Source organism: Dipteris shenzhenensis, chromosome 8 (assembly GCF_047967505.1).
Source record: "Dipteris shenzhenensis isolate YYH24624 ecotype China chromosome 8, Dip_SZ_1.0, whole genome shotgun sequence".
Taxonomy (NCBI): domain Eukaryota; kingdom Viridiplantae; phylum Streptophyta; class Polypodiopsida; order Gleicheniales; family Dipteridaceae; genus Dipteris; species Dipteris shenzhenensis.
The window spans coordinates 47124419-47196507 of NC_141603.1; the positions used below are offsets into that span (position 1 = coordinate 47124419).

Below are 72089 nucleotides of genomic sequence, written 5' to 3' on the forward strand. Positions count from 1 at the left end.
CGTGAGCTTCCCCACCAATGGCACACCAGCAGCCCACGGTCTCTTGTTCAATGCAAGTCGAAGCGCTTGTCCCTATTTCAAACTCCCGCCATGCCTTCGCTGTGACGCTCAACGGCTTCCGGACTTTAAAGCAAGTCGAAGCGCTTGTCCCTATTTCAAACTCTAGGTCTGTCCATCGATCATAGCCACGTTGTCATTATGAAGTTTACTCAGCTATTTGTTCGTGTGCTTGTCCTCTTGACTTTCCTCTTCTGTCTCACAATGTCTGCCGATAATCAGAATAAAGGCGGTGCGGCCCAGTGTGCTTGTAATTGCAGCGCTACCACAGGTCAAAGCAACAAGGTTGCGTTGGCTTGCCACAACCTTGTAGGTTGGGATGTGAACCCCCTTTTACAACTCAGAATTTCCAATCAATAGTGCATATAGGTCGATAGACAAAAGTACTAAAACGCTGATGAGAAATTTTGACATTCTCTAGCTCGCTAGGAGCTCGCAGCATTGACAAATAATTACTAAAGGAACTGAGCCTCCGAGAGATAGATATCAGCACACGGACGATGTCTGACGTTGGATTGTGTATAGCTTTTGTGCTTGAATTTATCATCTTTAGGAAATTGCACATATGCTAACCAACATATCCAAACATGCAAAACACGAGGAATGCATATTGACTAATCATATTTGTTTTTCAGATTCCAACATTCCAGCAAAGAAATAGGCGACTTCTCGTCGAGTTGTGGACGTCACAAAGGACACTCCACGTAAGTAGAATGTACGGTCATTTCAATTCTGAAATGTTTCTGCACCGTCTGTTGCTCTGGTCCGCATTAATGCGCTACACCTCCAACACTGGAGATGACTATTCGAAACGGGGGGATGGCACATTCCCCTATGATATATAATTTTTAGAGAGACATGTGCCAGCTCTCCACCATACATTACGTATGGTTTTTTTTTTTTTTACTCCTCATCTTGAGCACGCACACTTCTTCGCACATTCTGTTTCCGCAAGGGAACATTACATTTGCTTGGTTCGACCAACATACTAATCATGTCTGCAACACTTCTGTTTTCGAGATGTTTGCAGCCTCCAAACGAGTGTCTTCTCCTAAAGGTACGCACAACAAAATGTATTTGCTTGATTCAAGTTATTTTATCAATTATTTTACCTTCTAAAGATAGAGGTTCAATCCATTTTGGTTTTCCTGTTGCGTTTAGACAAAACCACGTGAGTGAAATTATAGCAAAGTTTCGGATGTTTTTTATTATTAATCCCTGTAGGTGTTTAAACCCGAACATAAGACATCGATTCATGTCACGATGTAGAAATGACCACCGGAAACTCCTTCGAACATGACCATTCGTCAACGCTCAGAGCAGCCAGAGGTCGAGCTATTCAACTTGATATAACATCAAGAAAGATGTCCTTGAGGCCAGCTACGTCATCGTGGTTGACCATCGCAGATAGATACAAGCAATGGGTTAGTAATTACGCGGCTATTTTCTCTAGCCTTCAAATCTGCGGTGTCTGTGGCATAACCACGCTACTGTCTGCAAACCAAAGGATCGTTTCTTCGCAAGGCATAGGCATCTCGAGCCACAACGCCGCACTCGGAAACATGATACTTTTGGATGCCTGCGAGAATATGGGCATGCAAGTGACTTACTGGAAATGCCAAAGCTGCATACGAGATGCCCAGCGGAGCAGATACATTGTGCGGTTGATGCCACAGTACTCTCGGCAGTTGCTTAAAACAAACCACCTCCACACGCAACTGCTAAGCATCATAGATGTATCCATTTCAGTTACCACGACTGCAAATGCGATTGCTCGTGGCACACTCGATAGAAGGTCACTTCTAGACAATCCTCTGATATCTTGGCGAAACGTCCCACTAAGCTCGGCTCAAGAAATCGTGACGAACGAGCTGTCAGGTGTGCTCGCATACAACATCGAGAACAATCCAATATTGCGCAAGTACAATTCTTTAGCAGAGCGTGCGGACATCAAGATGGGTATGTGCATCTTGAGTCCTCAAACCATTGCAGGTATCTTGGAACTACACGATGAGACAGCTCCCTTCGAGTTAATGTCAATAGCGGAATCTTAGCCTGAGCTCCTGCTTTTGCAAAACATGGTGGACCCCGCGAACCGTCGCGCCTTTGATGCAAGGGACAAGCATGAGTTTGCCTCCATACAGCTACGGGGTACAGAAATGCTTTCAGAGAGGGTCGCTTCATTCCACGTCGACAGAGTAGCAGCAGCTGGCAGTGCGTGCGTTGACATAACCATGGAGTCAGCAGTGTTCCCGTTCCTGTTCCCTTTCGGACGGGGCTACTATGATGGCTGCATACAGTTCAGCAACTATGTGAAAATGAGAATATGCACCTTATTCTCTATCTACACGCTCTACAAGCCGTTCCTGTTGATCATGTTCCAGTTAAAACAGGCAGTGATGATTGCCAATTCAAGCAACTCTACATGCTTGCAACGAGACATCGACCAATATAGGAAAGCCAACCCTGCCACGACCGATGAAGACGCAATGAGAAAGACGCAATGAGACACGTGCTTCGCTACAGCATGCCATCAACAATGCCGGGGTCCCCATCGTGGCATCGACGGCAACTGAAGGACCTCATAACGATGGTCGATGCTAGATTTCTTTCTGACATTCACTGCAGACGAGGTCACCGATACACGGTGGCAAGAAATTAATGTGATCGAGAGCATCGCAACACATTATAATGCGCAATTCACTTGGAAGGACTGTCCTGTTGAATGCGTGGCACTTTTCCACGCACGCTTCCACATGTTCATGCGCAAGCATTTGCTTTCATCCGACGGTCTGCTTGGCCGAATACAACACCATGTCGTTCGTTATGAGATACAAAACAGGGGCTCCCTACACGCCCATGTCATATTGTGGGTCCACCATGATGACCGTCAGCGAATTGCAAATGAGATTGCGGCTTACGTCCCCAGGGACGAGGCCCTGGATCCTCGAAACACAAGGCTGCGAGAACTAGTTCTCAGGAAGCAATTGCACGTATGCAGGAAAGCGTGCTACGTCGGACCGTCACACCACAGTTGCAAGCACGGCTTCCCTTTCGCAACACAGCCAGAATATGAACCCATCCTCGACCCTCTGACGCAACGTTGGTTGTATTACCGGTCGGGACATGAGCACCGAAACGTCGTCCCTTACCACCCTTCCGTGTTACTGTTGTGGGGTGCGCATATGAACATACAGCGGGTGACAAACTCTTCAATCTCTCACTACCTCCTCAAGTACGCGATGAAATCTGAACCAATGGGCAAACTGAACATCCGTTCAGAAGACGCCTCACGTTTGGGGTTGCAACATCTCGACGAAGTAAAGCTGAAACTCATCGCCGCGAGCCTCCTATCAAAACCAACCTCTCCAACAGAGGCCGCGCTAAACTCTGCATGCAGATACCAACAATCACAAGGAGCGAGACCGTTCACTATGTCGACTCCTCGCCACCATCTCTAAGACAACGCATCGTCTCGCGAAACAACAACGTCACCCTGCACCCGATCGACATATACTGCGGGAGACTGAGCGTCATCGAGGAGAGCACGTTCTACGATTACCATAGGCAATATGTGATACGAAAGCCCAAGGAAACGCAACGTGGAACGGTCGGTCTTGACCTCTTCGGCAACAGGATCACAAAATGTGAGCGAGTAGTCAGATTCACTGACTACCACCCTGGACATCAACCAGAGGGGTACTTCTACAACGTGCTCTTGCGAAAACTCAGCTTCAGGAATGAAACGGAGCTCATATCACCTGCCAACACAGCTAGATCCTACTTTGTCGAATGCCAAATGCGCGGCGTAATATTGAGCAACGAGGACCTCGAGATGTATGTGACCGAATACACGCAAAGGAACTTGCTAGCGACTGACCACACGGACCAGTTGATCAATATGATATTGCAAAAGGTTGCGATCATCCGAGACTACCCGATGGAAGCGCCTAACATCGACCAGCAAACCGTCGAAGGGCCAACACGCGCGAGGATGTTGCAAAAAATGGCCAAGTTTCGCACCGTCGCCAATGCCGCATTGACAGTAGAACAACAAAGAGTCTTCGAAAGCCTGGCTTCAACAAGCTCGGGGCTGCACGTTGTCTGTGGAACACCAGGTAGCGGCAAAAGCTTCTTGATACGGTACTATGTTTTGCATCCGGTAGCGCAAAACAAAACGGCAATACTCTGTGCATCAACAGGGGCGGCTGCGACACGGCTAAGCGGGATTGCAACCACTGTACACTACCAATTCAAGATCCCTGTGCGCAGCAGTCAATACCCACTGAACATCCATGAGACGGATGAGCGACACCTCGCAATCAAGGAAGCCAATGCGATCATCATTGACGAGATGTCCATGCTAACAAGGATGACTTTCGATCTCGTGGTAAGACAAATCGTCAATGTCACTAATGGCACATTGCATGAGCCATTCAGACACAAAATGCTGATAATTTTTGGTGACCTGGCACAATTACCGCCAGTCTGCAAACACCGCGAGGATCTCTGCGAGCCGTGCCACATCACGTCCTCCGCGCACTGGCCTGCAGCGAAAATGTACCACATGCAATTATCGGTGCGACATGCACGAGACATGCTGTTCCTGGCATTCTTGCATACCATAAGACTCAGGACGCCCACAACTGACGAGATTTCCGACTGTTTGGGGCAGTGCATTGTCGACAAGGAAGGTGCATGCCACTTCATCGATGCCGAAACAACCATCATTTGCACACACAGAGTCGATGTCGCTACCTTCAACGATGAGCTTGTTGAGAAATTCAACACTCCCGAGATGATTGTGCATGTTCAAATACACAGTAACGCCGCGAGCGAACCAGCTCTCAAAGAATGGTTGGAGGACAAAAGCTTCAACGAGATAGGAAAAATTTGCGTGGGGGCGAAGGCAATGATAACGGAAAACATCGACCTCGCAATAGGTGCCGCAAATGGAGCAATGTGCAAAATCAAGAGCATCAATGCAACTAGCAGGGAGGAAATCAACGGTATCACTGTCATCGTGGACACAACAGCGGCCGTGCTCACATTACGACGCTCGAAGCATCAGCGAAAGGCAATAAATGGAAAATGGTTCCACAAGTCCACATTTCCACTGACCCTAGCATACGCTATCACGGGACACAAATCCCAAGGCGCAACCATATCCAACAAAGCGTTGCTCATATTCCGAGGAGTGTTTGCCCCTGGCCTGGCATACGTGATGTTGTCCAGAGTGACTGAGAGAACGAGGCTGCGCATACTACATTGCCCACATCCAGACATATTCAAACCAATTCCACGAGAGTTCTCACAGCCGACAACACAACCACGCGCATAAAGGTATTCACTACCAGAGATTGAAAAAGACAGAGGCAAGTCATGAATATGTTGCGTCAAACATGCGTGCAAGGAAAATGGCTTTAATATCTTGTCTGTTGTCGAGAACAGGTGCAGAGAAATCATAAAGCTCGGGACATTGCAGCATAAGACATGGACGCAGACAAGGTAAATTCCACCAGCATGAAAGAATCTTTTTTTCTTGAAGATTTAAAAAGACGGCTCATTTGAAAAGACGGTGTAATAAGTCGTGCCTGCAAGCAGCTATTTGCGCTATACAAAAGCAACGCGAAGGCAACAAAACCTCCACCAGCAAAGAGGAGGTTCTTCCTAACCACAAAGCAATTCCGGCTAGCAAACAATGCAGGAGAACGTCCGGGAGCTTACATCAACGGCTTCAACACGTATGCGGAACTACGCGACTTCATTGACAACTGCAATAGGCGTTTGCCAGCTAAAAGAGAGCCGGGAGGCTTGAGATTCGCAAATGGTGCGTAATGCTTCCGAAAATTAAAAAAAACCACAACAGTTGAGAAAAAGAATTAACGAGTTGCAAGAACAACAAACTCATCATGGATTGCACTTCTCCTCCAGGACTCCTCAAAGAGATCCTTGTCGAGCTTGACATTGAGTTCGATGAGACCGATAGGATGATGGAAAGTTTGGAGAGGCAGAAGCTACTAGACACGAAGACGAAAGGGATCACAGCGTATGCGTGCGAGCTGCTGCATTACGGGTACAACGTATCCTTGGAGTTGCTGAGGGACACGACGCGCGATCAAGCAATGGCTATACTCGAACAATTCATGGAACAATTTGGAGGGACGCACGACGCGACACACCCGGTGACGACAATGGAGAAGCTTACGTATATTTTCGACAGGGACTTATACGAGGAGCGCTTCGGTATTGGAAACGATCCTTTCACGGCAACAGAGAAAAACCAGGGCAAGTAAATAAATGCATTCTATTATGGACGTCAAACGGAAAAAAAAGGACCGAAAACCTCGATGACTAACGTAATTGTCAATGTTTACGCAGGTACAACATTGAAAGACGCGAGCCTCGAGATGAAGGAGGAGCCTCCACTGAAGCGCCCACGCAAGGGAATCGCGCGAGCCTCGTCGTCTACTGCATCATGTGCAAGCCCAACAACAGAAAGTACATAGGGAGCACGACGGACCTGCTGCGGAGGATCAAACAGCACAATAAAAAACCACCGGCGAAAATGAAAGAGGACTTGCAATGTTACAAGCCCTTCGAAGAAAATTTCGAAATCAAAGTTTTGGAAACAACAGACACCGTAGACAAAGCACGAACTTTAGAGCAGTACTACATAAGGAGCCACAACACAGTAGGTCCATTAGGTTACAACACGCTCGAGGGCCATCCGGCCAGAGCGCGGAAGTACTATTTCCTAAAGCGTAGGAACATAATTTGACCCAAAAAATAAACATTTGTGCCTTCGAAAAAAGGGATCCAATGAAGTTGCAAATGGTGCTGGAACTTTTGTCGTACATGCAATGCAGCTTTGGGTTTGGATTTTTCCTGTCACAGTTGCATGCTTCTGGCTCAATTTGGTTTTGATTTATTATTTATACATTTCTGAAATACATCTCCTCGTCGTTCGCTCGAAGTGGAATGACAATAGATTGGCTTACAATGCAAAGAATAGGAATTTGTCTTCCTCCGAAAAAAAGAAAAACTACGTTTTACTGTCGACATGAACAACATCTCTAAAAAAGGTTGCATGCAATTGAACATCAATCTTCTGCATCTTTTGTGACAACGTGACTCATGTGAACCTCAACAAGATAGCAAAAGAGAGAAGTATTCATCAAGAGCCCAGCTGGCCAAGCACTCTAGTTTTAAAGCGAAAAACACACACACACACGGTCCATGAGCCTCAAAGATTTGAAGTTTGAAGTAGTGACTTAATGATTGGAAGCCCATTAAGAAGAGGTGGCGAAAGTTATCCATATGCGAAGTCAAATTTGGTAAAGTGAAAAAAGCGATTTTTCTTCAAACAGTGGAGAACTCATGAATCCATCCAACATCAAAGCAGATTAGATGAACGTAAAAACAAATCTGAAGCTTGTAACAATCGGATTGGCAGCAAATTGAGCGAGCATCTGAAGCTTGCAACAATCGGATTAGCAGGCGACAATCGAGAAAGAGTTGATAGATGTAAGCAAATTAGTGTGAATTTGCAGCGCAAAAGTCAGGATCAGCAGAAATTCGGCGTCGGTCCAGAAGCAAATTTGCTCGATTTGGATGAATCTGCCTTTCTCTGAAGATTGCGTTCATATCAATCATTCTGGTGCCCCCGTTTCTCTCAAGGCAACCAATGGGTAGATTTAGCTCTCCCCATCGATCGTGGTGTGATAACTTGGAACTCTTGTTTTGAAATTTGACAATTTGGGAGTTTTGCTTGATCCCAGGAACATCAATCTGGATCGCCCATACGCATACTTTGTGGAACACTTCTCCAAAGCTGTTGATTTCACCTGCTTCATCGTTCTCTCAGAAAATACGGCCTGTGCGGATTTCTCAGCTTGTTACTCGTTTTTGAGCTCATAATCGGTAGCTCTAGCAAAATGCGGATCGCTTCTCCAAATCCTGCCGGCTTACGGTCTGGCGGATGGCCTCGAATCCGGCCACTTCTGTTCCTCGCTGTATTGGTGCTCGGAATCGCGCCACCCTCTGCTTACGCTCGAGAACGAGCCCAACTTCGGGAAGAGGTTCGGCGAATGTAAGCGTCTTATTGCATGTGTCGATTCTTCGAGGGCTCAGAATTTAAGAACCCTTCAAGGCTCGTGCTATCGTTGGCGGCAGCAGTTATCAGCTGTGTATTCCAAAATGTTGTATGACTTCGCAGCAAGGAGCAGGTTATACAAAAAGGCGCTGTTTGCTTTGTTTCAAAAGAGAAATTAGAAGCGCATCACTCCAGCGCGAACCATTAGCATATTAATTCAACGACTCGCACTTATTTAAGACTTTACAATTCGATTAGCACTGCTTTTGCTACCTATACAGATTCGATGGGCGTCTCTATTACGGCATCTTTTTCCCAAAAGTTATGCTTCCTAATGAATTCTCTAACTAGATTGATGTGACTAATGTGGCAGGTTTTACCATGCTTATGATAATTATATGGAGTATGCATTCCCGGTAAGTGAACCAACTTAAGCAATTAACGTACTTAGAAAGGTTTGATTTGATCAGAGAACAAAGGTTGCATAATCATGGTTCCAAATTTTGTTCTGTGTATATTTCCAGCACGATGAGTTGAAGCCTTTGTCTAAATCATACACAGATTCCCTTGGAGAATTGGGAAACTTGAAGGCAAGCTATCCTTGCAATTTTCTTTTTCTTTGTACTTGCAGTTCAGATCCAACACAATGTGAAATCCACTTGCTGAACTTCGTTTTGAACATTATTCTATATGATCCAGCATGAATACCTACCAAAGCATTACAATGGCACAGCTCTCACACTTGTTGAATCATTGTCCAGGTATGTTTTGGCAGCTCTTTAGTTGCAAGGTATGCATGGAATTGAAAGAGAGGGAGTCTCAAATAAATTTAAAGAGAACTTTGTTGAAACTTGCTTGGTTTTATTGAGCTGGTGCCATAGACACACAAGCTAAGGAAGGTGGCAACACCGTTGCACATCATTACCGAATCTGGGAGACAAAATAGCATTTGATAGGCTACTTCAAGTCAGAGTGGAGGTGCTTATGATTTTGTATGACACATGCGTAGGTCGTTTGTTGTTGCTCAGTTTCATTTGCCTTCTGATTTCACCAAATACTATAGCTTGCACTTGTCACCTTATTCCTTCTTTACATTCTGGTAGGTCTTCTTCATTTATCCCTCGGTCTTCTGGCCAACTGAAGTCCCTATTTGTACCATCCTTTGTCTGCAGTAAATTCTGCAGCTCTGTTGGCATCAGATCAATCAAATGTATGTATTGGCAAGGCTGATAGGCCACAGCAGCAATCCCGCATCTGGCAGGATGAGTGTGAAAATGGCCCAAGCCTATATTGTCTTGCAAACAAGGACCATTTATCAAGAATAGATTCATGCATTCACACTTACTCCATGTAGTTGGTGCGATATCCGTATCGTACCACCTCTTTGTTTGGTTTCTCACTTCCGGACTATTCTTGATAAACCTTGCTGTGTAGTAATTAATTCCAAGAAAATTAACGCTGCCCCTTAATTTTACGGATTCCTCATCGGTGAATTCAAGGAGTCTAACCTGGGGGATAATAATAAGGATCAAGGACACTTGTTTTTAACTTTGCAGTGCCTGAATACGGCAAAACTTTCAGATCCGTGGAACGCCCTCGAATTATCAATATACGCCCCACCCAGAAAAGAAATTCAAATATCGCTGGGCAACAATCTTTTCATAATAGGTGTTGAATTGTCTAATTGGGTTCAAAGGCATGTAAGTGACACATGGCACATGGATACAACTCTCTCCTGGTGGAAAAGGGGTCTCTCTACCACGTGGAAGAGTAAGCTACCGTAAAGCAAAAGTGTTCCCTTGGAATTTTCCCTATTGGTAGCCTTTTGATGCACAAGTGCATACCTTCACCTCAATGAAGTGGCAAGAAGAACTCTATAAGCTTGCAACCTTGTCGCTTGCTAGAAATAATCCAATCTTGCAATCTATGCTCAATGCAAATGTAGGAATTGGCTCAAAGGAAAATCAGCAAGAAGCATGCCTTTTCTAGCAAGAATATGGATGTGAATATTGAGAGCATTGAGCCCTCCCTGCATTTTGGGCACTTCAGGACAAGGTTGTAGTGGGGAGAAAAGTTGGCCTCTCGCCCACGAGGAGACAGGTGCGAGACTGGATTCAGACAAGATTGGATTCAGAAAGGTGCGAGATTGGATTCAAGCGAGCTTGGCACTAGAAGGGGACCACATTCAAGATGTCACTATGGGAGAGGTGTCTTTCTCCTCTAGCTAAGCTCCCCCAACACCACCTTGGCACTGTCTAATGGGCAATTTGAAGAGGCCAATGGCACCGCTCTTGATCTCTTAAAGTGCTATGTTTCAGTTCACAAGGCAAAATGGGAGCAATACTTGCCACTCATTGGGTTTGCCTGTAACAACATGGTTCATACTTCTACAGGAAAGACTCCTTTCAAGATTGTGAAAGGATACAGGAAAATTCTGCCCATTATGCACACCAAAGATAAAATCTTTGAAGCTAATAAATTTGTGGAAAACTTGGATGAGGCTTACAGGAAAATCAAGATCGCTCTCCAGAGATCTTAGGATAAGCAAAAGAGAGCCGTGGATCTCATCGTCGTGGGCTGCAATTCAAAGTAGATGATTGGGTTCTCTTACGCTTTTAGAAAGCACAGCTGAAAAAGAAGGGGAAGGACAGGCTGTATGTAAAGCTTGGTATGCAGTACTACAGTCTCTTTCAGATTCTGCAAAAGATCAATGACGTAGCTTACAGGCTGAAGCTACCGGATCATGGGAAGATTCACAATGCGTTCCATGTGAGTCTTTTGAAACCATTTCAGGGAGATGTGCCAGAGGATATGCCTCCTGAAGATCAGCCTGAAGCTGAAGAATTGGATTCCGGAATAGATTCTGGCACACAAGGAATGCAAGGTAAAAGGTATAGTTATCCTTCGCTATCTGGTTAAGTTCAGAAAGTATCCAGCTATTGATACGAAGTGGATGGAGGAGGGTGAACTGGCAGATCCATCTCAGTTGTTGCAGCTCTACCTAGAGGCATTTCACCTTGAGCCGACTTTGGTGGGTCTTATTCAGGCTCAACAGAGCGTGTGTCTGGAGCATTTCCTGATGCTCAAGAGGGGGGTAGCACCTCCACTCCCTTGGTTCAAACTGCTCCAGATATCTAGACAGTTGCTTGGTGACACTGTCGGTCTCACCGGAGGTACCGTTTGCTGACAATATATCCGCCGCGAGACTTCTGGATCAGTGTACTAGTCACTATCAGTTTCTGATTGTATATTTGGAATGGCTGGTTATCTCGAGCTCTACCAAGCCATCCCTTGTATATATTTTCTGATTTTTCTATAATGTTTATGCATTTCTCATGTTTCAAGCACATATCCGAACAGGTACCTGTAATTTTGGCAGAGTCTGTCACTCAGGATTTTAAGTTTTCTGATTTTTGTGCTTGCTGTTTTGAACCAGCAATTGAGGACATTTGATGTGTTTCAAGAGGGGGGTCTGTCATGGGGATGTGAATTTCTAATTTTTAGGAATATACGGTGACTGACCTGGCCTCAAACTTATTAAATCTGTAAAGGACACTTAGTGCAATTAATTCACCTTGAGATTTCGGACCTATATCCTATGCCTCTAGAGTAGACAATCTTGATACTGCAACCTCGAAAGGGGGGCTCGATCAGTGTGGTTGGCTCCTGCACGCATTCTTTTTGGGTTCATCAGTTTGCCTCTACAGATGTGGAGAAGTGGACACCGACGATGTTCGATGCCATGATAGACGATCAGTTGTATCGGGATGATGGATGAGTGGATGGGCCCGCAGAGGTTGGATTTGTGGCTCGCATATGGTGCTTCTGCTCATTTCTAGTTTGGCTTTACCCCAAAGAGACCAGGCTCAAGTTTGGAAATAGGAGTGATTCGCCTGCCACATTAGGTAGTGCTCATGCACCCACACTACTGGATGTTGCTGAGCTGTTTGGGGTAGATATCTCCTTCCTATTGCAGTGGGCACGAAAGGTTGGTATTAAGTCAATCGCTCGTGATCTTGGTACGCAGTCACAGAGACATAGATTACTCTTCCTCCAAACCCCTTTCGAAGTCACATCGGTTTGATTCTTAGGAGTAAGCTCCCATCCATAGGCAAGCCTTGTTCTCTACCACCCCCTCCCTATGAGTTGGACCATGGTGAGTTGGTACGTGCATGGGCTCCACGATCGTGCATGTAGTTAGCCACAATATCTGATACTTCGATAGGAGTTGTAGAGAGTAGTGGCAGGACATGAGATTTTTTTTTGACTTTGGAGCACATGTTCTTAATAGCAGACATTGGATCTTACCATCACTCCTCTTGGGAGGCAATAGGCCGAAGTGGAGGGGTTTGCATCTCAGTCTTCGAGGCAGTAGCCTCCAGAGGTCATTGATTAGGGCCAGCTCATCATAGCCCTTGCAGTTTGGATGGGCCTCCGGGCTGGTAAGTCTAGGATCGGGATGTTGAATGTGTGTGCACCCGCTTGCATGCAACACCGCCCTGCTTTTTGGAGACGATTGATAATGTCTTCCGGATGTTGACTCCTAGATTGTTGGAGGTGACTTCAACAATCTAGAGTTCACGAAGGACAATCAAAGAGGAGCCTCTTTTGCTGAGATGTCGGCAATGGAGAGGAGCACCTGGGAGCAGTACATTTTCGTGGTCAGTGGCAGAGATCCCTGGAGGGAGGCAGAGTTTACTAGGCTCCCCGTCAGCCTTCAATTTTCTTTTGGGTAGAGGGGCATAATAGCTTGCTGGATCACCGCGACAGATTTTATGTTGGGGTTTGGGCATGGCACAAGGGAGGCTGCATGGGCATTTTAGCAAGTACTACAATGTCAGACCATCTAGAGCATCCCCGCTGTGGACTACCCCAAAAGGGGGTTCGCATCCCAGACGATCTGTTGTAGGAGGCGGAGGTACAACAAGCAGTAGCCGAGGTTTGGAGGTAGCCATCGAGGTGCCCAAGGAGGGTTGGGCGTCTTGGGTAACAAATGCAATCCACTGGAGCAGCCAGGAGCTACAATCCAAGGCCCTTCGTCGAAGGCATGCTCTTCAATAGCGAGATAGAGCATTGCGGCGAGACGAGAGTAGGACCCAAGTTCCCAGTGCCTCAGCTACAGGTATGAGAGCACGCGGCTTGACTTGTAGGCCATGGAGGTTTGTCGGGCTGAGTTCTCGTCCCACTCCTCCAAGGCCAAATGGATACAACAGGGAGATAGGGTGACCAAGAAGTTCTTTCAAACCACTAGGCCGTGGTCAGCTGGGACTCAGCTTCACAGACTACGGGACGAACATGGACATATGCACATGGACCCTCGAGATCCTTGAGCTGACCATGGATTTCTTTCGGTAGATGGCAACTTATGCTTGGGTACTGATGAGAACATAAGCGTAGCTTTGCTTATTGAGTTTTTCTTCTTCTTCTTTTCATTTTTTCCTTCTCCCTTTGTACTATTCTTGAGAGCATTCGACGCAAGCTTCTGTATTGGAGCTTGGACAAACTCTCCCTAATAGGTAGAGCAGTGGTAGTCAACCAGGCCCTTCTTGCCACGGCCTGGTACATAGCCTTCTACTAGTGCTTCCACCAGAGGTGCATGAGGTAGATGAGACGTTTGGTGCCCAACTTCCTTGGGAAAGGTTCGGACTGCATGCAGAATATGAGAGCTTGAGTTGCATGGCAAGTAGTGATCATGCCATAGGCGCGTGGAGGTTTGGGTATCATTGATCCGGAGATGCAGAACAGAGCTCTCTTGGGCAAGCTGGTGGTACGTGGTCTCACCCTAGGTGCGGAGCCCTGGAAGCTCCTCCTCCAGCAGGAGCTCCTTGGGAACACTCCTTGCACAGGTGGGCATTGGCAGCAGTCCCACAGGTGGATCTTTTCATCAGCTTTCCTCACAGGGAAGGGCTCCCCCCTAAGCCTTTTTAGGGTCTGGCAGGGGGGCTCATTTGGGCCAGCTCTTCTTGCAGGGAGGAGTTCAAGAGACAGACGATCATATGGCACCCAGAGGTCCGTAACTTCAGAGGGGCATAGCAGATGCACATTGGATGGGTGGAATGGAACAATAACCCAGCCAGATCTTTTGGGGTTTGGAGACAGCTGCCTAGGGATGCAAGATTAGAGTGCATGATTTTTTGCATTTGAGGGGACCAAGCACACGAATAGCAGAGTTTGACACAGCGATCCCCGCTTCTTGGTGGGAAGGCTTCCTTGGACCCCTCATAGCTGGTCTGCGCAGTTTTCAATGACGGGTGCAACCAGGGTTCTACTGCCAACCGACCAGATCTGCGAGGCCCTATAAATGGACCTGGATGTACTGCAGTCCCTGATGCGGCCTTCTCCACATTGCACATACACTTGCAACCTTCTGTCATCTGCAGCCCCTGCAACATCCTCTATTGCACATTCTTCTAGGTTGCCCAAACTGCTAGAATTCCATGCTATGGTCCATACGGCAGTCTGTACAGCAAGAACCCTTTCCCAGGTGGATGAAGGTGGTCAGGGCCCGTACTTCCATTATATCTACAGCCTTACGTAAAAAATCTGCAGCTTGCCTTTTCACAGACTAAGATTTGTGATATCTTCAAAAGGTCTTCATTCGTGTTAGCACATGGTACCACTTGGGGTCTTCGATCGCTATATCTTCAACCTGGTCCTCCCCTTTTGTTGGAAAGTGGTCTGTCTCGGTAGGAAGTGGCTGCTGTGGAAGAGGTTGGCTGAGAAGAAGGCTGGCCAGAGTATATTTTGGACTTGCTCAGGGGTGAACTCAGCGGGTTAATCATTAGTTGGTCCTGCAAGGGTCTCTGCCGATCCTAAGTGAGTGCTTGTGGATGGCTGTGAGGCGGAAGGCTGCATGGATGTGGAAGAAGTTTGTGGAGTGGGGTGAGTGGATGGAGTGGGAAAATTAATGTCACAATGTTATTTGTCTTTCGATACTTCAGCCAAGTTGAAGAGCCATTGCAGAGAGCACAGTCGCTGATTTTTGTAGAGTTGCAGAGGTGAAGAGAGCACGTCGCTTATTTTTGTTTTTGGATACTTCACGACTCCTGCCCGATCAGAGTTGCAGAGAGCATGGTCGATTATTTTTGTATGTAGATGCACAGACTCCTGCAGGAGCAGAGTTGCAGAGAGCATGGTCGCTTATTTTGTCTCTAGATACTTCAGCCAAGTTGAAGAACCATTGATAATAGGGCTTCCTCTTGGTCTTTTGGTAGACAAAGCAGGATGAAGGGCAACCTGACGAGCAGCAGCAGCAGGAAGTATCTGGGCACGCTGGAAAAAAGCAGAGCTAACATTTGTGGGTGGTGTCTTTTGTAAATTTGGATCTCAATAGTCATCTCCATTATTGATGCAGAATGAGTTATGTCAACCTCTGTTAGTTGAGGACTTTCTCTAGGGGTGTGTGTAGAAGTAAAGCTGCTACTGGGGTCAGCATTTAGAGGCTTTTGAAATTCTCGTGTAACTCTTAGACATGTACAGTTCCATTCTTTCCTGCTAGAGAAGTTTGAAAGCACATCACAGCCGGCTTTCAGGCTTTCAGCACTTTGGAATCTATTTTGCTAATACCCAATAGCCATCAAGGACAGAAGGTTTTAATACAGCTAGTGGATGGTCTCTGGGTTATCTGATATGTGTGTGTGTGGGTGTGTGCGCAGGCATGTGTGTGTGTGGAGAGGTTAGAATACTGGAAGATTTCTACTTGGCCTCTTCATGTCAGGCTCAGAATAGTACAGTCTATTGTAATGTCCTATGTCCAGTTCTATTTGCATTTGCTGCATTGGTCCTCCAGGGATATTTCAGCCTTTATGTCTCAAGCTATGGAGATGTTATGGAGGACAAAAACTGCTGTGAAAGCATTGAGACTGATGAAGATGGAAATGGTGTGCTCCCCTAGGATGCATGGTGGACTTAATGTCCTCAATATAAGATATCATGTGCTTGCAAGGAAGGTGACTATGCTGCATACTTTTTTCCGCCAACAACAGCCATGGACTTGTATGCTAGCATCCATGTGTGTCAACATGAGGACTTGTGCTTATGGTCATTGGACTACTGATCATATGAAGGTTGTCATTGGCAGATTTGTAGGGAAGATACCTAGCTGTCCTTTCTCTACTGCCATGATACTTGACTGGAAACAAGTACTTTCTTAGGTCAAATGGGCTCCTGATAATTGCTCGGGGACAAACTCAATGAGGAAAGAAAGTATTCATTGGAGTGCCATCTTTGACATTCGACTCGCTTTATAGGAACCTGTTCGGGCATACAATCTCATGAAATTGGGAATTAGATACATACATGATGTGGTAGATATATCTTATCTTTTCCTCAGGCCACTGCTTCCTATGCATTGGGAATGCATCATAGGTCTATATGGAAGAAAATTGCTGATTTATTACATCGTTTTCTACCTGTTCCTCCTGTGGCTGACACAGACAGGCTTACGGATTGGCAATTGCAACCCTCTGTTACATGCACTCATCCTGTTCCTCTTCCTGCCTTAACCTCCATCAAAGCCTATAGGCTTCTTCAGCCTGCTCCATGGATTCAGCAATATGCTAATTCTCTGTGGCATATAAGGAAGCCCCTCTCATGGTGAAGGAAGAATCTCGGGATGTTATGGAAGTGTAAAATACCATTGAAGCAAAGACTTTTTCTTTGGAGATGTATGACAGGTACATTGTCAGTGGGGGTCACACTTGCTAAACGTCGCATTGCACCATCCACATGCTTAAGATGTCAGGCTCCTTCAGAGACTGTTCTTCATTTGCTTTGGCATTGCCCGTGTACTAGGATCCTCCTCAAGAGAATTTCAGATTATCTTCGGATCCGTTTCCCGAGTCACAGATTTGGGAAACATTTTTGGCTCTTTGGCAGATTTATGAAGTCTTTGTCTCAATACTCACTATTTCTCTCTTGGGTGCGATATTGGGCTCTTTGGACAATCTGGAGTGAGCATAATTTGGCATACTTGGGTCGGCAGATCCACAAGTCATATGAATCTTTCCGAGCCTCATTGCAGCAATCCTTATATGATGCCTGCCATGAGGGTGATATGGATGCTTCTTGCATAGAGCTTTTCTTTTTATGTTTCTGATCTTTGGGATACTCTCCATTTCGGAGACCTCCCATCATGTAAATTTATGAGCATATAAATATACTGCACTGGATATTACCAAAAAAAAGAGAGTGTGTGTGGAGAGGTGGAGAGAGAGAGAGAGAGAGAGAGAGAGAGCTACATTTTAATATAGTGTGCTCTTTGCTTAAACCCCAGTCTTGCAAGCGAATTCTGACCATGACCTTGACTCTATGTACTCCAGCTTAGCTGTAATGGGAAACAAGACGGAATTTGAGAAGGCTGTGCTCTGGCTAGGAGATAATCTCTCCTTTGATGTTGATGTCCGTGTCAATCTTTTTGAGGTGCTTATCTAACCTGTTGTGTGGCAGAGGGCCAGCTATTTGTTTATAACATAAATTGCTTCCGCTCTTCATATTCAGTCACCTGGTATGTTCTGCTACATGTTAAATATGAAGTAACGATCAGGGCATAACAACCCATTGTTGTAACCAACCATGCTTTCATGCCAAGTTTTGATAGGGACCTTGCATGCTGTTTCAATTTTGTTTATTTCTCAAGTTTCCATCCACGAGATAGAAATTTCATTTCTTTTGCAGTGCAATATCAGGTTGCTTGGAGGCCTTATATCTGCACATTTGCTTGCTGTTGAATCATCCAATGAACTGATGCGAGATGGATACAAAAATCAATTACTTCTACTAGCTGAAGACCTTGGAAAGCGATTATTGCCAGCCTTTAGTACCCCTACAGGCATACCATATGCTTGGATTAATTTGAAGGTCTGCCACTCTTTTATAATACACATTGTTTATTGCATTAGCTTAAGTTTGGCAGGCATGTTCTTTGCAGCATGAGAGTCATGTGACCATTTTGGCCTTTTTTTTTTGTCTTCTTGTAGAATGGAATTATGGTGAATGAGACATTTGAAACCAGTACTTCAGGATGTGGTGAGCACTGAACTCGTTTGCAATGTGAATTTGCAATAATGACATATTTGCTAAGATATTAACGAGAAAATGAGTTCTTTTCCTTTGAGAAGTTCCTTGGCTGCTTGCTTTTGGGGATGCCTGGTGAAGGTGTTTTGTTTTTGTCATAGACAGTACTGGAAAACAGTCATGCCAGGGGAGGTCTTTATTGCCATTATGAGAGTGAAAATTTTCAATCTGCTCTGATAGGTTAATCGAATGCGGCAGAATTGGTGGTAATTCTTTTTCTGCAATTTGATTCCTGCCCTTATATCACTGATGAATGAAGACCATGCATATAAGATGATGAGAGTCTCTGAAATAATATTTGCAAGCACTTTGTATATAGGAGGTGTGGAGTTTTGGGAGCACAAAGGAGACCTGGATGTCAAAGAATCTTTGAAAAGAAATAACCTGAGAATAAGATGCAATGCACAACCTCACCATTTAATACCTAAATGGTGGGGGCACTCGTTGGGACTCTTGTGTTAAGTTAGCCTGGCAAAATATGATGTCCCCTCCACAATTTTCTGTAGTCGTGAATCTGGTTGGCCAAACTAGACGGAGTCTTACTTTTAGCCTTGTATCATCACGTCTGCACTTTCTACCAAGAGGGTTGTGTAAATGGCAAGGGATTAGACACCTTATGTATCCCCATTGAAGATTCACGAGAAGCCCAAAAGGGCAACTGGCAGGCAGATAGCCTGACCTGCTCTGCTTGGGAGCTGCTTTTCGCACTCCTTGGGAGCTGCCATGTGCCCTCCCTAAAGCAGATGTACTAGAGGGTTTCTTGCTGTCCCATAGACCTTTTGGTCTCCAGTGGACGTTAATAGACTTTCTTTCTTTCTTTCTGCCCCTATGGATGTGGTCAGCACATCCTGTAGTTGGCTCAACCAACCAAGCTGGTCAGCCCAACAAACGAGCACCTATACTGGTTTTGGCCTTGCTGCCCTTGTTTGGCCTGCATCTGGCTTCCAGGATGGCCTCATTTTTCCTGACTGAATGCTACAGTGGCAACTTGTTTCTGTTATTCATGTTTATACTTCATTCAATACTTTTCCCCATCGTCATATGGGTCAAATGGAAGCCCAATCCAAGTTCTTATAGGCACAAATTAAATATTTACTTTCAGAGAGAGCAATTTTCATTGGATTAATCTTAAGTATCGTTCTAATGGTAATATAAACTAACTCGCTTGCCACTGTATACTCTGCATGGTTGAGTCCAGTGGCCGAGGCTATCAATTTGTTGTAGCTTTGGGTCCCAAACTCTGCATATGGTTACACAACATGTTTACAAATGATGGAAGGATCAGGCTCAAGCCCATTCCTTCTGGACAAGCCAACTGAAGAAACTTTTACGCCTGGCAATATGCAACTAACCTTGATGGAACTAGGAGTACGACTCGTGGTTCAGAATAGGAGAAGAGACAATAAACAATGGATACTGAGAAGATCACTATTCGGGATTTGAACAATTCGAAGGCACTGGCATTCTCGGACAGATCAATTCATTCATCATCTTAAATCTAGCTACTGAAGTTGAGTCCGGCTGCAAACTTTGTTTGGTTCCAAGCTCTTTAAACAGAAGGCATGACTCAATGGAGATTGATTTGGGCTCTTACATCTCCAAGGTTCTGTCAAAGTGTCAACATTAGGCTTCACTCAATGCTTCTCTTGGTAATAAAGATGAAGAGGCAATAGTCTTTCTTCTGAGCTCTAATATGATTTTCTACGTTGATATGACAGTGTTGTTGGCCTAGTCAACAATTATCATGGCAAGGGGCTCAAAGACAAAATGCTCTAAATTGCATCTATTTGCTATAGAAGACTTTAGCTCCACAAAACTAGGTTTTCCAGGTGAGGAGTCGAGAAAACAGGAAAAACATGATGATTTTGTTGGTTACAGTCTTGCTTGGTTCCCAATGCATTACCACTTCATTACTCCTCAAGCTTTCTTCTGCCCTCCAAGATTAAAAAACCAATTGTAGGTAGGCTTCACAGCTGCCCACCACTGGCTGTGATTATCATGCTGGAGGAAAGGGGAAGGTGAAAAGATTCAAAATAGAGGTATCAAGATGGCTCTTTTGCAACAACAAAGCTCTCACAAGGGGGAATAAATTGGCATTCCACATGGCTCTTTGACTTCATCTAGGATTTCCAAAACCCTAATTTTGTACTAGTCGTTTCCAGATATCATTCCAGGCTTTGTGTATGCTTTCCCTTGGTTCAGAAACTGCATGTAAAAGCCTTATATAGAATTGTAGTACGTTAAACTAAGCATTAAACACGAATAATATAGAAAGGTAGTACATTAAACTAAGCATTAACCTCAAATAATATAGAAACAAAGGCACGTTGAGGAAATACATCGTGGGCACACGCGCGCACGCACACACACACATGCGCACGCATGAGCAGGCACACATGCACGCATAAGTGGAGCGAATTGGGTTTCCAAGCATGGAAACAGATCAATAGAGCATACCGATACCTCACCGTCAAGCTGTGGAACAAGTAATACATGTGTTTGACATGAACATAATAAAGGAAATATTTTGTATGTTGACCAAGCTTCCCTTTCATTGTATTGAGGTCATCATCTTGTATTCTTTTCCAACTATGTTGTACACGCGAGGATGAAGTCTCTCAGGTTCTTCGTTTCTATAGGTAGAGTAGTGATTGTCTAGTGTGTAGGTACGCTGTGTAGGTACGCACGATAGAGCAGCATACAACCATCCTTACCTTGCATATGGCTCTGCTATATCTCACTGAGTGCATATGGCTCTACTATATCTCATGCAATTGCAGAGGGCATATGGCTCTACTATATCAGATGCATGCATCGTCATTTGCACTTACCAGTACGTTGTAGATGCTGCAAGTGGCCCTGTAACAGCATGCATGAGATCTTAAACTCTGCATTTTTTACAAACTATTACATGCCACCCAGGCATGTCTACATCTATCCCCAAGGAATGCAACGGAAGCTAAGGTTAGTCCCATCCTATGCTAAAACAAACTGACTTGTTCTAGTTGATCTTGGCTCCCAAAGCCAAACAATACACCTCCTGGAGAGCTGAACCCTCTCTAGGCTCTCCTGTGAGCCCTCTACAAATAGGGCTTCTAATCATCTGCGAACTCCAAGTCAGCAGCTCCTCCTCCTATCGGATTGGGAGTTGCATGCCCACTAGGCCAACCGCTTGAGAGCAAAGGGAGTACCCTATCGACTCTTCCATGAAAAGAAACAGGGATGCAGCCCTGTTACACTGAGTGGGAGAGTGAGCAGACCCTAATCCTAGGCTTCATCTTGACTCCCCTAGGAGAATAAGGACTCTTAAATGCAATTTGTGGGCTGTTCAGTCAGCAGAGCAACAGATTTCCCCGGTGCTAGTGAGTGTTGAGCACAAGATGATCTTGACCAGGCTCTCTTGGGCTGGGATATATTTGGTGGTGAACTAAGTCCTTTTGGTAATGGCTTGGTTCATCGCCTCATGCTGGTGCTCTCACAGGGGATGCATGGGGAAGCTGAGGTGCTTGGCGCACAATTTTCTTTGGGCAGGCTTTTACAGCACATGAAATGCCCAGGCCAGGGTCTCCTAGAAGACACTGGTCCACCCCCAGAGGTCAAGGTATCATTGATCCAAAGATACAGAGGTGAGCCATATTGGGGAAGCTTATTGTTAGGGGTCTGGCTCCAAGCTGTGAAACTTGGAAAGCTCTTGCTACAGGCAGGGGCTCCTATGGAACATGCCCCGTACAAGAGGACAGTGGCAGGCCCTTTCATAGGGAAGGGGTTGCCAAAGCGGCAGCCCCTGATTTGGCACCCGGATGTCTGAGACCAGGGGGTTTGTATTTTGGGCAGTGCACGCGCATTGGATCAGCAAATGGGCCAATGAGAATCCTAGGGTTATAGAGTCGACTCCTCCAGCTGCCCGAGGAGAGGTTGAGTGCAGTTGCCCCCTTATGAGGGGCTAGTAGCAAGATGCAGGAAATCGAGGAAGCCATCTTGGAGGCATGGTAGGATGACCAGAACCTCTGCATTGGTTTGGGCAGTTTTGCAAGACATGAGTTCCTTTCAGAGTTGTTCACCTATAGCAGGACCATGATGAGCACTACCTATTTTTCTTCATTATGGGCTTGAATGGATTATTCCCGATGGAGTTAGAGCGAGGGGACAAAGACCCAGGCGGCGGGGTCGTAGACTCTGTAGAGTGGCAGAAGATTAGAGTAGTTGGCTGTTTGAGGCAGACTTAGACCATCAACCGCAAACCTTTTCTATATGGACAGGATCAATTTAGGTGAAAACTATGCTTATGGGAGGGAAAACCTCTACATGAGGTGTAGTGGGATCAAGGAGAGCGGTTCTGGCCATCTAGGGTAGAAGAGCACATGCTAGAGGTGCCCTTCTTTCCCTTAACCACCTGCATTGGTAGACGGCTTCAACTGGATAGTAGCATGGACTCCCTCACAGGAGCTGCACTTGCTAGAGCAGCAGGGGCCATATAAGGTCCTCACCAGGTTTTGGACTTGCCTTTGGACTAGCCTCACCCAAGGAAGATCTCCTATGACATGCTTTCCCTGTTGAGATGGTCTTTCCAGCCTGGATGGTTTGACCATCACTGGGTTGGATGTCCAGGAATCAGACCCTCCCTCTTTGCTAGAGACGTGTGTTCTCTTCAAAGGACAGCATCTAGGAGACAGTGACGAGCATGACAGCCTGGAATATCTGGGTAGCACGCTGCAGTGTAGTGATGGGGGCCAGTGGATTCTGCTTGCAGCCACCCTCATCAACATATGGCATGATATTAGCTACACAGCGTGGGAGTATGGCACGGAGGGATCTAGGAAGACTTCCGAAAGGCAGAGAATTTTTGCAAGGTGTGGCTTGCAGGCATTTCCTACAGTCTTATGGATCAAGGAATCCATTGGTTGTATAGGCTTCCATCCGTGGTTGTTGACAGCTTTCCAGGACACTATGTGCAGTGAGCTGGCATCCCAAGAAGCGGGTAGCATAGCATCCAGCTTAGCCCTTTTGCTAGGTCAACCATCTCATGAATTGCTGATCTGTATTTCTAATAGAAGGTTCGTTTTTGTTTGCTTCTGTATATAATTCTAAGCTTGGGAATAAACTTGGGCTTTTCTAAAATAGTGTTTTATGAAAGTGAGAGCATCTTCTGTGCATCTGGTCGAACTAGATCTTGGCTCTTGCTTTTGTGAGATTCATAGCAATTATATATGTAAACAGGATCTTGGCTCTTGCTTTTGTGAGATTCATAGCAATTATATATGTAAACGAGGAAAAGGTACTGCAGGTTGCTTCACTTGCTTTGTGAAGTCCCAGGAGCATAGGCATCCATATGGAGAGTTGTGGAGTTTTGTGTGTGCGCTATGAGATATTGTAATATTGGTGTCATGGGTGTTTGTAATCTTGGAAATAATGGACCTGGTGGATCTGTGTGAAACAGGGTCTCTCATACTTGAAATGGGTGCCCTTTCTCGGTTAACTGGAAATTCTCAATATGAAGCTGTAGCACTTGGAGCTCTTCGCAAGCTATGGAGTCTACGGAGCTCTTTAAATCTGATGGGAACAACTTTGAATGTTGCAACTGGAAAATGGATTGAGCATTCCTCTGGCATTGGTGCAGGTATCCAAGTCGCTCAACCAAGTTTGTGAAATTAAATGTAGTCAGCAAATACTCTTTGTTTGTATCTTTCATAGTCATAATAAAGTAAAGATACTTTGGTGCTAAGGTGTCATATCATCAATTGTAGCTAATTTTGTGAGCTCATCTATATCAGAGACTTTTTCTGTGTAACTAAACCATGGTATGGGATCAGGTGTCGACTCATTCTATGAGTATCTTCTGAAAGCTCACATACTGTTTGGAGGGGATGAGTACTGGGATATGTTTCATCGTGCCTATATTGCTGTGCAGCAGTATTTTCGACATGGTCCATGGTGTGTGTAACTTTGAATGTCCATTCCCACTCTGTATTATGCTAAAATGAAAAAAGAAAGATGATACAAACTACTTTAGACGGAAGGCAAGTGACATTATCATGTCATCCTTGTTCATAAAGTTATATCTGAGCTAATGTCACATATAGAAAATATATTATGCCATTATATTTTTGCATGCAGGTATCATGAAGCTGATATGAGGACTGGAAGGGCAACTCATTGGCAACTTACTAGCCTTCAAGCATTTTGGCCCGGATTGCAAGTAAGAGGGCTTTAATTTTCGTGTTCTTGCAATGCAGAAAATGCCTTTAGTTTTAAACTGGTTTTATTTAGCTCTTTTGTAACATGCAACTCAAATATTTATTCCATCTACTAATGTTAGATACAGGTTCTTATTGGTGATCTTGCAGCTGCTAATATGACTCATCGCAAGTTTTTTGGTGTATGGGAGAAGTATGGAGTGATGCCAGAGAGGTATTCTCACTAACCTTTCTAGAGTAGGAAACCAGTAACCAGATATTGATTCTCTCAGAGAAGTATCTTTAATACCTTTCAAATAGTCATAGGACTAATTGAATAATGATTCATTCCGATGTGATCCACTGTCATATGCCATCTGATGTTTGGTTTCCAGGTACTTGCTAGATAGAGGCACAGTTCATCCAACTGAGCGTTACTATCCTCTACGTCCTGAGCTGGCAGAGTCTACTTTTTTTCTATATCAAGCCACAAAAGGTCGGTAGTATTTGCAATTCTCCATATTTATCAACTGCTAAGTATTATTCATGCAGCTGCTTATTTTCAAAATCTTGTGCTCATAATGTATTCAGCATCATGCATAAACTACACTTTCTTTTGTGGGGCGAAGCAGCTCATAAGATCATAAAAAATGGCACGAATATTGAAAAACATTATGGACTGTAAACATTCCAGACCTGACAGAGAATGTAACAACGTAATAAATGTGTAGCTTTATACTGAAGTTTTTCTGACTATCTGACGATTGAAGCCATTAATACATGGTCTTCCTGTGTAGGAAATATGTAAAATTGATCCTTTTGAGTTATTAGTGGAACTCACTGTAAAGATTTGACTGAAGATCAAAATAAAATCAGCACATTTAAAGATAAGTTTCGCAAGAGCGAAACCTGTGTTCATGAATTCTATGTGGGATTGAGAGATATTTTTATGGAGCTTTTGAGAGTTCAACAAATGATCTTTTAAGTCTGCTTTTTTTCTCTGGGGAAAAGAAAATGCCAGCTTTTTCTTTCTGAACATCTGTTTATGCTTATAATTCAGCCTTAGGTAGATGCACCTTCTAGGTGAAAAGTTAACATGCGTTTTGGCTGTGATTTCACTACTGTTTCAATCCTTACTGCTGGCATTTTCCCTGGAAACCAGTTAGAAAACTTTTTCCTTGCTGTTTCTTACTTCAATTTTCTTATGGAATATATATATATATATAGGCCCATAGTCAGATCTGGTTGGCCAGATCTGGGGACATGTGTAAAGGCCCCCAGTGGGGCCCTTTGCATTCACTGTGTGCCTCACTCTTGGCTCCATAGAACAGCAGCAGGGAGACCTAGGAATCCATTGAGTAGAACACACTCTTGGCAGCAGGTTGACAACGTTGGAGGTGTTCTATGATGGTAGAAAGCAGTATTCTCGAGATGCCTGCAGCCCACATCTGGGCAGCACACAGGGTGCTAGATGATGGTAGAGTGAGCATGCCATTTTGTATCAGGGTTTGCCTATTTTGTTCATCTATTCTACATTTTTTGGCTATTCTACTTCATGAGCATGCTCTAGTTTGTATCTATGATTTCCTTCAGTAATACTGATGTGCACAAGACGGAGTGAGATTTTTTTAATGTATTCTGGGACAACTTCCACTGCGGCATTCGGCTACAGCAAGCAACTCTCTCTTTTCTAACAAGGCTTCCTGATGGGTGCAACTGCCCTCTAGGTACCTTGTTCCCCCCCCTTACCTCTCCTTTTATTTATCCCCTTCTCTTCCCTTCCGGCTCTCTCTCTCTTCCCCGCCAAGAGCTGAAATACATACTGGATGCAGATAGGCATAAACAACTGGAGAAAACATACAATGCCCTCACAAGGAAAAAGAAAAGAAAATATATTTTGGAAAGAGAGAAATCTGATTTGGTCACTTTCATCAAAAATCCAAGAAAGGGCTGGAAACAAGTGAAAGGCAGACGGAAACAGGTCATAGGGGATATATCAGATGCAACCATGCTTAATTATGTTACCAAGTTGTACAATCATGCACTTGCTACTGAAATGGGGAAGGAGGATCTATCGGTCACATGCACTAGTCCTTTCACCTTCGAAGACATTGAAGTTGGACTAAAGAAGATGGCTAATGGCAAAGCATCAGATCACATGAAGATATAGGCGGAATTTGTGAAATGGACAGGAGACCGAGCAAGAACATGGCTCTCACACATCCTAACACATGCTCTACACCATGGTTTCTCTCAGGAATGGCAAGAAAATTAGGTCCAGCCTTTACACAAAGGTGGAGACAAAAATTCAGTCACAAATTACAGAACTATAATGGTCAGCTCTACATTGGCCAAGCTCTTCAGTACAGTGCTTAAAATGAAAATCAGCTCATGGGCAGAAGAGGCACAGAAAAGAGCCACCGGACAGGCAGGCTTTTGCAAGGAGCACAAGACAGCCGACCACCTTATTGCCTTAAGGGTCCTCATGGATGAATGCAAATTGAGAGGACGCACTCTATTTTGTTGTTTTATGGATTTCAAGAAAGCATTTGACACAATTCCAAGAGGAGGATTATGGAAGAGAATGCAAGAAATAGGAGTCCCTTTGGCCTTAAGGGTAGGCATCTCTCGCATCTATGAAAAGGTATTATGCCGACTCAAACAAACACAAGGTATGTCTGACGTATTTGAGAGCAATATGGGAGTGAAGCAAGGCTGTCCTCTATCGCCTACCTTGTTCGGAATATGCATTGACCAAGTGGAGGAACTCATCAATGAATTTGCAGTAGAGAAAGGGTTGCAAGGACCACAATTGGGGCTTTGGACAGTGCTATTGTTGTTATACGCAGATGATGTCGTTCTTTTTGCATACAATCCGGAATCTATGCACAAACTTTTACAAGTGCTTAAGACTTTTTGTAGGGAAAGCGGGCTGTAAGTAAATGTCGGAAAAACAAAGATGATGGCAGTCTGTACCAATCAGCCAGAACATCCCCCTGAGATCACCTTTGATGGACAGATCATTGAGTATGTCAGCACCTTCAAATACTTAGGGGTTGATATCCCGGCAGATCACAGATGGTGGCAATGTATACATAGAAGGATGGACACTGGTTGGGGGAAGTACTACCAGCTTGAGAATGATTGCAGGCACACCGACACTAGGAACTGGAAAATTCGAAATATATTGTTTGATGCATATGTAGTGCAGACAGTATTATATGGAGTGGAAGTATGGGGAGGCAGCATTTCAGCCTCTACATGGAATGATATTGAGAAAATGCAAAAAGCTTTCCTAAGGAGACACCTTGGTGTCAAACCCACTACTCCATACTCAATACTTCTGTTGGAAACGGGAAGGAGACCGATTGAATTTCATGCATTGATCAGAGTTATGCAATACCTAATAGAGGTGCAGCAAATGCAACCTGATAGGCTGCCTCATAAAGCATGGAATGCCAGCACAAAGCTTCAAAAGAACTACAAAAGTAAGGTCATCTGCACAGGATGGGCAAACGACATAAGAAAATGGTTCAGCAGATGGAAAGTGGAAGCATATTTGATCATGCCGCGTGAAAAGGTCAACATGCAAGAGTTTCAACTATCTTTATTGAGCACTTTGCGGAATCACTAGTTGACAAGTGAAAAGAGGGTAAAGCTGGAATATTACCAAGACAACATAAATCCCACATGTTGGTCTACATACATGTCCATAGAGACTCATGCTCAGTCTTATATTAGCACACCTATCCCCCTTCTATATCGCAGAAACATCGCCAGGTTCCGTACCAGATCTCATACATTTGCCATTGAGCAGGGAGCTTGGATACACCAGCCTAGACATGCTAGAGTCTGTACCCTTTGTGACATGCAGACAGTTGAGACGGAGGCACATGTAGCTCTACAGTGCCCCCAATATGCACATATCAGGGAGGACTACCAGCAGATACTGGGGGACTCCGCTCAGTTGACATCAATTCTCTCCACTGCCTCTCCGGCAGCATTGGAATCATTGTATCGAGACGGGTCCCATGGGTCATTTTTGGCCGCCCGAGGATGCTAATAAATTCTACTTCTACTTCTACTTCTCTCTCTCTCTCTCTCTCTCTCTTCCCCCCCTTCCCCACCTCACTTTCTTCTTTTAGGCCAAGTAGCCCTAGTGCGTGCGCCCTTTGCTTCAGCCCTCTGAGGCTTGTCTGAGTTTCCATTCTATCTGTTGTACTTTGTCCCATAGGCCTGCGCGGATGTTACTATCTTTCTTGCTTTCTTTCTGAGGCCCTCTCTACTTAGGCCTGTTAGCCTGCTAGCCCTCTTCTAGCTCTTCCCTCTTGAGCTTCTGCACAAAAAGGTGGGAGAGTTGGGGGCATCCCTTTAAAGTTTTAGACCCTGATCTGGGAGGGCCTCTCTATCTAGTTCAGGGGTTAGTCTTCAGAAAGGGGGCAACACAAAAACAGAGGCACATCAACATGGAACACCGCAAGGCAAAAACATTTGCTGCATAGCTCCTACAGGCGTCAGCCTCCACACCAGTTCCTTTTGAGAAGACTTACCATAGAAAATATGAGAAACACTGAAGCGGCTCTCTACAGCAAGATATTAAAGACCTCAAGCTTGACTGTAGAAATTGAGACAAGGTTTCCCACATGGAAAGCTCCATGAGAGCAAGAGTTAATATCAGAGATGATGCAAAAATGCAATACATCTTCCCCCCCAACACAGTTTTGTCTACATTTAATGAAAGGATCTCTGCAGTGATGAAGCCGAATGACAATAGAAGTGGACAACAAAGTCTTATCTCAATATAAAATTAGTGATCACAGAGCACAATAATACTCCAGTACTCTGAATTGGTGGTCTATTGGATGGTACGATGAAGACGGTGACACATAAGAGAAGCTCAACAAATCCATGGAAATTTGTGTCATTCTTTGCTTACATCACATGGAGGGGCAGAAGCTTGTAGCTTGCCTTTTTTGTGTGGAGGAGCTTCTGAGAGACATTGGTTGTAGCACCTGATGCCATGTCATGTTCTTTCCACTTTTAAGGCCCACATGGGGTCTAGCCATAGGCCAAGGAGACCATCTCACGTCTTCCAGTTAGTGGCACATTGGAAGATTAGATCGGAGTGGATGATACCCGCACATGCTTAGCATTCCTCCATGATCCTTTGGGGACTCTGTAGTTGTGACTTGGGGCATGGCAATTGGGCACACAAGAAAGAGCAATTTCTCCAATTTGAGGCTAAGAGTGGCTCACTGGACTTCGTGTTGAGAAAGAGCTCAGTGTTACGAAAGGAGAATCCTGATATCCACACACGGGCCACTTGAGGATGACTTACAGAAGATAATTGTTTGCGTTTGAGCTTGGCACATTTGGGTGGCTTGCTGCCTATTGCAACGTTGTGATGGATGGACAGTGATCACGTCAATAGCCTCTTTGGTGGGCATTTGGCTTCACATATCCACCCTCTGCGCTCCCTATGGGAGCGAGGGTAAGCCGGTTCCCCTTCGCAAGGGTTTTTGTAAGACTTGCTTGAAAATAACCTTTTACATTGTCACGGGTTGAGGTGTCCAATAGTTGTATAGTACTCTCTAAGTGGCTCACTTGCATTCAATCCAAGGTTATTGTAGGCATTGAGTAGAAGAACCCTATTAAGAAACTTGCTAGGATGCCCTTGTGGATAGTTGTCATTGTACTTTGTTTTAAAGCTTAATGAAAGTTTCTTATTTCTGCAATGAGTAAATGTATCTGTATGTGTCTTTAAACTATAGATATGTCCTTGTCACCTTAGTAATTCAAATTATTATTGTATGAAAACTCTATTGTCTTTATTTGTATTGGCAACCATTTTCCATATCTTTTCATTTCAAACTGTTGTGGTAATGTATTTTTTGTTTGGAGGAGAATTAGACTATGAGGTTAAATTTTGCATATTAGGGCTCAATGTGTGGAGTGGTAGATGTTTTAACAATAGTAAGTTCTTCTCAACGAGAATCAATATAAAGTGCACGATGTTTGTAAGCTATGCTTCCCACTAGTGGACAATTTTACAACCTACAATATTTGACCACTAATTTCTTTAAGTTATTGTAGACCACCGTTGGACTGCTACTAATTCTCTTTAAGCTATGCTACCCACTAGTGGACCACTACTAATTCTCTTTAAGTTCTTGTAAACCACTAGTGGACTACTACTGATTCTATTTAAGTTCTTGTAGACCCTTGGTACTTAGAGGTCGGTGAGAGGATTGTAAGCTCCTTGAATGGTTTGACACGTGTTGCTGGGGGCTATGCAAGTGTACGAGATGTGACCACAATGGAGTTAGAAGACCATCAACATAGTTTTTTTCTATCTGAGACGTAAGTTCTAATTCCTTATTGAAAATAGTTTTTAAGTTGATAATTGTACATGAGTGACATGTTGATAGGATGCCATCTTGTTTAATTATTTTAGAAACTCAAAATCTTCAAGTTATGATAACAAGGGGGACATTACACGTTCATATTTAAGTTCTCATTTTTTCCTCTTAAGAAATGTTGAGGCTAACAGCATGAAAAGGAATTGCCATAGCTAATGTTCTTAGGATTTTAAGATGCTGAAATCCCTATCTAGGAGGTGGCTTTGTGCATGGCATTAACTTACCTAAAATCAGTGCAAATTTTAATGCTTACTCAAATAGAATGAAGATAGAAACCACTTCATAGACTAATGATATAGAACATTCCATCCTCGGCAAATAATAGAAACTAATAATGCTTACTCAAATAGAATGAAGATAGAAACCACTCCATAGATTAATAATATAGAACATTCCATCCTCTGCAAATCCTTAAAATGAAATGCAAGGCAAACGTGAAGGCATCAATGCCCAACTCACCAGCCACTCTTCTATGTTCTACCTCTTGTCAGCCGTTAGATCTCCTTAGGAGTGCACACCAAAGCCACTAGAACAGGGGGAGCAGCCCGGTTCGTGTTCCAGGCCTTAGATGTGTATCGAGAGACAAGATAAGGTGGAGACAAGGGGGTTAACCATGGATTGGGTTATGGCAGACCCTAGAGGGCAAGGATATTAGCCTAGGGTGGAGGGCCATAGGGCTAAGGTTAAGAAAAACTATCTAGATAAGAGGTCTAAGGAGGGAAAAGATGTCCAGACTATATTAGCTATGACCTTGGCTATATATTGGCATAAGGGATTGCCAATTAGTACCTAGATTGTGGAACTTGGCCATAGGAATTGTAGGTTGTGTGGAGGAGATATCCATGGTATGAGACGTGGATGTCTATTTGGCTAGGATCAGCCATGGATGGACCTTCCCCATGTGAGCTACTAGAGCTCTATCGTTGAGTGGTGAGTTCCAGATGGTGGATCATGTAGTTCGGTTCCTAGTCTTTGGTTCAATGAGATGATGATTGTGGTAGTTGACTCAGAGGGAGAGTTGTCTCAGATTCTTATGCTCCTAAATCAGTTGTTTACAATAAAGATGGAGGAAGGAGATCTGATGAGTGATCAAAGTCAAGGTTATCATTGATCAACGAGCAGCCATAGGTGATATGGTTGACACAAATTAGTTGGCAGTGGAAGTCCTTTCTTAATATGCTTCGTAGGAGCTTCAAGGGTTCGCGGTGACTACACTAACTATATAGAGTGATTCAAGCCACTTAATTTTGCTCACAACGGCTTGTTGAGAGGGGCTTGCTTGTAAGCCCCCAAATAAGGAGAGGATTGGGGGGTGACACCTGGAGATAAATGGGGAGAAGGATGTAGGAACAAAGTGGAGACAGGTTGTGAACACAAGTGAGCAAGAGTGCACACACAAGAAAGCTCCAATAGAAATGTTCAAATGAAACAATACAAGTACTTGGTATATATAGTACCCAAGTACTACTGGTCAACCATAGGGTTGACTTTATGCCTACAACACCATATCTTTGTAATTTCTTACAAATCCCCCCTCAAAGGTATGGCTGAAAGTACCCTGTAAACATCTCAGGTATACCTAAAGTACCATGGTTGCACAAATTCATCCAAATGGATATGCAACCCATGGGAGTACATGAAAACAATGTCATTGTGAATCACTTCTAGGTTTTGCCTCAACTCTGGAACATACCAAACATCTCGGATATACTTAAGTTTTCCATTATCAAGCTGAATAGGAATGTGCCCAACTTCGATGATGTCTTGAGAAGCATCATTGGCACACGTAACCTATCTGCCATGAACAGGTGTGATGCTCTCAAACCACTCCTGGCGAGGAGTCATGTGCTTAGTAGCACCACTGTCGATATACCATGTATCACTTGCAACAAGGGAAGCATCCCCTAATTGATTTTCAGCATTCAAATCCCCCCTAGCATCCATCTTCTCATTAAATGCAGCAAACACAAAATCTATATCACCTTGGGCAAGATGAGCTTCACCATGTGTATCTGAAGCACGAGTTTTAGTGGGGGCACCAAAATTACTGCTAGAGCTGTCCCTTTTCCTCTTCTTTTCATTGGCGATCCTTTTCTGATACTCTACGATGTAATGCTCTAGCTTCTTGCAATAATTGCATTTGCCATTTTTTTTATTTTTGCTTGAATTGCTTGCATTCCCCTCCTTGGGCTAAGTTGTGTGGCTATGTCTTGGCTCAAACTTTTTCTGAAATTTGCCCTTTCCACCCATGGCAAGCGCTTGCTCACTCTGACGAGAGGGTTTGGCAAAATTCGAGCATCTCTCCTCTTCCTGTAACAAAAGCCCAACTCACTCATCGAACGAGAGTGGGGCTGCCCTGAGAACAATGGTCAATGAAGTGACGAATGTGCCATATGAGGGTGCTAAGCTATTGAGAGTAATAGAGACAAGCTTCTTGTCTTCTATTTCCTCATCAATACTTGCGAGCTGATCATGTAGATCAGTGATTCTGGCAATATGATCAATGATGGCCTGGCCTTCCTGCATCTCGAGATCCTTGAGCTGATTTGTCAAGGCAATGGCCCTTGCCTCATTCTTAACATGATACATGTTTGCCAATCTATCCCATGCTGCCTTTGCATCCTTGCATGACTTGATAGTTGTCATAATGTGCCTCTTCACATTTGTGGCAATCAAAAACATTGCTTGGGAACTACGGCGGTCAAACTTCTTCTGCTCCTCCGTCGATGCTATGGGACTAGCAGGAAGGACTATAGCAGTTTGCTGTCTGCCAGTAGTCTGACTCGAAGAAGCTGTGCTGGATGTAGATGAGCCTGCTGGCCTCACCTCATCCCCACTAACAATATCCCACAAGGCCTTACTAACCAAGATGTTCTTAAGCATGAATGACCACAAGGCATAGTTTGGTCCATCCAACTTGTCACCCTCGGACAAATTGCCAAAACTGTCTGAAAGAGTCGACATGATGCAAAATGGGATACCCACAAGCTGCAAATATACTTACATAAAGAATTGCAAGTCCCAGAAGTGCAACTGGCTGCAAATGTGCCTGCAAACCCTAACTAATATTGGCTGCAAATGCAAAGTACGACTGGCTGCTTGAAAATGCCACTAATTGCACAATGCAATCATTGCAAAAATGGCATGAACCAATCACTGCACTCTGCTGCAATCTGAAGTGCAATCCCAAATTGAAAATACACAACCCAAATCTGAAAGAGTGCACCCACGAGTGCTCAAGTGCATCCAACGGAGCTCAAAAGCATCCACAATTGTAAAGTAACTGCGAATGCGCCCAACAATGCAAAGTATCTGCAAATGGACCTGAGAGTGCAAGAGTATGGGCTGCAAAAACAGTCCCGAAGCGAAATACACAGCTCAAAACACTTACTAAAAGTGCACCTTGGCCCGAAACACCTACAAAACAGTCCACTGACTGTGTGGGCAAGCTGGAGATGACAAAGGAGCTGAAGTGAGCTAGTTGGATCTGAATGAAGCTGTCGGGAGTAGTTTTGAACACAATACATATGTAGAGAAGAGCCTGGAGAAGTATGGAGATGCCTGGAGCTGCTGGAACACACCCAGGAGACACTGGAGCTAAAAAAGGTCCAGATTTGAGCAAAAACACCCAAAAACAGCCGAAAGCTGCTCGAATCGCCTTCTAACAAGTCGTACGGGCTCGAAATCAGGTTCCGACAAGTCGTACAGACTTGCGTCACTGCTGCACAATTGTATGGACAGATCTGTACGGAATGTACGGACGAAAAAACAGAAAAACAAAATCGCCTAAAATGGACAGATTTGTTTGTATGCGGGCAACTCCAAAATTTCGAAAAACGTTGAAATCGGACCTCAAAAGTTCAAAAAACAGCCGCCGGACTGTTGGAGCTACCTCAAACGAAAGCTGGAGAGCTAGAATGTGAGAACCAAGAACGCGCATTGGAGCACCAAGCTTGCAGGAGTTTGGAAGCAAGCGCGGGAATGGGCTCTAGAGACGGAAGAGCTCTGATACCAAATGTAGGAACAAAGTGGAGACAAGTTGTGAACACAAGTGAGCAAGAGTGCACACACAAGAAAGATCCAATAGAAATGTTCAAATGAAACAATACAAGTACTTGGTATATATAGTACCCAAGTACTAGTGGTCAACCGTAGGGTTGACTTTATGCCTACAACACCATATCTTTGTAATCTCTTACAAAGGATGACGAATGAAAGAGGCTATCACACAGGCTGCCATGTGGGCAGCAATCAGGTGACCTTCTTGGGTTTTGTTTGGACCCACCCTTTAGGACACAGATAGAGCTCTCCTAGAGGGACACCCATGATGTTGGCCATACCTTGGGTTACACATGGGGCGGGGATGCAGCTAGGTTATCCCCTCGGGGGGCTGCACAATCACCTGCATATAGGCAGGTACACAGTCCATAATGTGGGCAGTAGGGCTGGGGCTGGTCAGCTAGTCTAATATAAGGCGCCATTTTTTGGGTTTTTTTTTTGGGGGGGGAGGGGGGCATAAGTCACGTGCAAAGCAGCATTGCAGCCTGCAATGAAGCCCCTTGGGAGTGCACACCAAAGGCACTAGACGAGGCAGAACAAGGCAGCAGCAAGGTGCAGCAGTCCAGCCCATGTTCCAGCCCTCGGATGTGCATCCAGGCACAAGAGGACGTGGAGACAATGGCAACAGCAATGGACTTTAGCACATGTGTAGAGCTCATCCAGTGAGAACGCAGAGGCAAAGGAAGACAGTTGGGGCTCCTCCCTAAAGAATTGAAGACCTTGTTGGAGAGGCACACAGCACACGAGTGAGCAGAAGCTTGGGTGGTCTCAGATCTAGTACCAATGGAGCACATAGTGTAGATAGTGAATGCACTTTTGTATTTATGTTTTGGTCCTTTCAGTGGACATCTCTGCTCTATTATTAGCCTCCATAACTTTCAGTCTACTTTAGATCAAAGGGCAGTGTGTCTTTCATATACATGTGTGCACACCTTGAGGAGGATCTAGAGTTCTTAAATGTGGTCTCGTGGACAATTTATTTGCTGCTGCGTGTTCTAACATGGTACAAGACGCCATAACGTGAGCTAAAGGTACATGCTTAGATTCTCTCCTCACCATCTCTCGAACTCTAAGAGCGACTCTCAAGGGAGACATGCATCATGCGATCCATGAAACAACAAAATAAAATCAAGCTCCTGTAGTAAAAGAGCTGGAAAATAACCAAGGTTGAGGCTGATAGTGCCACCTCAACCCTGTGGGGGCTTTCGAGAAGAAAGGGGAGCTGCTCTACTCTCTCAAGAAAACATTCCTCCTGGTGGAGGCTGCTCGTGAACTTCCCTGCATAGTCCCCCAAATGGCTATCAAAGTGTGTATTGTGTCTATCCAGGTACTAGCCAATGTGTGAGCTGGGTGGACCTGGGAACCACCCAAAGCCTCTGCACATCTGGATTTTCAAATATGCTACACTGCTATGCTCGCCAGAATCTCTCATTAAGTATCCATAGATGCATGCGCAGGTCTATATAGAGAGCCAGGAACATTGTCTAAAGAAGAAGACTCAACCACATGTCGTTGGAGCAAAGGATCCCAAGAGGAGTTATGTCTCTCTTAAAATACCGGAGGTCCCAAAATGGAGAGCCATGCTACCGAGCCCCAAGTCATGAAGAAATAAGAACACATAAATATGCTCAAAGCAATCCCCTTCCAAATGATCTTCGCATGTGTGATTTTTCTATTCCTAAGGGATTTCCAGAGCCTTTTCCAAAATGATATGTGCAGATCATAGACATCTAAAAGCTTTCCCAATGAGGAGCTCTGGTGGGCTTCTAGCCTCTATGGCTGAGGTGGAACCTCCTAGCATTACTAACTATGTATCGAAAGGGGGAAGCTCTTCTCTCGATGCCCTGCCCTGCATCAATCCATTCCTACTCGGTGGGGTCCCACTGCAAATACTTTATGGGCACACCTCCATAAAGCCAAAGTCTCCTTGACCCCAAGGGAATGGGACCTGGGTTTGGGTCTAAGTACCATCCTAACTGCAAAAAACATTGTTCCACATGACCTACGACCCTAACAGGCTGGAATGCAATATGCATAAGAATATCAACCGTAGATCTAGAAAGCCTGCCCCCAGAGTGAGCATCAAAGACCAAGGCATCCCTGTCTGATCCTCGTAATCCTACAACCTGAAGAGGGGCCCCTGATCTTGAAAAGGCTCCTAGCCATGTGTCATTGGAGTGAAGTCTATCACGAGGAAATACCCAATCCAAGGGTATGACTGCATCAATCTGTTTGCTTCTCCTTCCACTCCCTCTGAGGTGACTTACTGAAACCAGCCTCAACAACGTAAAGGGTGGTAGGATCCACTTAAATACAGCATACACAGTAAATAGACAAGTAAATCTGCACCACATAACAAATCACAGGGGAGCTAGAGCGCTCCTACTCAGAAATAAGACACCGATTGGCCCCAAATGTTGGCGCCTCTTGCGGTATCTATCTAACATTAATTTGAAGCCAAGCGGCTGATTACAAAGGTTTCTGGGAAGCTGCACCACAGGCAAAACCAACCCCGCAGACTCCCCGTCCAGCCCACCCTGTAATTTCCCTGCTCAACTTCAAGCAGTGAACGGCATCCAATCACTAGACAATCATGTATCCTTAGCCAACCAAAGTATGCAACCGAGACCCAATAGCATCCACTGTCTAAGCCACACTTGCAATCGCACAACCAAGTGCCCAACCAGCCAAACACGGCTGAACAACTGCAAGACAAAGCCCTCAACAGCTAACCTCTGGTGCAATCAAACAACCAAACTCTTCCCAGCGGGTTGCCTCAATCTATAACCTCCCTGGCCACTGCCCAACAGCATAAATCAACCCTTCTTCGCGTGGAAAGAAACCCAAACGCAATAACTAGCCAGCAACCAATCAGGGAACGGCAGAAGCATGCAAAGACAAGCCTTCTTCTACCCGAAATCCACAGAAGAAAGGTCACTGGGCTAGGCTGCTTCTAGGCTGTGCCAAGGCGGAATCAGCTTTTCTCTGCAGGATCTAGGGTTTTCTAGAATAGAACACCCACGCCTAGAAAGATAACAAAACCAGCCACAACACCTAGAAAGCTCCAGAAATCAGGTCGAAATCTCCTACAGAGCTTGAAAGTTTGAAAAAGCAAGTCGCAGTTCACCCAGAGCAAATTGGTCAAGTCCAGAACTCCTGGAACAGCCCTAGAACCAATCACAAGCCCCTAGAACAGCCTAGAAGAGCCCAAAAGCAAATCGCAAACTAGAACAGACACCCTGGCCGAAATCGCCACTTGCAACAACAAACTCTTGGATCAATTGTGATTTGCTTTGGCAAGCTTTGGATCACCTGGAACTGGCCCCTGGGTAAAAACGAATTTCCCTGGCAAGCCCCGAATCACCTGACATTGGCCCTTGGGTAAAAACGAATTCCCTGGTAGGCCCTGGATCACCTGCAACTGGTCCCTGGGTAAAAACAAATTTCCCTGGCAGGCCCTGGATCACTTGAAACTGGCCCTTGGGTAAAAGCGAATTCCCTAGCAAGCCCTGGATCACCTGAAACTGGTCCCTGGGTAAAAACGAATTTCCCTGGCAGTCACTTGAAACTGGCCCTTGGGTAAAAACGAATTTCCCTGGTAGGCCCTGGATCACTTGAAATTGGTCCTTGGGTAAAAACGATTTGACTCTAGCAGCACCTGGCAGGCTCTAACAGCTCCAAACTGACGATCTGGCTCCTCTGGAACTGATTTTGGTCAACTCAATCTAAAAGAAGGGCTCCCCCCCCCTTTTAAAGCCCTAGGCTCCCTTTTAAAGCAGTGTTTTTTAATTGCACCACTCTTTTGGTCCCTAAAAGCAGTTTTTAAATTGCACCACTCTTTTGGCCCCCTTGTTGCACACTTGGGCCCCACACTTGGGCCCTAGGAATTAATTGCCTGGTAACTGGACGCACATTCACTATTTCCAAGGACCCACTAGGAATTTTAATTCCCCAAGTCTCGTCCCATGACTGGACCTTCATGCCCCAAAGGCTCAAGGCAGTCATGCGCAAATTACGAGAGTCGCAAATCAAGAGTCCCATAATTTCACATCCTCATGACAGCTCCCCCTCTTGAAAGAAGGCAAACGTCCTCGATTGCCGAAAATTACCTTCAAAAGAAAACCAAGTGGAAACACTACAATGTTTGTTAGGCAAAAGACAAGCAAACATTCCACATACATGCATACATGCGTTCACAAACAATATGCTCCCATGATGTCCGATCCACCTCGCATACGGCCATCCCTAAGGACCGACTGCCAGTGGTACATCACGAGCATATGTAAGCACTTAATGCATGCACATAGATACTCAGACTGTACTTCCCAGGGATAGTTCATGCATGCTTTACCCACCTATGGCCATCTCTTCAGACCCACACTAGTGCTACATCATGAACATCCGAAGTACCTGAGATATCAAATCCAAATCTGAGTGGACAGCCAACCATGTCGCCAACAGATCACCAACAATGCATATACGATTTGTAGAGCTACAGATAACAAATACATATAGCATTGCAAACCAAGCGACCACTGTGACTAGTACACCACGTACATCGCGGCCAATGATGCACGACATAGACCACTTCCAGGAATTGCGCATCCGGAACCAAGGTCCAGGGGAATCCATTCTCTTTTTGTCGAAACCACATGACAAAAAAGAGCATTCCCATCTTGTCGAATCGTCATGACAAGAATAACATGCATATTTTACCGAAACCTCATGGCAAAAATAGCATTCTTATTTTTGTCGAAACCTCATGACAAAAATAGCAATCTCATTTTGTTGAAACCTCATGACAAAAGAGCATCCAAAAGTAGCAAGGAAAACACCATCCTACAAATTGTATACATCATCCACAATCGGATGCCAAAAAGAGTGGCAGACTCTGCCATACAAAATTATTTTTACAAGTACCTGTATACAGCGCTATACAAAACCAGTTGTAAACAACCCGTTGTGGAATCAGGAACTCTTGCCCTTCGGAACATTCCGTGGCTCATCCATATCACCAGCCGGCTCCTTCCTCTTACGGTTGGGACAATCTTTAGACCGATGTCCCTCCTCTTTGCAAATAAAACATTTGCCAACTTCATATAAAGCGCGTCGTTCCTCTGGAGACAAACGATTACGTTCATCCTTTTGATGATTAGCTTTTCTATTAGACTTATCCCTGTGAGATCCATTCTTAGATTCTTGCTCCTGTCCACCTTTGAACCCAGAAGTCCTCCCCTGCATCAAAGCATATGCCGTGCTAGCATTCTCAATAAGTTGAGACATATTGGAGACTTGAGTCTTCGTGCAGTAGTCTCTCAACTCCTTAGGCAACCTGCGACAATATTTCTCAACCTGCTCAGTGAAAGGAACAATCCGGTAGGAGCTAACAGGCAACAAAGCTGCCCAAAACTTGCTGTTATACTCCTCCAAATTGCAGCAATTAATGGAATTCAGCTCATGCCAAGCAGTCATGATATTAACTTCAAAAGTCGTGGTAAGCCACACAACCGAAAACACCTGCTTGAAACCTACCCAAGTGTTTAGTGCAGTGTTTTGCATAAGCATAGTGGTCCACCACTGTAGTGCATTTCCCTTTAGAAAGCTTGCAGCCCGACGTACCTTGGATGACTCTGTGAAATTCCCTCCTATGTAGGCTGCATCGAACTGCTGCAAAAAGGTCAAGGCCTGAAGTTTGTCCTGCACCCCACTAAATGTCTCAAATTTTACGACTGCACCTGCCTCTTTAAAGTCCTTCAACTTCCCTTGAGGTGCCAAATTGTCATAAACAGGTGCCTGGGCAAAAGGGACAGTAGCACTCACTCTATCCCCCACACTACTAGCATTAGGAAAAGCTATACCACTCAAACCAGCACCCGAATTTTGCATGTTTCCCAAAGCAAGGTTACATGTTGCTGCATTAGGCATACCTGTTTGCATCCCTGGGGCTGCTGCAACATTTGCATACATCATGTTCTGTCCCATGGGTTGTAAACTAGGCTGAAACCCAACCGTTTGACTAGCAGGCATACCCGAAAATTGGGCTTGTGGGCTAACCATAGCCTGAAACACTGTACCACCACCAAAATAACCTAGCTGAACCGGGTTTGCCAAAACTCCTTGCTGTCAGAAAACCATGGACTGAAAATTATTACCTTGAGTCGGTCGTGTTAAACTGCTGCTGACCATATGGGATTTGAGAGGGCTGATCCTGAAAAGTGACATGTGGTCGCTTGTCAGCTTCAACATCCCTATCCCCATCATCACGCTTCCTTTTGAGTTCATCATCTTTTGGAAGCGACGATCCTGTGTGAACTGCGCTATTTGTATAGGACAGATTATTGGACTGGAATCTGACTTCCTTGTCTCCTGCTACCTGTTCACTTTCAATGCACAATTTGACATCCTCGATGGTCAACAGATTTCTTCTTCCACCGCCATGAATTGATAAGCATGCCAACACTCTTTGGAATTTGGATAGGCCTTTATCTTGGTGGCAATCAAAACTCAAAAAATTTTGGAAAGTTAAATTGCCATTGAAACAGAGCCTTTTCTTCTGGAGATGTATAGTGGAGCTTTTTCCATTGGGGTGAAATTGGAAGCACGTCGTATTGCTTCCTCTTCCTGCCCCCGTTACTCTCATCACTGTGAGACAGTTCCCCATTTGTTATGGTCTTGCCCGCACTCTCGGATATTGATCACTCATGTCTCTCATTTACTGCAGCTTCGGTTTCCCTCTATCAGATTCGGGAAACTATTCTGGATGTTTGGATGCTTCTCATCTCAGATGTCTCCATTCCTCCTTTTCTTTCACTGGGCTCGTTTTTGGGTACTATGGACTATTTGGACACAGAGATTGCATTTTAGGATGGGACAACAGTTTCCTCAGGCATATGCTTTCTTCAGAATGTCCCTCAAGCAATCTTTATATCATAGTTATGCTACGAGGGACTTGGATGCTACTAGCCTTGAAGTGTTTTCTCACTGTTTTTGAGTTTTTCCATTAGGCTCTCTTTTGGAGTCTAATGTCATGTACATTGATTTCATGTTAATTTTATAGTTACTGGTTTCACCAAAAAAAAAAAAAGTGTGTGTGTGAGGTGTGTGCGTGTGTGTGAGAGAGAGAGTGTGTGTGTGTGTGAGAGTATGGAGCTGCTGCTGCCCTGTGCGCATCTGCCTATGCGCCCTTCTGGCTGCCCATCAGGTCCGCCCGCTCTGCCCCTGCGCCCATCAGGAGCCTCCTTCAGCTACGTCGCCCGTTTTTTCCTTAGCCGCTACTATCCGTCTAATCCAGCCACCTGTTCTAGCTCCTCTTTTCCTCTGCTGCCGCTATCCGCCTCTTCTAGCCACTGCTGTCCACCTCTTCTTGCCGCCTTATTTGCTCCCTTTTGCTGTGTATTACCCTTTCCCTACCTGCGCATAACCCCTGCTGCCCTCTTCCGTCCTGATTTTGGTGTTTTTATTGGCCCCCGGCTGTCTGCTCTCTTTTTCTTTTGCTATATCAGTCCTGCCCTTTTGCCTCCATGGAGGACCTTATCAAAAGTTATTCTCGGAAGGACTTGTTCCGGGACCCCAAAAGACAGCAAGTTGAATTGCCTACTTCAGCCTCTAAAGATGCTCACTATGTTTTCGATATGCTCAAGGATGAATTCCACCAGAGCCGGAAGGAGTGTGCCAAACCTCCTCCGGCACTTAAGTATAAGTTGAAGCTACCCTCATTGGTTACTCCTCTCCGGAAGTTCTCTCAGCAAGCGGTTATCACTTTTTTTCCTGGGAAGTTACCCTTTGCAAATGATGTGGCTCAGTGGGTTCAGGCTTTGTTGGGAGGTTGCTTTGTTAAAAGAGTATACTTTGCTTCTCGAGGTTTCTATGAAGTGCACTTTTAGGATGCCTCATATCGTCAGCAGATATTGGAGATGTCCCCTCTATTCTATGGTAGACAAATGGTGCATGTCATGCCATGGTCGCCAAATAAGGATTATCACGGTCTTATTCGACATCACTGCCCTGTATGGGTTGAGGTAGTGGATTTTCCGGATTATACGAGGGCTGAGTTACCAAGTCTGGCAGCTACTTTGGGGCAAGTTGTATACCCAGCCCGTCCTTCGAGTAATCAAGTTCGGTTTTGTGTTTTTTGGGATACAGATCACCCAACCCCTCCTTCTATTGTGGTAGAGGTGGAGGATGTTCCCTTGGGCGAACAATATTTTGACTTGAAATGCGGAGTATTTGCCGGTGCTTGTTTTACTTGTCATAAGTTTGGCCATCTAGCTTCACAATGTCCTGCAGTTCTGCTCTAGCTCCCACCCACGGCTATTGCTCCAGAAAATACTACTCCTCTAACTTACGGTCCGGGGCCTAAGGCTATGCCTAGCAAGTTGGGTGATGTGACATCTAAATATGCTCTTCCCAAGGAAAGTGTGGTCCATGTTTCAGCCAAGCAAAAGGATATCTCTCTCATGTCTGCTTCAATTACTTGCATACCACTCACCGATCTTACATGATCCCCACTGAGCTTCGACACTGGGAGGATATGCTTTCTTCCTTGCATGCAGAAGATTTGTGGCTCTCAACAAGGGATGGAGATATGGGTTATACATACCGTCATAATGCCTTCACTCATTACTGGGCTCGACTTGACAGATGGTGTTTGTTGCATGCTCAGCAATATGCTAGTTTTACATGTGCATTATGGGTTGATCATTCCCTCTTGCTGTCTGATCACTTTCCAGTATGCTTGACATTATCTATAGCACGGTTGACAGATGATTTGCCTTTTTTTGGTCGTCGTCTACTCCATATTATTTGCTTCATCAACAATTCCAGAATATGGTGAGAGTAGCTGTCCACCCCCCTCCTCTTACATGCTCAGGAGGATATGGATTTTGCTTGGATCAGTCTTGCACATCGCCTGCGGCTGTTATTCAAGATTATGGACGGAGTCACATGGAGAACCTCAGGCTTAAGCTGAAATGGGCTCAATCTCACAAGCAACAAATGGATGTAATCAGCTCTTATAGGCAGCTCGCTTCCTCTGAACAGGATTCTTGGGCTTATGCGGTTCATATCATCCATCAAAATGATCTTCGCAAATTAAAGAAGTGGCAAATTCGAGCTCACATGAAACCCCTTTTGGATAAGGGTTGCTCCTCCAAGGCCTTCTTTAAAAGTTTGCATGCGGATCGACGGAAGGAGGATATTTGCAGGATCAAGCAGGATGATGGCACCTGGACCACCTCCAAATCAGAATTGGAATTGCAATGCTCTAGTCATTTTCAGCATCTCTTTTCTCCTCAGCCTGATTATTCGATGCAAGTGAATGTAGCTAGGTCTCAATTTCTTATGCATGTGCAGCCTATATTGTCTTTGGAACAAGCTCATGCATTGGAGCAGCCATTTATGCATAATGAACTGGATGATGCTTTGAGTCATTTACATAAAGGCAGCTCTCCTGGTTGGGATGGATTGACTGTTGAATTTTTCCTTGCATTTTGGGATGATCTCAAGGACACTCTTCTTATGATCAATCATGCTTGGACAGAACAATCTCTTCCTCCTTCTTGGAAGCATGGCCTTGTCAAATTGATCCCAAAAAAAAGGTTGTGTGAGACAATGGCTGATTGGCGGCCCATTTCTCTTATGCCAGTCATTTACAAACTCATTGCCAAGATGATTGTCCATAGGGTTCGATTTATCTTGCAAGCTGGACTTCATCCTAGGCAGTATGGGTTTGTTCCCAGAAGGCAGATTACTGACAATATCTCCAATGTTTTGCTTGCAATTGAGTATGCCAAATATTCTAAACAAGATGTTCTCATTCTGCAAGTGGACATTGCAAAAGCATTTGATACTGTCCATTGGGATTTTATTTCTCAGACTATGCATAAATTGGGATTTGGTCCTCGGCTGGTTCATGTTATTTACTGGTTGTATTCTCATGCCACTGCGCAGTGTCTACTTGGCAGTGGATTGTCAAGGACATGGACTATGACTCGCTCAGTGAGACAGGGACACCCTCTTAGTGCGCTACTGTATGCCATTGCTACTCATCCGTTATTGTTGCATATGGACCATCTTGGAGATACTGGGCAGCTTCATGGCTTGCGAATTCCAGGTGCACAGCCGTTTCTCGCACAGGCATATGTTGATGATTCATATTTTATGCCCAGGAATTCTCAACGTGACCTCTCTCATTTGATGCATACTTTGGATGATTTTGGCATAGTTGCTGGCCTGCATATCAACTTTCAGAAATCGAATCTTCTAGCTTTGAAAGAAGCTGATTGGCATGCACTTCTGTGGCCAGGCCACATTATTTCTTCCCATACCATTATGAGGCATTTAGGGTATCCCATTGGCTGGAATATTACCCCTCAACAACAGCTTAAATAGGTGCTTCAAAAGATTAACAAGAAGCTAGAATATTGGCACTTGTCAACTTGGCCTTTACATGTTCGACTTCGGATAGTGCAGACTATCATTATGGCATATGTGCAATTTTATTTGCCTCTTTTCATTGGTCTTTTAAGCATTTGGCTTCCTATATGTCCCAGGCTATGGAGATATTTTGGAAAAGTAAATCTCACAAGAAGGCTTCGTGACTACTTCCCATGCAGTCTGTTTGTTCTCCTAAGACTCATGGGGGACTCAATATTCTCAATCTTCAGTTTCATATGTTGGCACGAAAGAGCACTATGATTTCTGTTTTTTTTTCAGCAAAAACAGCCATGGGCTATTATGTTAGCAGTTATGTGTGGAAACATGAAGTCTTATGCATATGGGCATTGGATTACAGATCATTGGGAAGCAGTAATGACTACATTTCAGGGGAAAATTCCTGGCTGTCTTGTTTCTACTGCTTTTATTCATGATTGGAAGAGAATTCTCTCTTATGCTAAATGATTGGAAGAGAATTCTCTCTTATGCTAAATGACTACATTTCAGGGGAAAATTCCTGGCTGTCTTGTTTCTACTGCTTTTATTCATGATTGGAAGAGAATTCTCCCATCATGGTAATTCTCTTCGTTTGGAAAGTATCCATTGGAGCAAGGTATTTGATTCGCCACCTGCTTTACAGGCACCTATTAAAGCATATAATCTTATGAAATTGGGCATAAGATTTTGTTGGAGATGTGGTGGATCAACATGGTTATGTGCTCTCATTTCCACGAGCTTGCAGGACATTCCCCTTGGGTCTGCATCATAGGCCCATTTGGAGGCTACTTACATCTATGTTGCAGCCTTTTGTTCTTGTTCCTCAGTTGTTTGTACAGGACAGATTACTGGACTGGAATCTGACTTCCTTGTCTCTTGCTACCCGTTCACTTTCAATGCATAATTTGACATCCTCGATGGTCTACAGATTTCTTCTTCCACCGCCATGGATTGATAAGCGTGCCAACACTCTTTGGAATTTGGATAGGCCTTTATCTTGGTGGCAATGAAAGCTCAAGAAAATTTGGAAAGCTAAATTGCCATTGAAACAGAGGCTTTTCTTTTGGAGATGTATAGTGGGAGCTTTTTCCATTGGGGTGAAATTGGAAGCACATCGTATTGCTTCCTCTTCTTGCCCCCGTTGCTCTCATTATCGTGAGACAGTTCCCCATTTGTTATGGTCTTGCCCGCACTATCGGATATTAATCACTCATGTTTCTCATTTGCTGCGGCTTCGGTTTCCCTCTATCAGATTCGCCCCATTTGTTATGGTCTTGCCCGCACTCTCGGATATTAATCACTCATGTTTCTCATTTGCTGCGGCTTCGGTTTCCCTCTATCAGATTTGGGAAACTATTCTGGATGTTTGGATGCTTCTCATCTCAGATGTCTCCATTCCTCCTTTTCTTTCACTGGGCTCATTTTTGGGTACTATGTACTATTTGGACACAGAGATGGCATTTTAGGATGGGACAACAGTTCCCTCAGGCATATGCTTTCTTCAGAATGTCCCTCAAGCAATCTTTATATGATAGTTATGATGTGAGGGATTTGGATCCTACTAGCCTTGAAGTGTTTTCTCACTGTTTTTGAGTGCTTCCATTAGGCTCTCTTTTGGAGTCTAATGTCATGTACATTGATTTTATGTTAATTTTATAGTCACTGGTTTCACAAAAAAGTGTGTGTGTGTCTTGGTGTGTGTGTGTGTGAGGAGAGGAGAGATCTAGACAGGTCCTGGATGGAGATAGTTTATTTGTGTTTTTGATTTGGGCTCTCCCCTTTTAGGAGAGTCTCTTTGTACAATATTAATCTTTTAATACCAGTCCATGGAATTACCAAAAAAAAGTGTGTGTGAGGAGAGGAGAGGAGAGATTTCGACCTGCTTCAGCCCCCTTCCTGTTGTACAAGCTGTACCTTCTCGCGGCCCCTTTTCAGCTTCCTTACCTGTCCGTACATCACCCGTGCCAACCCTTTTTGACCTCCCTGCCTGTCTGTAGGTCCTCCGTACAACCTGTACGGAACCATATATTTGTACGGACTGTTGCTGCTGGTCTCTGCTGTACCTACGGGCCTTGGGAAGCGCATCCGTCGCCAGTTTCGACTTCGTACCTGCCGCTGCATATCGATTTGGGTCTCCCTTCACTCCTTTTACTGTTTTTGTTGCTGATTTTCTTGTCTTTCATATCCTTGCTGCTTTGCCCTTTCTCTGTTGTGATCTGGGTTGATTTTGGGGTAGGTTTTCACCTCTTTGTGAACTTGTCTTTCTTCTCTCTAAATCCTTAAATATTTCTTCCCTCTTCTTCTCCTTGCAAATACACTATTTCCTTCTTCTTTGAGGGCTGTTTTTCGGGACTGTTTTTTCTCTTCTATCACTTTACAGGTACCCCCTTTTTGGGCTCCATCTTCTTCAGAAGACATGGTTGAATACTCCTATGAAAAAACTTTTCAAAAGGATCGATCGGCTCAATGCAAAAAGCAAAAGCAGGCTGAGGGTTAGCATGACCCCGTGCATGATTTTGTTGAAGCACAATTGGTGTATGATGTCATGCACGAAGGATTTGCAAACACAAGAAAAGAGTGGAAAGACTGTGTGTCATCGGTTGGTCTCATGGTTGAAGTGGATGAAATTGTGGATCCAGTTAGAGAATATGTCAAAAATGCAGTCATTTTATTTTTCCCAGGTCGGATGCCACCTGCTGCAGCGGTAGGCAATTGGTTGTCCCGAACACTGGCTGGCTCATTTGTTCATAAGGTACACTATGAACCAGAGGCTTTTTTGAGGTCATTATGGTAGATGAGATTCACAGGCAAATGCTTTTGGAACATTCGCCACTCTTTTTTGGGCAGCAAATGGTGCACGTTTTGCCATGGTCCCCCATAAGGGATTATTAGGCTCTGATATGACATCGATGTCCGGTCTGGGTTGAAGTTATAGACTTCCCGCAATGCATGGCTTCACTCTTGCCTAAAATTGCAGCAACTTTAGGCAAAGTGGTTTGCCCACCGCAGCCTAACGGCAACTCTAATCGATTTTGCATTCTCTGGGATACTGATAATCCCACACCGGAGTCTTATTCAATCACGGTGAACAATGTTGACATGGGAAGTGCATTTTATAAATTGAAATGGGGATTGTTTGCAGGGGCTTGCTTTGAATGTCAAAATTTTGGGCACATGGCTTTCCAGTGTCCAATGAGTCTGCATAAAATGCCTCCTGCTACTTTGCTTGCTCAGATGCCCAAGAAGGATGCTCCTACCTCTATTGGGAATAAAAATCAAGGTAATAGACAGCTTTTTGTGAATCAGGATAAAGGCAAAGCCCCAGTTGTTTCAGATGGGAATGCTTCTTCCCCTTCACTTCCTGCTATTCAAATTTCAGCAAAAGGATCAAAAACTCCAATTGATGGATGGCAAAATCCAAGAAAAGTTATTTCTGTTAGAAGACCTCCACCCCCTCGCACTTAGAATTGTGCATCTTCTAGTGGAAATTCTCTAGACGTCAACTCAGGAATTGGAATCATGTGGGCTACAGTGACAACTAGCAGAACCCTCTTCCCTGAAGAAGAGGTTGCTGCATTGCTGTCCAATCCTCAGGCCTTTTTTTTTCTTCAAGGAAGAGGCCCTAACCCTGAGGTAGAAATGCAAGGTTGATATCCTGAAGGTTGCTGCTGTACATAACTATTTTTTCCTTTAAATATGCTTTCTCATATCAAATGCCTTACCTTAAATGTTCAGGGGATGTGCGAAAGTAGGAAATGGAAATCTGTGTGGCTGTATATCAATTGGTTTCAGCCTGATATAGTGGCATTACAAGAACACAATCAGCATGTTTATGCAGGAAAGACAGGTCATATTTGCGGCTATGATATCTTTTATGCTGGGAGCACTCTTTCTCAGGTGTAGTCATTCTGATTAAGCATGAGCTTCAGCCAGTTATTGCTTTAAATGACAATTAGGGTAGATGGATTATTCTTCAATGCATCATTCAAGGCGAGGTGTTTGAATTTGCTTCTGTATATGCACCTCAATCTTCTTGGGCTAGAAGTGAAATTTGGGATGCCATGCACCGATATCCATGGAGATATCATGCCTTTATATGTTGGGATTTCAGTAATGCTCCGCAACAGGGTGACAATACATCAGGAAATACTCATATGTTAACCTTTGAAAGGCATGCATGGTCTCAATTACTGATTCATCTTGATTTGGTTGATCTTTGGAAGGAATTGCAGCCTTTGTCACCTAGATACACTTTTCAACGTAATGCCCTTCCTTCTTACCAGGCACATCTAGATCATTGGTATAGCGTAGCCCTGCAACAAAATGATGCTTTCACATGCAAAATGTGGGTTGACTATGCCTTTGTGCATTCAGATCATGCACCGTTATGGTTGAGGCTATCTTTTCATGATATGCCAGATGATAGACTACCTCAACGGCAACATCTGATTGTGAACAATAGCTATTAGTAGCATGTTACTTTCAAGGCAATGGTTACTAATGCCTATCAATATCTGTCTTCTCAGACCCACTTTGATATTCATAATGCATGGGATTCTTTTGTTTCCAAAATGCAAGTTGTAATCAGAGGTTATGGCAAGTCTTACATGAAGACTATGAGGGAAACTCTTGCTCAGGCTAAATTGACTTGCCAAGACCTCACTGAACTCAGTCAATTTCGTCCTTTGTTCTTGCATGAGCAAACAATTCTATGCCAAGCTAAACATTGTCTCCAAATCAATGATCACAGGAAACTTGCCAAATGGGAGATCAGAGCAAGACAAAGAGCTTTCATAGAGAAAGGCTGCTCTTCCAAACAATTTTTTAAAAGCTTGCATCAGAAGAGATTAAACACAAACATTTGCAGCGTGCTTATGCCTGATGGTTCATGGACTACATCAAGGTCACAGCTTGCTTTTGTTTGTGTACATCATTTCTCTCAGCAGTTTGGTTATGCAGATGCTCCTTCACAGAAGGTTTTGTATGCAAGAAATTTGCTTTTACGGCATGTTTCTCCTATTATCTCCACTACTCAGGCTTTGGAATTAGAGGAACCTTATACTGAAAGGGAATTGTCAGATGCACTCAAATCCTGTGTTAAGATGGAAATCTCCATGATGGGATGGTCTTACAGTTGAGTTTTTCTTAGAATACTGGCCTCTTTTGAAGCATACTTTGTTGCATATGGTGAATTCTGCTTGGCAAAATCAAAAAATGTCAGACACATGGAAGAGAGGTCTTGTTAAACTCCTTCCAAAAAAGTAAATTTGTGAATCTTTGGTTGATTGGAGACCTATCACGCTTATGCCCGTTATTTACAAAATTACTACCAAAATGATTGTTGATCGGATAAAAGACTATTTGCATGATGAGTTGCATCCTGCGCATAAAAGACTATTTGCATGATGGGTTGCATCCTGCGCAATATGGTTTTGTTCCTCGTAGGCATATCACAAACAACATTGCTAATGCCTATGTTGGAATAGAATATGCCAAATATATGCAGCAGGATGTTTTGCTATTGCAAGTTGATATTGCCAAATCTTTTGACACTATTCAGTGGGACTTTATTTCACAAACAATGCAGACCTTGGGATTTGGCAAAAAAATGCAGCAAGTTATCAATTGGCTATATCAAGATAGTAAAGTTGCCTGCATACTTTCAGGGGATATTTCTACAACCTGGACTCTTGGTTGTTTTGTTCAGCAAGGCTGTCCCCTTGGTGCTTTACTATTTACCATAGCCACTCATCCAATGCTTCAATATATGTACCACCTTTTGGACACTAGCCTGTTGCATGGATTGGAAATTCCTAGCAAACGCAGCATGATTGCTCGAGCATATGTTGATGATTCTTTCTTTACCCCGAAAAATACTCAGAGCGATCTCTTCTTGATTATGCAGGCTCTTTCCACATATGGCTTGGTTGCTGGTTTTCATGTGAATTTTCAGAAATCCAAGCTCTAGCCGTTGCATGCTAAAGACTGGCATAGTCTTTTGTGGCCTAGGGAAACCTTCTCAATTGATTCGACATCTTGGCTATCCTCTAGGTTGGGACCTCACTCGTTCTCAACAAACTGATTGGGTGCTCACAAAGCTGGGGAAAAATTTTGAATATTGGAAGCTTGCAACCTAGCCATTACATGTTCGTTTGCAAATTACGCAATCCATTTTGATAGCATACATACAATTCTATGTGTCCCTCATTATGTTTACTAAGGCAGATCTGGCTTCCTTCATGTCTGCTATCATGGAGATTTTCTAGCGTTCAAAAAATAGCAAGAAAAGTCTCAGATTACTCTCCATGCATCGTCTCTGTTCTCCAAAGATGCACGGGGGTTTGAACATACTCAATATTCAAGTGCATATACTTGCTCACAGGGAGAAAATGATGTTGCAGTTTATGCAAGGGGATCACCCTTGGGCTTTCATGATCCGCTCTCTTCTGTTGCATATTGATACTTCTACTTTTGGGCATTGGCAGCCTACACCGTGGGATTTTCTACTCGACTCTATTCAAGGCAAGATCAAAGGCTGCCCTTTTGTCTCTCGTTTGCTTCTTGATTGGAAGCATATTTTATCCCACTTGGAATGGAATGGTAGGGATTCTTTGTTGGGAAATTCCTTGAGGCCTGAGAATATTTATTGGTCCAAAGTATTCCACCTCCTTTGGCTATACAAGAACCTAGGCGTTCTTCTTTTATATCTTTCAAAGGTATTTCTTCTGTGGCGGATGTACTTCAGGATGATGGCACTTTTTTATCTTTTTCTACGGCTGCTAGCAAGTATGGTTTGGGAGCTCATTATCGTCCTTTATGGCACAAAATTTCAGAAATGCTTCAACCTTTCTTGCCAATACCTCGTTTGGAACTTCAAGATAGGCTTGAGGAATGGACTCTCCATTCTTCCTCCTCTTTAGCCCCGTCCTTTGAAGCTGTCACATATCACAGTGCCTTCTCTATATAAAGTGTTGTTACCTCTGTCTTGGATTTCTGACAGAGCCAATTCTGTTTGGCATATGGATCACCCATCAAAGTGGTAGAGAAAGCAGCTGCGTCTCCTTTGGCATTATAAAGTCCCTCTTCGGCAACAGGTTTTCCTCTGGTGAGTCCTACTTGGCGTTTTTCCATCTGGGCAGTTACTCACGCAGACATATTGCCTCGGCTGTTTGCCACCGATGTCTACATTCTACTGAATCTGTGCCTCACATTTTCTGGCACTGTCTACATACTTGTGATTTCCTCGGTCTCATTCGTCAGGGGCTTCGAGCGAGATTTCCTATTGTTACTTTTGGTAGGTTCTTCTGGTTATTTGGTCTTCATCCAGCTAGACAAGGTTTTGATTTATTTTTTGTTTGGGTGCGCTACTGGGCACTTTGGACTCTACGGATGGACATAAATCATAGAGTCTTTGGTGATCCTACTTTTCCATCTTTTGTTTTTTTCAAACGATCTCTGCGGCAATCGTTTTATGATTGCTTTCAGACTCATTTGATTGACCATGATGTATATATGGCTTATACTGAGATTTTCGGTTGAGTGGTAGTTACTCCGCTTTTGAAGTACCTATGAATGTAATTATTTCACAGCAATAAAATATTATTCTCGCCCCAAAAAAAAAAAGTGTGTGTGTAGGTGGGTGGGTGGGCTTTCTGATTACTAAAATAAATTTGGGGTCTTTATATTTGTTCTTTTTTTACCTTGTATGAGGCGTCCCTTGGTGCAAAGAAATAGTCTTTGTAATACACACATATTGTTTGAGTGTAGTACTCCAATCTTTTGTGGTGATCTGCAGAGTCCCATGACACTAAGAAACGTCTCCTCAAGAAGGAATCTACAACTTGTTTGTCTTTGATCAAAGACACCGATAGTGCTTATACACCCCATCATTTGAACCATCACTTTGTGTCTTCCATCCAATGTGACAGTAGAATTTAGAGAGAGAGAGAGAGAGAGAGAGAGAGAGAGAGGGGAGGGAAAGAAAAAAAGAAAGTCTATCAACGTCCACTGGAGACCAAAAGGTCTATGGGACAGCAAGAAACCCTCTAGTACATCTGCTTTAGGGAGGGCACATGGCAGCTCCCAAGGAAGTAGAAGTAGAAGTAGAAGTAGAATTTATTAGCGTCCTCGAGGGGCCAAAAAATGACCCATGGGACCCGTCTCGATACAATGTAAAAAGAGTCTCCTCAAGGAGAGGGGTCAGGAGTCTATGAGTCCTGACGACAGGTAAAAAGACGAGTGACAAAAGATCCCAATGCTGCCGGAGAGGCAGTGAGGAGAACTGATGTCAACTGAGCGGAGTCCCCCAGTATCTACTGGTAGTCCTCCCTGATATGTGCATATCAGGGACGCTGTAGGGCTACATGTGCCTTCGTCTCAACTGTCTGCATGTCACAAAGGCATACTCTAGCATGTCTGGGCTAGTGTATCCAAGCTCCCTGCTCAATGGCAAATGTATGAGATCTGGTACGGAACCTAGTGATGTTTCTGCGATATAGAAGGGGGATAGGTGTGCTAATATAAGACTGAGCATGAGTCTCTATGGACATGTATGTAGACCAACATGTGGGATTTATGTTGTCTTGGTAATATTCCAGCTTTACCCTCTTTTCACTTGTCAACCAGGAGAGAGAGAGAGAGAGAGAGAGAGAGAGAGAGAGAGTATAACCTAATATGATATAACTGATAAACAACCACTAGAGACGCTATAGGATCTATAGGACGAGAAAACATCAGCATCATGTACTACAAAAGATCTATTATAATCTGTATTATCCCACCGAATATACAATGGGTTGTATGGGAGAAGATTTTAAAAATATATATAATCACATATTGCAATTGCAGTTCTATGCATACCCAGCAACTCCTTATAGTTATGAGATTGCGCTTCAGATGAATCTGGCTATATAAGAGCTTGATCAAGATATGTTTGTGGTGACAAAGTTTTTCTTTTATGTAGGACCCCACTTGTTTGACTGGCTGCTCAACGCCAAGAATTCAACCTCTCCCCATCGACAAGCAGCATGGAGGACCGAAGGCCTGAAGAAGAAATAGTAAATGATGCTCTACATCCCAAAGATTTATTCAATCAATGATGCAACAACAACAAGAACAACGATGGAAGAAGACCTTTTGGTAAATTGGAGATGCCGAAGTACAATGGACGAGGGGATCCTATCAAATTCCTTCAACTCTTGGACACATCATGTTGTGCTGGAGGCGACCAATCAAATGAAACTAAAGCCGTCTAGTTTCCCATGGCCTTAACCGATGAGTCCTCGGAGTGGTACCAAACCTTCTCATAGAAGAAAGAACCATATGGACACTACAATCTGAGTAGTTCAAAAGAAGGTTCCAAACCGAAAGGCTACAAGATCACCCTACCGTCCAACTAGGAAACCTGTTTATTTTTCCCTTGTATGAGACTTTGTCATCTTGCATATCAGCTGTTTCTTGAAAAGGACAAGGCCCTCATTCATATTTTCCTCTCTATAGATCAGTATGGGGTTAATCTTCATATAGGATGCCGTCTCCTTCTCTGGTTCCTGCATTGCTAGGTCAGATTGTCTCCCATAGATCAGTATGGGGTTAATCTCTCTCTCTCTCTCTCTCTCTCTCTCTCACTCTCTCTCTCTTTCAGGTAGAATGTCATCTTCTCCTTTGATGTCCACCGTCGTTTGTCTGGAACTTTCTCCACCAAAAAATTTCTACTGGTCATGTCTTTTTGCAGAAGATCAAATAGAGGGGGACACACACACACACGCACGCATGCACAGAGAGAGAGAGAGAGAGAGAGATTGATGTGTTTACATATCTGCAGGTGCAAGTATTTGTATTTGCTATTTGACGATTCATTTATATCAAACCGGAACTATGTATTTAGCACAGAGGGGCATCCCTTGCCAGTCTTAAGGTCTTGGCAGCAGTGGGTTCCTTCAGAGTCTGATAATGATATTACATTCTTAAAGGTACTTCCTGATTTTCGATACAGTGGGAACCAGCTACTAATTTCGCTGCTGCTTTTTTTTGTTTTTTTATTTTTTTATTTTTTGGTTTGGGGGGGGGGGTAAAAGAAAATCATTTGGTGCTCCCCTGCAGTTTGAGAAAAAGTTTAAACTCTGGTTTGCCTGTTGTATCGTAGCCCCAATATGTGAAATTCCATTTCCGTATGTCTTAAATCTATGGACTGGTGCACTATGGACACAGACATGCTTGTTTCTGATTGCAAATCTTTCAAATTACCATGTAACTCAGCCTTAAGTTCTTTCTTGTAGTTTGCACAAATGGTTTCAGTGCTAGTTTTCCTGTTGGATCTCGGTCCAAGGAGATCCAGAGACGTAAAATCATTGTTTGTAACTTGATGCGGTATGGCCAGACAATATGCCTTAACGCTTTTTTTTTTTCAAGAAAGCTAGCTTTTCCATTGTATTTCTTTTACTGTCACATGCTGCATCCCCATATTGCAACCTTGTAATCAAACCATGTAATACTAAATTAATAAGAGTCTCACAGTTGAGGTGATGTAGAACCATGCTGTTAGCTTGTTCAAAATCTCTGCTTACATGACTGCCTTCTTTCTTTGCAAACTAATGTACAAAGCCAAAGATGCACTGTGGTTGGCTTAGCAGAGTTTTTATTTCTGACTTTATTGTTATGCTTCTATTTTGATGCCTTGTAACTGGGTTAGTAATAATAGAAAACGCATCTATGCTAGTCCTTTGGTTGAACAGTTTAACAGAAATATAGGCAACAAAATAATCCAAACAGCCTAGGGAGCTGCCATCGACCCCCTCTTCCCAAACCAAAAGGAGATCACCACCAAGATTGCGTTCCCCTGTAGCAAAACAAAATCTGCACCTGCTAGCAGGAAGGGGGAATTGAGAGGTAGGGGAGAAGAGGGAAGGGGAAGGAGGGATGGGAAAAGACTAAGAAAGGGGGAAAAGGGGTTTCTGCAGAGAGCAGCAGCCAAAAAAATGGCTCCAAACAAAGGAGCTGGAGTGGGCCACAGAATCCCTGCTTCAGACCCAGCATCTGGCAGCCAGCCAAGCTGTTTCACGGCGAGCACAGTGAGTTAAAAGGCTCCCACTGCCCAAGGCACAGCTGTAGTGAAGAAGGCCGCTCGAACAACAGTACATACCACCACCTCGAATCAGTATCAAAGAGCAGGGGGGGGAGCAAGAAGCCCCGCAAGCAGCAGCAAAGGCAATCAGGCTGGGGGAGGGGGGGGCGGCAGCATGAAGCAGGGAGGGGGCTGGGCAGTGTGTGAAGGGAAGGGGTTGAGGGAGCAATGGAGTCGAGGGGGAGGGGGAGGGCTAGTGGGCTGGACCGGAGGAGGTGGGGCTAGTAGGCGGGAGCAGGGAGAGCCTAATACTTTTGTTCCCCTTGCTGTGTTTAACCAAAACTCTTTTCGTTGTCTTGCCACTTTGTATAGTAAGATTTAGCCTTTTAAATTTTACCCATTCATTACAGCCTTGTACCATCTCTTCTATGTATTTCTCTGCATCTCATTTGTTTGGATCTGAAATATGATCATTTATAAGAGCTTCACTTGTCAAGGTAGCATATTAGCATTGGGGATGGTGCTTGTAGTTCTTTCATGTGAAATCTTTCCGCAATGTTTCGATTTTTTTTCTTCCAAGATTTAAACCAAGTCCACAGTCCATACCAAAGTATCCACCCACCAAACTCAACTTCTACAGATGTATTCCATCTGTAGTAAACCTCAGTTTCTTCCGAAATATCCTGGTTTGCAAGAGATGGCTTGTATACATTTATCGATGTTTCCAGTGTACCCATTATATCTCAGCCTTCCATCATATAGAAAGCAGATATTTGGTCTAGTTTCTGTTAAAGTATTGCTTTTAAATTGCTTTTCTTGGTCTGCACAGACAGAATCTGAAAAAGGAGAGAGAAGCTGGAACAGTGCAATGGATTCCAAAGTATGTCCAAACATTGGAGGGTTTTTATTTACCAATACATCTCAACAAATTGAAAGTGCTTGTCATGTTTTAGATGAGCAACCAAACCACAGATGTAAACATAGTGAAAAATGCGGAGTGGATGCAGCAACGTGTAGAAGGAGAACTTGCAGTCTTGCTGGCTATTGTGGATTATGGGACACTTTATTATAACATTTGGCAAAATTGCCATTTGCATGAAACCAATCTTTTTTTAATTTTATGTAAGAGTTTTTGAAGCTGTCGCTTAATGTGTATGAGTGTATGTGATTTTCTGGCATGTGTGTTAAGTCTCTCTTTTTATTTTCTTTAGCATGGCTGGGAGGGGGAAAGTGAAGAGGAGCTTCCAATGTATTCAGGAGTCCCCAGTAGAAGCAATATTGCGAATGTTACGTCAATAAGGAGGCCTCCCACATGCACGAGGTGGCATCTTCAATGTGATTGTAATGATTAAATATCTTTAACTGTGTGTGTGAACTCTTAGCCTTAATTTTTACATAAAAAGGCTCAATATATCCTATGTTAGGATTGGGTGACTCATATGCATAGAGCCTTCCCAATATAAAAATGCACAAAAGACACCTATGAGGACAAGTGGAGGGCTAGCACAAAGATACTTGTCCCCACTCATTCTACTTTGTCCTATGATGATATGATCCTATGGACTATGCACAGCCATCCTATTCAATACACACATGCAGCCATCCACTTCAAAGAGAATGTTTTGCCACCTCAATCATCGGCTCTATGCCCTCTTATTGTACAATATTTTGCACATCATCTTACACACATGGATTAATAAAATATTATTGATATTTTTAAAACCGATTACATATCCCTCAGCTCACGTTTGGGATGCATAGCATTACCAAGCCTTCTTGAAGCCTAAACATGGAAGACTTTGAGGTGTTGCTTGTTATAAGTTTTACTCCCATGTGTATTCTTGAATGTCTTGAATAAGGACCTAGAGATTGGTCTATGTGTGTGTCTATGTGGGCAAGAAGCTTTATCTAGTTGATAATGTAGGTAGTCATCATATTATAAGATAAAGTCACCTTCTTTTAAATGTTATTTCTTCCCTTTTATGATCAAGCATCCTTTGTATGATCCGTGCAACCAATCTAGATTTTTGGTGTTGTTGCTTGACCTATGCTTGGGTATTTGGAGTAAGATAGGGTCTAATTGATATAACCATTTTCTTCAAGAGTTTTCTTGCTTCCTTTAACAAGGTCATGAGGACGTGAAGAAAGGACACTGTAAACCTAGATTGAAACCCATAGTTAAAGGCTTAGCCATTTTGCAATCGTGGATACCAATGGTTAACTAAACTATCACATGGTGCACATTGGAGTATTCGGGCAGAAAAGATGAAAGACAAAGTGGTTCATAAAATTTGTGCAAATACCTACAGGTTTAAACGCCATGAAAGCTCTAGAAACACAACTACACCATTAAAGCAAATCCTCGAAGACCATGCATTGCCACAGCCTCATCTTCACCAAACAATGTCGGATGAGAGTGTAGTATCATCGTTCTTTGGGAATGACAATGAAACAATGTGTCGAATGCCATCATCATCTTCCTTTGGGAATGGCAAAGAAGGTTGTGCTAGAAAGTGTTAATAAAACTTTACAAGATAGAGAAGAAAGCATGATTTCAAGGTCAACCTTGTATAAAATTTAATGTGGATAATTTTACCATGTCAAGACACCATCAACGCAAAGAATGTCAAAGTGCAAGACGTGTGATGAATTGAAAAATGCCAATGCACATAGTAAATGCAAGCAATTTGGAGGAAGATATATAAAATAGCGAAGAATCCATTTACATCATGTACAAATACTAGAATGTTGCTCATTGGAGGGAGGAAGCCATTTTAAATATCAATTAGTTCATGTGCGTCACCATTGATGGCATGGATTGGAACACAACAACTATGCCAAGCTTAGTATAAACACACTTCACATCCATTGGAGGGTAAATGTAGACTAAAAATGCACTTATGTGGAGTATTAGCACATTGACACCGGACTTTTGGATGTATGGATTGATATTTTGCATGAACACGATATTAACCAAGTGGCAACATCCATCATGAAAGCAATATGAAAGATTAGAAATGCATGTCAATGTTTACCTCGCATCTTGCATATACAAGTTGATAATTGATGGAGAAAAAACAAGCAACATTCTCTGAATTGCTGGTCACCATTGGGAGAGCATCTGCGGCATTATTTTTTAATGGTGGTTTTAGCTTTGGTTGACATTCTACCTCAAGTGTTGAAACTCGTGCTCTTGTTTTTACTGTTATTACCAGCCCATAGGCCACATTGGCGTTACTCTCACCTTTAACACTGGATTTGGTGGTTTAATTTCATTGGTGGAGATCTTTTATTCTTAGTCACTGAAGTACACTATTGCCACTTGGGCTCAGCATCACTATGCTTTTGTGTACTACCTTTACTACAACCTAGCCCAAAGAGGATAGCATCCTTGATTTTGCATAGCTTCCCCAGAGTCCACACAAGGTTTGGACCTAGTTTTTCCATGATTTCACACAAGATCTGCTTGTTTTTTTTTTCGGATTTGCTCAAACTTATCTACTTGGATTTTATTTTGGATTACCCAAATTTCCATTCTAGATCTGCTTGAATTTCAGCACAAATTTGCTTGATTCCTAGCACTAGCCACACTTGGTAAAACCATCTACAATAGTGGGGGAATAGTGGCTAGATCTGCATTTGTAGTAGTTGCAACTGCTACAGCTGAACAAAGAAGATGGGATTCATGTGATGTCCAAGCTCTTGCCATGAATTCTTTGTTAATCAATAGGTGCATTATTCCTCAATCAGGTCTTGTAAGACTTATGTACATGAATGGCATAATGGCATTCTTGCACACAATGTCTCATTTCTCAAGAAGAAGCTTGAGAACTTGAATATGAATGAAGGAGATAACCCTCCAACATGCACATTTTTGCACGAGCATCCATTTAGGGGAAGGTCATAAGACTATTAGTCAAAATGCCAAAAAGTGAAGGGAAGACAATCACGATAGAGGCTAGCATTGAGGGAAGGGGCTAGCACATTGCAAATCAAGTGAACTTTGAACTTATTAGGTTAAGCATACACCTAGCATATTTTGCACGGAATGCCACCATGCCATGATTTTGACTAGCAAACATTAATTTTGTAAAGTTTCAAGTATGTGAATAGTTTCAACTCACAAGTCATAACAACAAATCTTACAAGCCTTTTGTGTAACTGTGACAATCCATCCATCTTGAAGTGAGGACCAATTTATGTTGAAATGAAGGTAGATGCATGTACACAATGAAGGAAGCTTAGAAATGGAAGGTGACTGAACTTACCATGCCTAGATTTTAGGATAGTGACGACAACACAAATACTTTTTCCCATTCATGGCAAAGATCAAAAATTTTTGTTGATAATGAAGGTGGAGATACATATGCACAATGAAGAATCTTAGAAATGGAGGGTGGTTGAACTTACCATGCTGAGATTTTCTAATTGCTCATATAGACAACACAAAGACTTTTAATTAATCCCTCTTTTGTGACAAACAAAGATACTTATGTACATGTCTATGTAATTGGGTAATGCAATGATGTGTCATGCATCTTGCAAATTAACAACCCATTAGTGAAAGAATGTGAAGACAGAACTCTTTTACACAATATTGGGTCAGATTTAGTGTGTGCCCCTTCATCTCTTCACATTTTCTTGGCAATGCACAAAGTTCAAATGTGTTGCATTCTTTTGGGCTTTGTGCATTTCCATTTACAATGTTTCCCATTCTACATAAGGTAGATTTAAACAAGAAGGACAACAATTGCACACTTGGTGCTTGGGAATCCATTGAGGTGTGTTATATGAACAATGGTAGGGGGGTTAAGTTGAGGGGTGGTAGGTTAGAGGCAAGTAGCATCCTCCTACTCTGCCTCTCACCTACCACCCCCTCAACTTAAGCCCCCTAATGTTATTCATGATCTGCTCCCCTCACACTCTCGATCAGTACACTCCCCCTCCAAGATCACAACTCCCCTCCCATGTAGTCTCTCTTTTCTCCCCTCACACAATTGCCCTCACCCCTCATAGTAGCCATCGCCTCTCTTCCCTTACTCACCTTTCCTCTCCCCTTGTTCAATTCATTAGCACATGAAGCTTAAATTCATGAAGAGGTCCAAAGCACTAATCAAATGGAAAAGAACTACCAAGAATGCGAGTAATAGTGTGTAGGGAATGTGGCAGCTATGGGTAGCTTGGCTCTATGAAATCATCCAAAAATTTCTCAAGTGTTCCACGTAAAAAAAGAAATATGCCAAAATGGGTGCCATTGGAGGAAATAGCATGGAAGCTAGAGGAACTTAAAGAAGCCGAACAAGATAAACATGGCTCACATCCCCTAGCCTTGGCAATGGCATTTTATTTGTTCTTATGAACAATTTGATGTGCAAATGTGAGCATAATCCTTGCTAGTAAATTTATTATTGTCTTCCTAATCTCTTCCATTTTCTTTTCTTAATTAAAATGGTTGATATACTAGTCTTCTATGGGAGGATGGATAAAACTCCCATAATTATTTGATCTATTCAGGTGACATTAGGCATCCTTTAACTTTTCAATTGAGGTAAGTGGTTGGTAGTCTTACCCATGCTTTGCCAAGGGCTTGCCAAGGTGTGGTATGAAAAGAAATCTGACCATGTAAAGCAAAGTTGGCCATTATTGGGTGTAGCACTAGAGGAGCATTTTAGAAATAATGAAGACCTTGTCAATGTGCATTTGGAAGTGGCTAAGTTGAGGAAGGAAGCAGTGAAATGGCTCACCGATATGAGGGTCGAGCTTCTACACTCCTTGATAGCATTATAGCCATTCAATCGAACAATGAGAGTTTGGTACCGAAATGATACTACTACCCACAACAAACTTACAGAGAGAACCAATGGATTTTTGTGTAAATCCATTGGAAAGATGGTATGACATTGAAGCCATTGGGACCTAAAAGTGACTATGATAGTATGGGCATACACATCACTCAAATTATTGTTTGGTATTTGAAGTTATATTGTCCATGGAGATAGAGAACCAACATTGCATCTTGTATCAAAATATTAGTTGATAAAGGATGAAAAATAGAAACTCTATTGATGTAGTTGGAAATGATGGACACGACGGCTTGCACTCATTCATACAAATGGCCTCACAATCATCTTTTGTAACTTTTCAAATTTTCGTACAAGAAAGTCATGTAAGAATCCTTTCCATATTCTCCTCAGATAAGATTACATGTCTCTTGGGTTCTGGAATTTGTGCCATTTGTAGCCTCTTGCTATGCACATAGTTTCTTTTTGAGAATTGTGTCTTGCATTTCCTAGTTATGAGACCATTACCCATTGAACCCATTTCTCTTGAATCTTAATCTCTAAAGTCAAATGTTGAACAATCTAGGGAATTATTTGATGCTTTATAATATCTTGGACATGGCAATCTGGTAGACAAGTCCATTGAAGGCAATGTGTTGCCAACACCTCTTGAATTCTGTGGTTTAACTATTTCTCTTTCATAATTAGATGTTTTTCCATCTATATGCTCCATGCCAGTAAGAACATCGAGACAACATGATGCTTACATGTTCTGCCATCTCTTCCCTCCACTCCAATGAGAACATCATGACCATTATCATTAATATCATCAATTCCTATATTGCATCACTTATCTCGGAGATCGATTCATTTGCTTTTCCTTATTACATCACTTATCTTGGCGATCACTTCATTTACTTTTCTCTGTGGTCCCATCTTGTCATTCTCAACACAAGACAAGTCTTCTATTCTATAGTAGTGAGCATACTTGAGTCACTTGCAACACGAGAAAAGTCGTCTATGCCAATGAGCATCTTTAAGTCACTTGCAACACAAGACAAGTCTTCTATACTAGTAAGCATGTTTAAGTCACTTGCCACACAAGACAAGTCTTCTATACAAGTGAGCACATTTGAGTTACAACATCACTAACTATAATGTCTTAGACACTTTTCAGCATAGCACTATGCTGGTCTTCACAACTGCTATAATTTTCGTTTGTGTAGTTCGTTTCTTTTGATAATACTTCTTTATAATTTCCACCACATTGAAGGAAATTGTCTTAAGTAGATCTGATTTCAAGAAATCTAACCCCCATTCGATAGAAGTATGGACATGTAGATGTGACGTACTATCCATTGCATTTTGAATGACACCTTCACATGTCAACCTAATTACCTTCACCATACAAAGAACATTTTGCACACAGCCCTCGAATCTACCAACTACTAATACTTCTCTAGAGCAAGACAACATCTCAACTTTTTTTCCCTCAAGATAAGTTTTATTGATATCTTGAAAGTATATCTTTTGAACAATTTCATCTCGATCTGAAAGAGTTCTATGTGCTTGCATGTAAAAAATGTCACATTGTATGATATCACCTAATGTTTCAAAATCTCCATGTGGATATTGTAATTGTACTTCAGGACTAATCACATTGGTGACTATCACTATGCATCTTGTTTCACCAAACGTTGAAAATAACACACATTCATAAGATCAAGACCATGTATTTGTCCAAAGGCTACTCCTTCATTGTTGCCATATAACACTACATCTAAACCCTCTACTTCATTGTTCCCATATAACACTTCATCTAAACCCTCTACTACTTCATTGTTCCCATATAACACTACATCTAAACCTTCTATTAGGGTTGATTTTAGGAAAAATAGATTAGCAACTACCAAAAAAATCCCAACAAATCTCTAACTTGTTTTAACCCTAAGAAAAAAAAACCTTCTCGAACCCTAAATCCTAAAACCCTAGACCTTAATCCCTAGTCATATAGTAAAAGACAAGGAAATATGCATTCCAAACAATGTGTTTGTCTCTCATGGGTATGAAACTTTTCATAGGTCTTAAACTACGTCATTTTAAGTCTTGTGCAAAGTATCACACCTATCGGAGACAAGCACATAGGTTAGGAGTACCCCAATGCATATTTTTTAAACATCCAATCACCATGCATGGTAAGAAATGAGGAAATTTCCATTCCACAATGAAAAGGATATATGATTCGTATGATACTTTGCACAAGACTTAAACTTGCTTAATTTAGGGCCTGTATAAAGTATCATATCAATTGAAGACAAGCACATAGGCTACACACCGATGCATATTTTTAAACCCAAGCATAATGCATGTTAAAAAATAAGGAAATATGCATTCCAAATCATGCAATTGAATATGATACTTTTCACAAGCCTTAAAATTATAGTCTTGTGCAAAGTATCCGAAGACAAGCACATCACATTTTTCAACACTCATGCATGATATATGGTAAGAAACAAGAAAATGTGCATTCCAAACCATGCAAATGATATCCCATGGATATGATACTTTGTATAGGCCTTAAATTAATTAGGTTTAAGGCCTGTTTAAAGTATCATACCCAGTGGAGACAGGCATATGTTTAGAAGCATACCGATGCATATTTTTTTACACCTAGGCATTATGCATGGTAAGAAACAATAATATATGCATTCTAAACCATGAAAATGATATCCAATGGGTATGATAATTTTGATAGTCCTTAAACTAAGTAATTTTAAGACCTGTGCAAAGTATCATACCCATCACTGACAAGCACATATGCTAGAAGCACACCGATGCATAGTTTTTATCATCCAAGCATCATACATGATAAGAAGCAAGAAAATATGTAGTCCAAGCCATGTATATGATATCTAATGGGTATGATAATTTGCACAAGCCTTAAAATTAATTAGTCTAATTCCTTTGCAAAGTATCATACCCATCGAAGATAAGCACATAGGCTAGAAGCACAACAATGCATATTTGTTTAATACCTAAACATCATGCATGATAAAACAGAAGGGAATATGCATTCCAAACCATGAAACTAACATCCGATGAGTATGATACTTTGAACAAGACTTAAAATTACTTAGTTTAAGGCCTATGTATCGTATCATACTACCAAAGACAAGCACATATGCTAGAAGCACACTAATCCATATTTTTCAATACTCATGCATGTTGTATGATAAAGAAACGTGGAAATATGCATTCCAAACCATGTAAATGATATCTGGTGGGTGTGATACATTGCATAGGCCTTAAACTAAGTTAATTTTAACACTAGTCTCGTAGTAAAACAAGACATAAAATTTTCCTTTTGAATTTTTGGCAAAAAATTCAAAACTTGTTCCAAATATATTTTTAGAGAATTTCCTCACTTGAGCTTAAGGTAGACTCATAAGTATTTTTAAAAAGTGTAAGGAACATAAAAAAGCATCAAACGTGATAAAAAAGTGCCTAGCATACCCATAGGAGATAAGCACATAGGCTAAAAGTACATAGATGCATATTTTTTAACACCCAACTTACATTATTCACTAATTTCTAAATTAGTTTATGAATTTTTACATATTTCTTTGTTTATAATTCACTAATATTCTTCAATTAGTTTATGATTTGCATATAATTTTATCTTTATTTGTTTTTAGAAATTTTAAAGTTATTTAATAATGAAGATAATATTTATACTAGTAATTAACTTAAGTTATGATCTATTTAATTTATATTTTTTATACATGGATATTTATTTATTCAGATTTATATTTTTCACACTCATATATTCATGGAGGGGTACATGCTTGTGACCTATGGTTCTTCAAGATTATATCTACTTATTTTATATCAATAATGTTATAATTTTAAAATAATTCTATTCATATTTTTTTATATATATGAACTTTATATATATATATATATAATATTATTTATATGTTTTGTATAAATGATATTAAAAATGTTTTTATATAAATATATTTTTTAATATTTACATAAATATATTATATTATATTATTATATTTTAGATTTAAAAAAATTTATATACATATTTCCTATTTCTAATATTATTTTTATAGCTTTGCATGATTATATCATTTTTTCAAAATCAAAAAATGTTCAAAAAGCACTAGCCAAAGCTTTTGGAAGCTATTGAATTGCACAAACTTTTGATTTAGCTTTTTAAGTTTTTTTCAAAATTCAATTCTCTCCTATGCAATAGATTGGGAGAGAATCGACCTTATTGAAAATTTATTTTTTTTCCAAAGAGCAAAAGAGAATTCACCTATTACTGCATTTTGAAAATTTTTCCAATTCGAGCAATAGGTTGAGATGAAGAGAGAACTTAGACAATTGAAGAATGACTGTTCAAGGTTATGCACCATAAACCTAAATATATGCCACACGTTCCTTATAATCCCTACTCCCTCCTCATTCTCTCAATTCTCCTTGTTTTCAAATCCTCCTCCTCCTCCTAGGTAATCCCTCCTCCTCCTTCCCCTCTGTTACCGCCGCTACCCCTCCTCCTCTCCCTCGTTACTTGCCTCTAAAGAGAGAAAGGTAGGAGAGCAACTGACAGACCCCGCAGTTCCATAAGTTGTTTCTAGTGTAGCGACACACAAGAGGATGATATTCCAATCCCAATAGCATCACAGGCAATAGTGGAAAGTAATCATTATGGCTTTTGAAGGACTCACACACCGGTTCCTCTTTCTAAGTTTTGCCAAGAAAGATCAAGGGTAGAATTCAAGCTACCCACTCTTCCATTACATCCACGAGAGATAAAGCTGCACACCCAAAAAAATCCAAGACAAGCATACACCAATAAATGAAGGGTCAGAAGAAGCACCACTCTAGATGGATATTGGAAGCCTAGGGATTCTATGAGGGCAACACCTTTATATGGGTGCCGAAAGCATGCGCCTTTTCAAGTGATAACATGCAACATGCTATGTCACCATACCCATATCCCAGTAGTACGACAAGTTCCTTCTCATTATAAGGCCTACACGATAGAAGACCGCAAGATCTTATACCGGCAAGCCAATAGAACCCAAGAAGAAGGTTGCTTCCAAGGATTTGATGGCCCAACCAAAGTTGGTGGAAGCCTTCAGGCTTTTGGAACTTCGGAGCTTCAGAATAAACTGTTGCACTCTTTCTCACAAGTTTGGAATAGTTTTAGGGATGCTATCCTATCTGTTGTGTCATATTCTACAGCAAATAGGTGTCCTAATAGTGGGTGGGCCTTGTAGGTGTGCAGGTCTAAATAGATGTTGCCCATGTGCAAATCATGTACGAGTTCGTGCTCCAATCATGTACGAGTCTGCACATTTGCAGGAAGGGCCTACCTAGGATGACTTCATATCCAGGCTGCTAGGTGAAGTCCATAACCACAAATCGGACGGGGTATGTGAAGCCAAACACCTTCATGTTAATACCCATGAGAACTCTCGAGGGGTTCAATAGTTCCACCTTTGGCTAGCTTCACTACAAGATGGGTTCACTCGAGGGAAGGTTTCCCCCACGTTTCCCAACATTCTTTGGTGCAGACACTTAAACCTTCTCCCCCATCTAGGATGGCATCAACCTTTTGAATCTCATAGGTTCTGGGGATAGCTGCATTGCTATCATCACCTTTGAAGTATTGGCCTAATTTATTGATTGGAACCTTAGGTAGGTTCCGGTCCTCCTCTTGTGGTTGGTTTTCTTTGGGGTTGGTGGGTTCTTGCGCCACAATTTGCCATTCATCTAGCTTGAGAGGTCTCGCCAATGGGTAGGATTCCCTGCAGCAAGGATGCAATTAGCATCTTGACCAATGTGGAGAGGAAGGCTGCTAACCTGACAATAACACATGGTTCCTTGGAGGCCTCCCTTCCCACCGATAGTAGCTCCTCAAATCCATAGAGGTATTCCTCCTCTCTCAGGTTTTGCAACACTAGGTCCTCTGGTGGAAACATCTATTGCATTAAGTCCGAGACCTCTGAGTTATTAGAGATGGGTGGTTCCTCTTCTTCCACTCTCTCTGGAACCCTAAGTACCGGTCCCCTATGAGTTGTTAAGGTGGTCAGGGTGGATGGTATCCAACCCTTTGTTGACCTCGAGTCTATGCTCAAATTTCTCTTAGCATTCCTGTACCAAGTTGTAAGCATCTATTAAGGGTTGGTTTTCTAAGACTGTGGATAAGCTCCCTTATGAGAAGGTGGGGATGTGAGGCCTTAGCCCCACACTGGTTTGTTTACCTCCATATATGGGGGCATACTATGGTCATCCAAGGAAGGGGCTTGTTCGGATGCAGAGGAGGTGGCAAGGTGGTCGTCTCCTCATCTATTGGATGAGCACTTGATTTGTTCCTTTGCCCACCATAGTGACCTTCTTGGGCTTGGTCTGTGGGGATTGGTGTGCCTTGAGAATTCTACTGCTACTTGACCTTGTTTGATGCTTAGCATATTGATGCTGCTACTATTGAATGGGTGGTCGGAGTTGCTAGCCTCCTTAGGGGACAATCCTTAAATTAAAGCTCCACTCCAAATCCAGTGCACAGGGTGTGGGACCTGTTGTGGACAGGACTACTCGGGGGAGATCCCTATAAGGGAAGTCCTTTAAAAAGTGTAGCCCTTGGCATTTAAAGCATTATACAAGAGAGTTTGTTGTGCCCTTATATGGGCATTCGTTGGCCCTATGTGGACCTTGACATACATAGCATTGGATGGGGGGCCTCCGTGCCAAGGAATTCATGTCTCTTGCCCTTAAGGCCACGACCGTTGTTTGAGATATCAAGACATGCTAATCCTCATGTAAAAGGTATCAACTTATGATGCCACTTCCTTCCTCATAAGAATGATATTTGGGATGGCCGTGATCATGCTCAGGCTCTTCCCAATCAGTAGGCAATTCCTCCACCAATACTTGGTTTACTAGAGTTATATGATGTGGGGGTAGTTGCAGACCTAGTAATGGAGCATGTTGTGTCCTATATTGCCCCTGGATCAGCTAGAGGGTCTCCTTGTGCATTCATCGATTTGGATGGGGCCATCAAGTCTAGTTGGGGCCTTGGTTGGTAGAGCTGGGGAAGAACCTTTGAAAATCAACATTGAGAGGTGTTGTGGTTCCCCATCTAGAGCAGTTTGCACAATATAGTGTTTGCCTTGCTCTGAGGCAGGGGCAATTATTCAAGGGGTGATTGCCCATCTAGAGCAGTTTGCACAATATAGTGCTTGCCTTGCTCTGAGGCAAGCATTCGAGGGGTGGTTCCCCACCATCTAGAGCAGTTCCCACAATATAGTGCTTGCCTTACTTTGAGACAGGGGCAATCATTTGAGGGGTGATTGCCATTGCATACCCCACACCAAACATTGTCTCTTATCAAGAATGGTGCACAATATTGATCATTTCATTCCTCATAGACTTGCAACTCGTTAATGCGAGCATTTTTATTATTATCCTCATCAAGTGACTGTGTAAGTGGGGGTTACTCGGTGCTTCCTTGGAGGTTCCTACCTTCTACTTCTAGCCTAGCTAATTCAGTAGATTAGAGGCTAACTTTCCCATATCTAAACCCTTAGACTCTTTATCCTGCTTCTTGGTAGGCTCTATACTGGAAGACCTTACCGATTGCAATACCTCAAACAGAGTTGTAGTTTTGTCCTTGGTGTCCATATCCATCATGTTGTCACTTATACAGATGGCTACCTTGCTGCAAAGTTTGGAAGAAGTTGGGTTCATAGCCATTTAATGGTCATGCAGCTTTGGGTCCGCCAATCCAATGAGGAAGGGTGGTAACAGTCGCTCGTCACTCTCATCCTCTCATGTGATTTGCATAGTGGAAATTGAGGTGTTTGATCCTAGCAATGTAGTCTGGAAGGGACTCATTCACCTCATACAATTGATTAATCGGGCTCCACTTGTGACCACTGGGAGCAAACCCTATGATTAAGGTTTTTCGCAATGCGCCTCCTAGTTGACTTTCTCCTCGGGGATGAGGGCCCTATACCATTGGCCTACATTGCCATCTAGGCTGAGGCCGAATGCATTAACCATTTCCAAATCTTCGGCAGCACCAAATGCTTTGCATATTTACTCAAATTGCTCCACATGGGAGAGAAGATCTCCTTCCATGAGAAATTTAGTTATTAGCTCGGAGATGGCTATGGGTTGACTCCTAGAGGGATTGGTGTTCCCTGTTGGAAATACAGGTACAACTAGGGGTGGAGCAGGCCCCCTTCCTAGTGTGTCCACTAGGATGCGCATCGCCTCATTCGATAGCACTGTTTGGGAAGCTTAAGGAGGGAGCACTATTGTGGGCCTAATAGGACGTAGAGGCGAGCCTTAGGCCTTGCCCTAGTAGTGGGATCCATTGGTTTGTCTCGGTGCCATCATTGGGGCTATAAAGCCTACTCCTCCGAACATTGGGGTTGTGACTGGGGGAGGAAACTATCGGACTTCCTGAGGGAGCAAGTTACCAGGCATCTGCATGGATGCTCCTTGCATTGGTTGAAAGGCACATAGCCGATGGCTTGTGGCCTAACGATGAATGTTGGGGGCACTTGGAGGGTCAGGGGCTCATAAGGGATTCCCTCTTGGTGGGAAGTCTAGTGAGTTTCCAAGCTTGAGGTTTTGTCTAGCAAAGTCCCTCATTCGGGTCCGTCCTCATCTTCAATGCACTTTGGGTCAGTGTGTCCAGTGAAGACTGTGGTCCCGAGTCCACAAACACGGCCTCAGTCCTTGCCTGTGGTGCAAGAACTGACTCTCTCTGGCCTCCCCTTTTTGTGGGCATACTGGCAAAAAGGTTTCTCCATTTCTACTGAATCCATTCAACCTAACCGTTCAAACATGTTGGATATAGTCCCCCTTCATCTAGAGGCTACAAAAGGAGCAAGAGAATGAGGTAGAGCTATGCTTGTGTAGGGGGCTTCAGAGGCCCTCAAGCCAGTAGGTTGGCTTCGGAGGCCCTCGAGCAAGTTGGTTCTTGCATTTCCTCATTCAAGCTCTCGGTCTCATCTAAACTATCGAGATCACTACGTCGGGGCCCTAACACTAAATGAGAGCTAGGAATTGAATTCCCTATTTCTGGGACAAAAGGTGGGCTGCGTGTAGTTTGAAATGCTATCCTTGGGCTCAAGCTCCTTGGACAAAATTCACTGAGACCTCAAGTACATGTATGAGATCCGTGTGAAGGCACACCCTACCTCAAATTCAATTCTATATTTTCTTTTAGAGAATTTGTTTCTAGAGCCATCCCTTCAGTCAGAGGGTTAGCTATATGCCGCCAGTTTGGAGGGTTAGCCTTATGGCTCTGGTCAGTAGGATAGCAGATGACATGTGTTGGTGAGTTGGGTTGGTATGCTGTCGAGTCAGTCGATAAACATTAAAGCATTGGGCAATGGGATATCTCAAGTTGGCGGGGTGGAAGGATGGCACCAGTTGTAGGGTTAACAACCAACGAGATATCTTGCCTTGGAGGGATTCCAGAATGGCACCGGTTGGAGGGATCATGGTTATGGTTCGTAGTCAATGCCTATCAGGCTAGCATGATACTACCCCTGACCAATCATAATTAAGGTGGTGGGTTAGATGACTGACATGTGTCAGTCAATAAGATAAAGACTAAGGCGACAAGTCAACAGGATAGGAAATGTTTGGGAACAATGTCGTCGACCCTCTTCTGATTGAAATGTTATTTTGTCACTTCAATGGAAAGATATCATGGAATTTGTTAGCATAAGTGTACTCTATGCCTTGTAATTTTCATGGTATGTACCTTGTGCAATGCAATATTCATTCAATTATATGTTATGATGGATGTGTGTACATCAAAGTTAATAAACTGCAATTGGAGAAGTGATGCACTATGACAGTGACTTGGAGAAAGCAATGGACTTATAAAGATGCGAATTGTAGAGC

At 43.2% G+C, this 72089-nt stretch overlaps 1 protein-coding gene across 1 annotated transcript; it reads left to right on the plus strand.

Moving 5' to 3' along the window:
- The first annotated feature begins 7397 nt into the window (after positions 1 to 7397).
- Positions 7398 to 57482, plus strand: LOC147899599 (Glycosyl hydrolase family 47 protein). The gene is made up of 16 exons (XM_087378490.1): positions 7398 to 7748; positions 7839 to 8149; positions 8526 to 8568; positions 8677 to 8742; positions 8852 to 8913; positions 17473 to 17572; positions 17828 to 18010; positions 18130 to 18178; positions 23664 to 23843; positions 24037 to 24157; positions 24341 to 24422; positions 24549 to 24634; positions 24795 to 24895; positions 30618 to 30759; positions 55132 to 55279; positions 57200 to 57482. Exons 2-16 carry the CDS (start codon positions 7995 to 7997, stop codon positions 57440 to 57442), a joined length of 1761 nt encoding a protein of 586 aa, XP_087234616.1. The 5' UTR covers positions 7398 to 7748; positions 7839 to 7994; the 3' UTR covers positions 57443 to 57482.
- Positions 57483 to 72089: the final 14607 nt, after the last annotated feature.

Bases quoted from the DNA above. Each gene is read 5' to 3' on its own strand.
- LOC147899599 (XM_087378490.1), top strand. From the start codon at position 7,995: ATGCGGATCGCTTCTCCAAATCCTGCCGGCTTACGGTCTGGCGGATGG. The intron at 8,150-8,525 runs GTAAGCGTCTTA...CTAATGTGGCAG, and splicing joins CGGGAAGAGGTTCGGCGAAT to GTTTTACCATGCTTATGATA. The intron at 24,896-30,617 runs GTCGGTAGTATT...AAGTTCTTGTAG, and splicing joins TCTATATCAAGCCACAAAAG to ACCCTTGGTACTTAGAGGTC.